General features: G+C 51.0%; 2 protein-coding genes across 2 annotated transcripts; both read right to left on the reverse strand.

Annotated features, from left to right (window-relative positions):
* Window positions 1-886: 886 nt before the first annotated feature.
* Window positions 887-28,098, reverse strand: LOC144489269 (phosphatidylinositide phosphatase SAC2-like; the record flags this gene model as incomplete). The annotated part of the gene is made up of 12 exons (XM_078207135.1): window positions 28,002-28,098; window positions 24,301-24,378; window positions 22,078-22,214; window positions 14,635-14,799; window positions 13,366-13,422; window positions 12,322-12,526; window positions 9,649-9,828; window positions 8,824-8,891; window positions 5,461-5,585; window positions 4,595-4,672; window positions 1,252-1,377; window positions 887-949 (listed from the first exon to the last, which is right to left on the reverse strand). Coding segments are annotated over exons 1-12 (1,379 nt in total), but the record flags the coding sequence as incomplete, so codon positions are not given.
* Window positions 28,099-36,591: 8,493 nt separating this feature from the next.
* On the reverse strand, window positions 36,592-46,203 carry bag4 (BCL2 associated athanogene 4; the record flags this gene model as incomplete). Its single annotated transcript, XM_078207136.1, has 3 exons — window positions 36,592-38,115; window positions 42,556-42,876; window positions 45,751-46,203. Coding segments are annotated over 3 exons (1,275 nt in total), but the record flags the coding sequence as incomplete, so codon positions are not given.
* Window positions 46,204-60,000: the final 13,797 nt, after the last annotated feature.

Consider the following 60,000-nt stretch of genomic DNA (forward strand, 5'->3'; position numbering starts at 1 on the left):
TGGCTTTTCTTGAACCTGTTATCCAGCTTGAGTTTGAGCTCACTGGCTTTCAACAACCTGTCCTGGTCCCCCCATGCCGACACTATAGTTAAGAAAGCCCCACCAACGCCTCTACTTTCTCTGAAGACTGAGGAAATTTGGCAGGTCAGCTACGACTCTCACCAACTTTTACAGATGCACCACAGAAAGCATTCTTTCTGGTTGTATCACAGCTTGGTATGGGATCCTGCTCTGCCCAAGACCGCAAGGAACTACAAAAGGTCATGAATGTAGCCCAATCCATCACGCAAACCAGCCTCCCATCCATTGACTCTGTCTACACTTCCCGCTGCCTCGGGAAAAGCAGCCGGCATAATCAAGGACCCCCACACACCCCGGACATTCTCTCTTCCACCTTCTTCCCTCAGGAAGAAGATACAAAAGTCTGAGGACTCAGGAAAAAGATACAAAAGCTTCTTCCCTGCCGCTGTTAGAATTTTGAATGGACCTACCTTGCACTAAGTTGATCTTTCTTTACACCCTAGCTGTGACTGTAACACTACATTCTGCACTCTCTCCTTTCCTTCTCCCCCATGTTCTCTATGCTTTGTCTGTATAGTACGCAAGAAACAATACATATCACTGTATCCCAATACATGTGACAATAATCACAGAATCCCTGCAGAGCAGAAAGAGGCCATTTGGCCCATTGAGTCAATCCCAACCAGGGCCTATCCCCCTATCCTCATGTATTTACCCTGCTAATTCCCCTGACACTAAGGAGCAATTTAGCATGGCCAATCCGCCTAACCCGCACATCTTTGGGCTAATAATAAATCAAATTAAATCAAATCAAATCACTGGGTTACAGGTCAAATCAGCCCATCTTGACAGAAATGACCTTTACCCTCCTCGGTTGAAAGTGACTTTGAGATCGTTACCGCGGCAACCCACAGGACCGTTGAAAGTTCTGCCACAGGCCACAGGGGAAGGCAACGTAATGTCGGACACCCCTGGGTAGAAATGGAGATCATCATCTGTGGGCACTCCATTCTCACATCCCACCCCCAACCCCTTCCCAAAATAGGACTGATAGGGTCGGGGGGGGGGGGGGGGGTGGTGAGAGGGCATGGGTCAGGGGTGAAAGGGCATAGGGAGTTAACAGGATGAGAGGGGGGAGGGAGGGGGGTGAGAGGGTGTGGGTCAGGGGTGAAAGGGCAAAGGGAGTTAACAGGGCAAGAGGTGCAGAGGATAGAGGAGGGAAGGCGCCGCTTTACTTGTCGTTCCAGAACTTTCTGGGCGATGGCAGCTTGCACGAGGTTAGTTCGATCCAGGCAGTCCATGCAGTTGACACGCGGCACCCCTTCTTGCCTACTTATCACCAGGCCCTCAGTTGACCTGTGGGAGATGTAGGAGAGAAGGGAAGGTTTATCCAGAACGGCTCAGCGACAGAGGGCACCGACAGATCGCCAGCCTCGCCAGCACGGCTCCTTCTCAGGAGGTTTGCCCCCAAGCCAGGAGTGAGGCCGAATCCATGGTCATCATATACAGTGCCCTCTACCACTGACTGCACCCACGAACAGTGTAAATACTGGGATAGACATCTGGATTGTCACGTCTGGTCAAGAGGGCAAGATAGATGGCATCATAAGCAGAGAGGGGCATAACATTGTCAAGATATGAAGACAAATAGATCAACTCATTCAGCACAGGAGGCCATTCAGCCCATCAAGCCTGCACTGACAACAACCCCACCCAGGCCCTATCCCCATAACCCCATGCATTTACCCTAGCAAGTCCCCCTGACACTAAGGGGTAATTTAGCATGGCCAACCAACCTAACCCACACATCTTTGGACACTGAGGGGCAATTTAGCATGGCCAATCCACTTAACCTGCACATCTTTGGACACCAAGGGGCAATTTAGCATGGGCAATCCACCTAACCTCCACATCTTTGTAGTGTGGGAGAAACCGGAGCACTTGGGGGAAACCCATGCAGACACGGGGAGAACGTGCAAATTCCACACAAACAGACACCCGAGGCCGGAATTGAACCCGGGTCCCTGGCGCTGTGAGGCAGCAATGCTAACACTGTGCCACCAAATGGATTGGGCCAAATGATGACAAGTGGATAGGGCCCACGTGACTTGATCCACTTTGGGTGAGAAGGGGAGAATTTGAAAATGGTGAAACAGTGGAGGTTCAGGTATGTAACTCACTCAAATGTCGTGGGCAGTGAGAGACCACAACACAAAGCGGGGAGGGGGGTAGAATCCCTTCTGTTACACAAAACGCTGGTTCGTCCACCCCAGAGTTACTGGGGGCAGTTTTGCACCCTGCACCTTTGGAAAGATGCATTGATCTTGCAATGTCAGTTGACCAGAACCATATCATAGAATCATAAAATCCCTACAGTGCAGGAGGACATTCGGTCCATCAAGTCTGCACTGACAACAATCCCACCCAGATCCTATCCCCGTAACCCCACATATTTACCCTGCTAATCGCCCTGACATTAAGAGGCAATTTATCATGGCCAATGAACCGAACCCGCACATCTTCAGACAGAATGTTATCCAGTTCCAAGGAATCTCAACGAGGAGATATGATGCAAACTAGGGTCATATATTCCAAGGAATTGATGAGGTTCAGGGATAATTTGATTGAGATTTTCAAGGGATTAGGCAGAGCGAGAGGGATTCACTGTCTTTGATTGTGGAGTCCAGCAGTAGGGACACTGACTAAACATTGGAGTCAGCACTTCCAGGAATGAAATTTGGAAATACTCCCATGCCCAAAGGGAAGTTCGCAACTTCTGGATGACCAATCGATTCATTTTAAATCTGAGATTGATGGACTTTTGTTGCACAATGGTGTTTCGGGAAAGGTTTGTCAGGTCAAGTGTGAGCTCACTGAATGTAGAACAGGCTCGAGGGGCTGAGTGGCCTCTTCTTGTTCTGATGCCCACCTTGAGCGAGGGAGATTTGCCCATCTCTTGGTAAAGAGTCAAGCAGCAACACCCTGGCCATGCTCAGGCCCCCACCCTGACCACCCGGGTTCGAACCCCACCAGGGCAGATGGTGAAAATTCTCCACACCGCTCGTCTCGAGAGGCCTTGTTCTAAAGATCCTCCCTCCCTTTGGAGTATTGGTGGAGGGATGTCCAGCTGGATTATCAGACTGTTGAACCGTGTCAAGATTAATCCTTCCCTGACCAACAAGTCCTGGTGTGGGATTTGAACCCAAACCCTCTGGCCTTGACGTAGGGATACTACCTACAGCAAGGTCTCAGCTCCAAACCACTGCTTGTCCCCATCCTCTGGCTCCGATTAGAAAATAGAAGAGTACACCACAAGAACAGGCCCTTCAACCCACCATGTTGTGCCTAACATGACGCCAAATTAACCTAATCCCTTCTGCCTGCCCTTGCTCTATATCCCTCTATCCCTCGCATATTCATGTGCTTATCTAAAAGCCCCTTAAACCCTCCCCCAGCGTATCAGCCTCCACCACCATCCCTGGCAACGCCTACCACTCTCTGTGTAAAAAAACTTGCCCCTCATATCTCCTTTGAACTTTCCCCCCCTCTCACCTTAAGTGCCCCCGAGTATTAGACATTTCAACTCTGGGAAAAAGATTGTGACGGTCAACCCTATCTATGCCGCTCATAATTTTATAGACTTCTATCAGGTCTCCCCTCAGCCTCCGCCGCCCCAGAGAAAACAACCCTAGTTTGTCCAGCCTCTTCTGATCACTCACATCCTCTAATCCAAGCAGCATCCTGGTAAACCTCTTCTGCACCCTCTCCAAAGCCTCCACATCCTTCCTGTAATGTGGCGACCAGAATTGGACGCAATACTCTTAAGAGCGGCCTAACCAAAGATTTATAAAGCTGCAACATGACATCCTGACTCTTGAACTCAATGCCCCGACCAATAAAGGCAAGCGTGCCCTACGCCTTCTTTACCACCCTATCCACTTTCAGGGAGCTATGGACTTGAACCCCAAGTCCCCTCTGTACATCAATGCTGTTCAAGGTCCTGCCATTAATTGTATACTTACCCTTAACATTTGATCTCGCAAAGTGCAGCGCCTCACACTTGGCCGGATTAAACTCCATCTACCATTTCTCCGCCCATATCTGCAACTGATCTATACCCCACTTTGACGACCTTCTACACGATCCACAACTCCACCTATCTTTGTGTTGTCTGCAAACTTACTAACCTTACTAACTTAACTAATCATAGAATCCCGAAAGTGCAGAAGGAGGCCATTTGGCCCATCGAACCTGCACTGACCAGCCAGGCCCGATCCCTGTAACCCCACACATTTACCCTGCTAATCTCTCCTGACGCTAGAGTCAATTTAGCATGGCCAATCAACCTAACCCGCACGTCTTTGGACTAAGCTTCTTGAATGGGGGTTAAGTTGACACTTTAAACCGCGGCAAAACAAAAATTGTTTGAGAAAAATGGGACACATATATCCCCCCCTCCCCCGACCCTCCCGAGGGCAGATTTCCTGCCTTTGATCGTGAGATGTGGTTTGAGGCCTTGAAGGGCTAGGCCCAAATCCAGGCCTGTCGGAGCCAGTGCAAGGCCAATGCTTACCTGAACCAATTCAGATCATTGATGATGTTACCGATTCCTTCCGTCAGGATCTCAACATTCTCAAACTTCCTGCCCTGGCTGGGAGAGAGAGGAGGGAAGAACTCGCGTTACCAGAGTCAGCCACTGGGAGGCAATGGAGGGGTAGAAATCGATTCACATCCTTCCTCAGGGGAGCAGGGACCTGGGAAACGGCATTGGAAACTCTCTCAATGCTTACTCTCTGCCATCTTTGTCAGTGCTGGCCTGAAGCACGGTCATTATTGTCAAGTGTCTGATCATTTGAAAGCCTGATCATAGAATCGTAGATCCCAACAGTGCAGAAGGAGGCCATTCGGCCCATCGAGTCTGCACTGACAACAATCCCACCCTATCCCCATAACGCCACGTTATTTACCCTGCTAGTCTCCCTGACACTAAGGGGCAATTTAGCATGGCCAATCCACCCAACCCCCACATCTTTGGAGTGTGGGAGGAAACCGGAGCATCCGGAGGAAACCCACGGGGAGAACGTGCAAACTCCGCGCAGACAGTGACCCAAGTCGGGAATCGAACCCGGGTCCCTGGCGCTGTGAGGCAGCAGCGCTAACCACTGTGTCGCCGTGCCGCCCTGTTCGTTTGAACGTACCCGGGCAAACCACGTCTTTTTCTTCTTGTTTTAAACCTCCCCAACAGAGTTCGGACATGACAAAGCCTCCCAAACCTGAGAGAGATTAATTGAGCGAGAGTCTTCACATGAACGACAGGGCAATGGGTGAGATGGGAGGGGGGAGTGCAGTGGGGCGAGGCGGGGGGGGGGGGGGGGGGTTAGTGGCGGGGGGTGGATGGGGGAAGGAACAGCCCAGTTTAGACACAGCGGGTACACTTACCATTGACGGTGGAAGTCAAACGATACGTAAATTATGCGAGGATCGTTGAGCAACTCAACCTGTTTCAGAAAGGCATCACCAATCAACTTCTCTTGGCCTGTGTGGTCCATCAGGTTGATGATAACCTGCAGTCAAGACAGAACCAATTAAAAGACCAGCCAGTTTGCAAACAGAGCCAGGGGGTCACATCCGCACTGCCCACCCCCACCCCACCCTAACGCCCCCTGCTAAAATCCCAGGGATTCAGGATCAAGCTAATTCCACTCAAACATCTTTTGGTATCTGAACTCTCATCGATATCAGACTAAAGATGCAAAGCTCCTTTTTCTGCCCTTCTCCTCAAGAGCCTGACTCTGACTCGACACCCGAGCTCTCTACACCCGAGCTCTCTACACCCGAGCTCTCTACACCCGAGCTCTCTACACCCGAGCTCTCTACACCCGAGCTCTCTACACCCGAGCTCTCTACACCCGAGCTCTCTACACCCGAGCTCTCTACACCCTAGCTATGACTGTAACACTACATTCTGCACTCTCTCCTTTCCTTCTCGATGAACGGTATGCTTTGTCTGTATAGCGCGCAATGAAGTTTGGCATGTCAGCTATACTCTCACCAACTTTTACAGATGCACCATAGAAAGCATTCTTTCTGGTTGTATCACCGCTTGGTATGGCTCCTGCTCTGCCCAAGACCGCAAGGAACTACAAAGGATAGTGAATGTAGCCCAATCCATCACGCAAACCAGCCTCCCATCCATTGACTCAGTCTACACTTCCCGCTGCCTCGGCAAAGCAGCCAGCCTAATCAAGGACCCCACGCACCCCGGACATTCTCTCTTCCACCTTCTTCCGTCGGGAAAAAGATACCAAAGTCTGAGGACACGTACCAACCGACTCAAGAACAGCTTCTTCCCTGCTGCTGTCAGACTTTTGAATGGGCCTACCTCGCATTAAGTTGATCTTTCTCTACACCCTAGCTATGACTGTAACACTACATTCTGCACCCTCTCCTTTCCTTCTCTATGAACAGTATGCTTTGTCTGTATAGCGCTCAAGAAACAATACTTTTCACTGTATGTTAATAAACGTGACAATAATAAATAAAATCTAATCATATCTGACTAGTTCTGGTCCCAAGGCAACCCAAATGAGCCCACCCATTGGTTCTTCCTGATTATGGTTTCATGGTGAGCTGTGGTGTTACTGTGCCTTTAAGAAATGTATTTTGAGCAGGTTCTCTGCAGTTATAAGCAGCTCTCTTCCCCCCCCTCCCCACCCCCCCCCCCCGCCACCCCCCCTCCCCTCCCCACCCATTGTGCTTGCTGCCAACCTGTCTGACAAGATGTCCTTTTATCGCTGCTTAAATGATTTAAATGGGGTTTAGTTTATTTTTTTAAAATCGGGGCCTAATGCACTTTCTGGGAGTTTACGACCTTTTGAATTGCTTGGTGGCAGGGGGCGAAGAAATGACTGACAGGTCAGGTGGGACAGTTTCTTTTCCCTCCCAAGAGTTCTTAGTTTCAAAGAACAAAGAACAGTACAGCACAGGAAACAGGCCCTTCGGCCCTCCAACCCTGTGCCGCTCCTTGGTCCAACTAGACCAATCGTTTGTATCCCTCCATTCCCAGGCTGCTCATGTGACTATCCAGGTAAGTCTTAAACGATGTCAGCGTGCCTGCCTCCACCACCCTACTTGGCAGCGCATTCCAGGCCCCCACCACCCTCTGTGTAAAAAACGTCCCTCTGATGTCTGAGTTATACTTCGCCCCTCTCAGCTTGAGCCCGTGACCCCTCGTGATCGTCATCTCCGACCTGGGAAAAAGCTTCCCACCGTTCACCCTATCTATACCCTTCATAATCTTGTACACCTCTATTAGATCTCCCCTCATTCTCCGTCTTTCCAGGGAGAACAACCCCAGTTTACCCAATCTCTCCTCATAGCTAAGACCCTCCATACCACGCAACATCCTGGTAAACATTCTCTGCACTCTCTCTAACGCCTCCACGTCCTTCTGGTAGTGCGGCGACCAGAACTGGACGCAGTACTCCAAATGTGGCCTAACCAGCGTTCTATACAGCTGCATCATCAGACTCCAGCTTTTATACTCTATACCCCGTCCTATAAAGGCAAGCATACCATATGCCTTCTTCACCACCTTCTCCACCTGTGTTGCCACCTTCAAGGATTTGTGGACTTGCACACCTAGGTCCCTCTGTGTTTCTATACTCCTGATGACTCTGCCATTTATTGTATAACTCCTCCCTACATTATTTCTTCCAAAATGCATCACTTCGCATTTATCCGGATTAAACTCCATCTGCCACCTCTCCGCCCAATTTTCCAGCCTATCTATATCCTGCTGTATTGCCCGACAATGCTCTTCGCTATCCGCAAGTCCAGCCATCTTCGTGTCATCCGCAAACTTGCTGATTACACCAGTTACACCTTCTTCCAAATCATTTATATATATCACAAATAGCAGAGGTCCCAGTACAGAGCCCTGCGGAACACCACTGGTCACAGACCTCCAGCCGGAAAGAGACCCTTCGACCACTACCCTCTGTCTCCTATGGCCAAGCCAGTTCTCCACCCATCTAGCCACTTCTCCTTGTATCCCATGAGCCTTAACCTTCTTAACCAGTTTTGGTTGCTGGCTAGTTAGACGTGGAAAGCTTGGTGCAGGAGTCCAAAGATGTGCAGGTAGAATGGCCATGCTAAATTGCCCCTTAGTGTCCAAAGATGTGCGGGTTAGGTGGATTGGCCATGCTAAATTGCCCCATGGTGTCCAAAGATGTGCAGGTTAGGTGGATTGGCCATGCTAAATTTCCCCTAAGTATCAAGGAGATTAGCAGGGTAATATCTGGGGTTATGGGGACAGGGCCTGGATGGGATTGTTGTCGGTGCAGGCTTGAGGGGCTGAATGGCCTTCTTCTGCAATGCAGAGATTCTATTCTATGACGCTATCTCATGACACTCTAACACAAAGGGGAGGGAGGGGGGGGGGGGGTTTCCCCAGTGTCCTGACCAATATTTATCCCTCAATCGAAATCACCAAGACAGATTGTCCAGTCAGAATCATACTGGGATCTTGCTGTGCACAAACTGTCTTCCGTGTTTGCTGCATGATGACAGTGATTGCACTGCAGAAGGACTTCATCGGTGGTAAGGCAGGTGGGGACATCTTGTGGCTGGGAGAGGTAACACATTCATGCAGTTCCCACACTGACCCCTTCCGAGTGAGCATCGATCCTCTGCTCATACCTTCTCCGGGTATATCAGCATTCAGGATGGGAACAGGAGGGAAACTCCCTGCGGAAAAGGGGGAGGACATTGGTCGGGGATGAGGGAAGGACTGACACAAACCTCTTTATTGTAGATTCGGAACTGATTCTCAAAGTGAGCCTTGAAAGCAAGCTTATTCTCTTCATCTCCTGCGGAAGCAGAAAGCAAGGTTTCCACTTAGTCCCACTCAGATTTAAAACATGATCACACCCTACTTATCATCATTATTTTTTAATTTATTAATATCACAAGTAGGCTTACATTCACACTGCGGGGGCAGCATGGTGGCACAGTGGGTTGGCACTGCTGCCTCACAGCGTCAGGGACCCGGGTTCGATTCCCGGCCTTGGGTCACTGTCTGTGCGGAGTCTGCGCGTTCTCCCCGTGTCTGCGTGGGTTTCCTCCGGGTGCTCCGGTTTCCTCCCACAGTCCAAAGACCTGCCAATTAGGAGCTTATTTCTCCCTCAGTGTAACCCGAACAGGCGCCGGAGTGTGGTGACTCGGGGATTTTCACAGTAACTTCATTGCAGCGTTAATGTAAGCCTTACTTGTGACACGAATAAATTAACAATTAAGTTACTGTGAAAATCCCCCTAGTCGCCACATCCCGGTGCCTGTTCGGGTTACACGGAGGGAGAATTTAGCACCTAACCAGCACGTCTTTCGGACTGTGGGAGGAAACCGGAGCATCCGGAGGAAACCCACGCAGACACGGGGAGAACGTGCAGACTCCACACAGACAGTGACCCGAGCCGGGAATCGAACCCGGGTCCCTGGCGCTGTGAGGCAGCAGTGCTGACCACTGTTCCACTGTGAGGAGCCAATCAGAAGTTGGAGACCCCCCCCCCCCCCCCCCCCCCCCACCTCTCCCTGAGCAGAGTCCCCTCACCCTCCCACAGGACTTACCCTTGTGCAGTTTGGGCTTGGGTTTGTATCGATAACCTTGCTGGCTCCAATACAGGGGGACGGAGCCCCGGATCTGGACAAAGCTCAGAATGTGGTCTCCACTGTATATCAGTTGCTCAGTCTCCACATAATTGGCTACATTTCCATCGCAATCGACCCCTCTCCTTTTGTACCGCATGCCTGTCGAGACACAAGGACCTGATGATTTGATTTATTATTGTCACATAGAGTCATAGAGGTTTACAGCATGGAAACAGGCCCTTCGGCCCAACTTGTCCATGCCGCCCTTTTTTTTTAAACCCCGAAGCAAGTCCCAATTGCCCGCATTTGGCCCATATCCCTCTATATCCATCTTACCCATGTAACTATCTAAATGCTTTTTAAAAGACAAAATTGTACCCACCTCTACGACTACCTCTGGCAGCTTGTTCCAGACACTCACCACCTTCTGTGTGAAACAATTGCCCCTCTGGACACTTCTGTATCTCTCCCCTCTCACCTTAAACCTATGCCCTTGATGCGCGATATAACACACGAGAGGCGTGATGTACTCGGGAAATAAAGGCTTTTATTGCCAACAATAACAGAGCTACCATATACAGTACACGATCCCAGACTAAAGGGTCACCAGGCAGAGCACTGACCTTTATACCTCTCCCAGGAGGCGGAGCCGACTGGGGTGTACCATAACAACTATATTAACAGGTAGAACAGCCCAACCCTAACCCCAACAGTAACATATATACAGACTCAGTACTGGCCAGACCATGGCTCAGCACTACCTGGTGGGAACCAACAATGGTTCACCACAGTCCTCTAGTTTTAGACTCCCCTACCTTTGGGAAAAGATATTGACTATCTAGCTGATCTATGCCCCTCATTATTTTATAGACCTCTATAAGATCACCCCTCAGCCTCCTACGCTCCAGAGAAAAAAGTCCCAGTCTATCCAGACTCTCCTTATAACTCAAACCATCAAGTCCCGGTAGGATCCTAGTAAATCTTTTCTGCACTCTTTCCAGTTTAATAATATCCTTTCTACAATAGTATATGTATTGGAGACAGTGAAATTGTTTCTTGAGCGCTATTCAGACAAAACATACCATTCATAGAGAAGGAAAGGAGAGGGTGCAGAATGTAGTGTTACAGTCATAGCTAGGGTGTAGAGAAAGATCAACTTAATATACGGTAGGTCCATTCAAAAGTCTGATGGCAGCAGGGAAGAAGCTGTTCTTGAGTCGGTTGGTACGTGATCTCAGACTTTTGTATCTTTTTCCTGATGGAAGAAGGTGGAAGAGAGAATGTCCGGGGTGTGTGGGGGTCCTTCATTATGCTGGCTGCTTTTCCCGAGGCAGCGGGAAGTGTAGACAGAGTCAATGGATGGGAGGCTGGTTTGTGTGACGGATTGGGCTACATTCACAACTCTTTGTAGTTCCTTGCGGTCTTGGTCAGAGCAGGAGCCATACCGAGCTGTGATACGTGTGATACATGATTCCATTGCAGTTTGTCTGGGGATTGAGGGCAGAGTGAGGGCATGTGTATCCGTGCCCCTTTGCTGCATATAGATCTGGGGGAAAGCATCAGGTACCTGGTCTCGATAAAACAATGGCTGGTGGTGAACTGAGCATCTTTCACAAGTGACCCAGCTATCCCCAGTCACTGTTTGAACTCTGTAAGCGGGGCACTAGCAACCACTGGGGTAGTAATGGCAGATACTGACAATAATGATAGGAAGGTCAGCTCTGGACACAGTGAGAGACAGACAGAGAGAGAGAGAGAGAGACAGACAGGGGGAGGGAGAGAGAGAGAGAGAAACAGAGAGACAGACAGGGGGAGAGAGAGAGAGAGAGACAGAGAGACAGACGGGGGAGAGAGAGAGAGAGAGAGAGACAGACAGGGGGAGAGAGAGAGAGAGAGAGACAGGGAGAGAGAGAGAGAGAGACAGACAGGGGGAGAGAGAGAAACAGACAGGGGGAGAGAGAGAGACAGACAGGGGGAGAGAGAGAGACAGACAGACAGAGAGAGACAGACAGACAGAGAGAGACAGACAGACAGAGAGAGACAGACAGACAGAGAGAGACAGACAGAGAGAGACAGACAGAGAGAGACAGACAGAGAGAGACAGACAGAGAGAGAGACAGAGAGAGACAGACAGAGAGAGACAGACAGAGAGAGACAGACAGAGAGAGACAGACAGAGAGAGAGACAGAGAGAGACAGACAGAGAGAGACAGACAGAGAGAGACAGACAGAGAGAGACAGAAGGAGAGAGACAGACAGAGAGAGAGACAGAGAGAGACAGACAGAGACAGACAGACAGACAGAGAGAGACAGACAGAGAGAGACAGACAGAGAGAGACAGACAGAGAGACAGACAGAGACAGACAGACAGTCAGAGACAGACAGAGAGAGACAGACAGAGAGACAGACAGAGAGAGACACACAGTCAGAGACAGACAGAGAGAGACAGACAGAGAGAGACAGACAGAGAGAGACAGACAGAGAGAGACAGACAGAGAGAGAGACAGAGAGAGACAGACAGAGACAGACAGACAGAGAGAGACAGACAGAGAGAGACAGACAGAGAGAGACAGACAGAGACAGACAGAGACAGACAGACAGAGACAAAGCAGCGATGTCTCTCTGCACAGCGATCATTTGGAATTCCTGTTACCTCCTCGGTATCTGCTCCTTCGGGAGATAAGGACCAGCAGGAATTTGGGTGCAGGTGATTCTGAGTACTCCTCCTCCAGGGAAAAATCGGAGAATTCGGAGAAGCTGCTCTCTTCCCCGAGGTACTTGGAGAAATGGATGTGTATCTCCTCCATCTGGACAAAGCCCTGGATGATGGGAATGACCCACTGCTCCGCCATCGCATTCTGAGAGAGAGAGAGAGGAACGGCTAAGATTCACAGCGGGAGGCAGCAGGAGAACAAACACACGGGGAAATAGGGGGAATAAAGGAGGGGAAATGCTCAAAGTTTATTCGTCACAAGTGAGGCTTACATTAACACTGCAATGAAGTTACTGTGAAATTCCCCCAGTCGCCACACTCCGGCGCCTGTTCGGGTCAATGCACCTAACCAGTCTTTCAGACTGTGGGAGGAAACCGGAGCACCCGGAGGAAACCCACGCAGACACGGGGAGAACGTGCAGACGCCACACAGACAGTGACCCAAGCCGGGAATCGAACCCGGGTCCCTGGCGCTGTGAGGCTGCAGTGCGAAACACTGTGCCGCCCTTTGGGAAATGGGAATAAAGGAGGGAAAATAGGAGGAGTGAAGGAGAGCAAATGGAGGCTGGTTCGGTGGATTGGCCAAGCTAAATTGCCCCTTATTATCAGGGGTACACCAAGAGCCAATTTAGCACGGCCAACGCAACCCAATCAGCACATCTTTCGGACTGTGGGAGGCAACCGGAGCACCCGGAGGAAACCCACGCAGACACGGGGAGAATCCGTGGTGTTACAGGTATCAGGGCTGTGGCCGGCGGAAGCTCAATGGGCCAAATGGCCTCTTTCTGCACTGTAGGGATTCGATGATCCAGGGGGGGAGTCACGACAATGAGAGTGAGTGGCCTTAAAGGGGCAGATACCGCCTCCAGCAGGCGGGCAGTCAGGAGATCACCCTGGGCATTGTAAAGGTGCTGCCAGGGGTTGGAAAGAAGTGGATTGGCAGGGTGCCAACTAGTAGGCCCAAGCCAGAAGGCCAAAGCCTACCTTCTCCTCCAACAGGTCACGAATCATATACTTGTTCCAGAAAAATCGATCATCGACCTGAATGGAAAAGACACACCGACATTTGAGACAATCGAATGAGAAAGCTCGATCCAGCGCGACGCTCCTTCGGTGTGTGGGCCTATCCCACCCTGCGGGGAGTGTGGGGAAAGCAGACATCCCCCTCGTGATGATCACATGCTCTGCTTCCCTCCTGAGCCTATGAAATGTCCGGGACTTCAAGCAGAGCAGTCAACAGGTTCAGCTGAGTTGGGAAAGTAGTTGGGGTTATGTTTATTTATCAGTGTCACAAGTAAGACTTACATTAACACTGCAATGAAGTTACTGTGAAAATCCCCTGGTCGCCACACTCCGGCGCCTGTTCGGGTTACACTGAGGGAGAATTTAGCACCTAACCCGCACGTCTTTCAGACTGTGGGAGGAAACCGGAGCACCCGGAGGAAACCCACGCAGACACGGGGAGAATGTGCAAACTCCACACAGACAGTGACCCGCACTGGGAATCGAACCCGGGTCCCCTGGCGTTGTGAGGCAGCAGTGCAAACCCGCAATGCCGCTTGCGAGGTATACCCACGCTGAATTTAAGCCTGGCGCACTGGGAAGTCGGAAGATTCGGAAAGTCCGACTTGAAGAGAGGAGAGGAACAGGGGGGGGCGGGGGCTTTTCAGGAGGCACTGGGGGTCTCAGGAGCCCATGAATGGCGTCTGGGCCAGCCATTAGTGCAGAGCTGAGTCCTGACTAACAGCAATGGGCCGTTGCCGGTCTGGCGAGGTTTACACATCAGTCTGGGCACTTGGGGAAATCTCCCCCCCCACCCCCCAAATCCTCTTCAATAAGACTAACAGAGGTGAAAAGTGCCAAGGAGGCACATCTGGCCTGAACGGTGACCCCTCCGACAGGGCAGTGCAGAGTCAGGTTGGAGCCCCGTAGTGAGGCCCGAGGCAGCGGACTCCGAAACAGAGGGTGCGACGCTCGGACACAGGATGACCGAACGAGCCTCTTCCTCGCACTGCGACTTATCCTCCCCCCCACCCCTCACTGCCCAAAAAGAAAATCAAAACCCAACCTGCGGGGAAGACTGGGCAGTGTCGGGGGAGGCTGGGGTGTGGGGTGGGGGATGGGAGTGAGGCCTTGGCCCCCCCTCCCTCCAGGTAGCTCCACGATGGATAGCTGGGTCAGCGGAGCAATCTCACGTGCCGAGGACAACGGGTAACGAGACAAGACGGTGCAGACAACAAGCTTTCCTCTGACCCTTTCCCACGGCGGCGACCTCTCTTTGCCTGGGGTCTTGACGGGCTGCCGCTGGGCGGAGGTGGTGATGTCGTAGGTCAGGCTGTAGTAGAAGGAGTCGGAGTTGGTGAACATCTTGACGAGTTCCTCCAGCAGTCGCCGCTCCAGCTTCTCTTCGCCCAGGCACTGCAAGACAGAAACAGCGGGGGAGGCGGGAGGAGGGGGGTGGGGGTGTGGTTAGCACGGCTGTGAGCTCGGGAGGCAAATCATGATGGCGGGGGGTGAGCGGGGGGGGGGGAAGGTGGTGTCTACATGATGTTATTATACCAGCAAATGAAACAATTTCAGAGCGAAAGGCAGCAACCGGTTGTTAATAGTTATTGGGATGCAGGGCGAGGTTACATTCGGTGCTATGGGCACGTACAAATGGGCGCCATTGTGACCAGTGGGCACCACCGGGGTTGGCATGCAATGGCAATTTTAATTGGATTAGCTACGCTTCCTTTCGATGTTCTGCTTTCATAGAAGCACAGAAGATCGGAGCGGGAGGAGGCCATTCGGCCCTTCGAGCCTGCTCCGCCATTCATCACCATTATGGCTGATCGTCCAACTCAATGGCCTAATCCTGCTTTCTCCCCATCAGGGGTCAGAGGTTTACAGCATGGAAACAGGCCCTTCGGCCCAACTTGTCCATGCCGCCCAGTTTTTAACCACTAAGCTAGTCCCAATTGCCCGCGTTTTGTTGCCATCAGATTATCCTGTCGATCAGTTGTTTTCTTGGTAAAGGAACGTATAAATCGGGGGACACTGGGCAGCGGTGAGAGACCGAACCAAGTCAAGAGACTCTCTCAGTCCAGAAAACCTCTTGTGTCTTGGTCTTGTCTTCACCAACCGGTTAGGATTCATGTCACCAGTGCTTGACAGTGGCCCGTGGCAACTCAGACGCCACCTCTTTTGGTCCCCTTATTTGCGGAAGGATATATTAGCTTTGGAGGGGGTACAGAGAAGGTTCACCAGGTTGATACCGGAGATGAGGGGGTTAGCTTATGAGGAGAGATTGAGTAGACTGGGTTTGTACTCGTTGGAGTTTAGAAGGCTGAGGGGAGATCTTATAGAGACATATAAGATAATGAAGGGGCTGGACAGGGTAGAGGCAGAGAGATTCTTTCCACTTAGAAAGGAAACAAGAACTAGAGGACACAGCCTCAAAATAAGGGGGAGTCAGTTTAGAACAGAGTTGAGGAGGAACTTCTTCTCTCAGAGGGTAGTGAATCTCTGGAATTCTCTGCCCATTGAAGCAGTGGAGGCTACCTCGTTAAATATGTTTAAGTCACAGATAGATAGATTTCTGATCAATAAGGGAATTAAGGGTTATGGGGAGCGGGCGGGTAAGTGGAACTAAACCACTCTCAGGTCAGCCATGATCCTATTGAATGGCGGGGCAGGCTCGAGGGGCTAGATGGTCTACTCCTGCTCCTAGTTCTTATGTTCTTATGTTCTTGCCAAGGCTGAAAGCAAATAGGATGTCAGCTCAAGGTTTTGATTTGTCCTTCCGTTGACACTCAAAAAAAATATTAAGAAACAGAACAAAGAACAGTACAACACAAGAACAGGCCCTTCAGCCCATCAAGCCTGTGCTGACACATGATGCTAAACTAAAGACCATTTGCCTCGACGTGGTCCATAATCCCTCTATTCCCGGCCCACTCGTGTATCTGTCAAGATGCCTCTTGAACTATTGTATCCGCTTCCACCACCTCCTCTGGCAACGCATTCCAGGCACTTACCACCCTCTGTGTAAAAAACTTGCCTCTCATATCTCCTTTAAACTTCCCCCTTTTGCCTTGAACCTCTGTCCCCCAGTAATTGACTCTTCCACCCTGGGAAAGACTCTGACTATCCATTCTATCCATGCATTTTGTAAACTTCTATCAGGTCGCCCCTCAGCCTCCGATGTTCAAGTGAAACCAAACCAAGTTTCTCCAACCTCTCCTCATAGCTAATAGCCTCCAAACCAGGCCAAACTTCCTGGTAAACCTTTTCTGTACCCTCTCCAAAGCCTCCACATTCTTCTGGTAGTGTGGCGACCAGAACCGTATTTAATATTCCGAATGTGGCCCAACTAAAGTTCTATACAGCTGCAATATGATTTGCCAATTTTTATACTCTGTGACCTGGCTGATGAAGGCAATGCCTTCTTGACCACCTTATCCACTTGTGTTGCCAGGAACTGTGGACCTGGACTCCCAGATCCCTCTGTACGTCAATGCTTCTAAGGATTCTCTGCCATTTACTGCATACTTTCCTCCTGCATTCGACCTTCCAAAATGCATCACCTCGCATTTGTCCAGATTAAATTCCATCTGCCATTTCTCTGCCCAAGTCTCCAGCCGATCTATATCCTGCTGTATCCTGTGGCAATCCTCCTCACTATCCGCTACTCCCCCAATCTTCGTGTCATCCGCACACTCACTCATCAGACTACCTACATTCCCCTCCAAATCATTGATGTATATTGCAAACAACAAGAGTCCCAGCACTGATCCCTGTGGAACACCATTGGTCACAGATCTCCAGTCGGGGAAACACCCTTCCACCGCTACCCTCTGTCTTCTCAGACAATCAACGGCTCACAATCCCGCAGGAAGGAGCAGAGAAATGGCACTCGAAGGGATAAAGAGGCAAGGTCAGGACTTGTATTTTCCCCCACCCCTTTCACAATCTCAATATGTCTCAGGGAGCTTGACAGCCAATGTAGAAACATGGAAGATAGCAGCAGGAGGAGGCCATTCGGCCCTTCGAGCCTGCTCCGCCATTCATCACAATCATGGCTGATCGTCCAACTCAATAGCCTCATCCTGCTTTCTCCCCATAACCTTTGAAACGATGTACCTTCTGAAGTGTGCTCACCGCTGTAATGCAGGCAACAAGACAGCCGACACTCGCACAGCAAGATCCCACACATACCAACGATCAGATGGTCCACCATGCCAATGTGAGCCAAGTTCCATTTCCCTGCGTCCCTCTGTGGGACTCTCCCAGTGCGCCACAGGGTGTGTTGGGCCTACAGGCCCAGGAGGGGGAGGGGGGTGCTTGAACCTGCCACCGTCCCGGTTTGGAGGGGAGGATGCTGGCATGAGCCGCACAGAAAACAATGCCAGTCTGCTTGTGAGGGCGGGCATGGCCGGGGTAGCAGCTTGTGAACTTATCCTGTACTCTCTGGAACTTAGAAGAACGAGGGGAGATCAAATTGAGGTTTACAAGATGATAAAAGTTGCGGATAAAGTAGACGTGGAGCGGATGCTTCCTCTTGTGGGGCATCCTAGGACGAGAGGTCATAGTCTCAGGATAAGGGGAAGCAAATTTAAAACAGAGTTGAGGAGAAACTACTTCTCCCAAAGGGTTGTGAATCTGTGGAATTCGCTCCCCCAAAGTGCGGTGGACGCTGGGACAGTGAGTAAATTTAAGGAGGAGTTAGACAGATTTTTAATCGGTAATGGGTTGAAGGGTTACGGGGAGAAGGCAGGAAAATGGGGATGAGGAGCATATCAGCCATGATCAAATGCCGGAACAGACTCGATGGGCCGAATGGCCTGATTCTGCTCTTATGAACCTCCAACTTACTGTCCGAGCCACCAACTAAGCCAGGACGCCAGCGACGGGAAGAGTGCTGGATTGGCAAAGTTAGTGACGGCAAAGTTAGTAACGCCAGCTGACTGGAGGCCCAGTGCCAAGGTTAGGATGGTCAATCATTCCTGGGAGGATGGCACTGGGAGATGGAAGGAGGGGAGAAGGAGAAAGGGAATGGAGAGGTGAACGGTATCTTACCTGACGCTTGGGAGAAGGGGTTTCGGGTGACCTTTTCGGAAAGGCGGTCTCACTGTGGCGCTGAGTGAGTCTCTGATGTATGTTACAAAACTAGAGAGAGATAAAAGGACACTGTGACACCGGTGAAGATACTGTTGGAGACTTATGTTCATTCCCCTCTCTCATCCCTAACCGGGTGAGCAGGAGATTGGAGGAATGCTTACAGCACTGAAGGAGATCCTTTGGCCCATCATATTCCTACTGGCTCTCCGCAAGACTGACTCACCTGTTATACTGTCTCCAAGATACATTGCAGGGACTCACCAAGGCTCCATAAGCAGCACCTTCTAGAATCTGACAGTGCAGAAGGAGGCCATTCGGCCCATCAAGTCTGCACCAACCACAATCCCACCCAGGCCCTATCCCCAGAACCCCATGCATTTACCATGCTAGTCCCCCTGACACTAAGGGGTAATTTAGCATGGCCAATCCACCTAACCCGCACATCTTTGGACTGTGGGAGGAAACCAGAGGAAACTCACGGGGAGAACGTGCAAACTCCACACAGACAGTAACTCGAGGCTGGAATTGAACCTGGGTCCCTGGCGCTCTGAGGCAGCAGTGCTAACCACTGTGCCACCTACACAACTGGTATCATCTAGAAGGACAAGGGCAGCAGACACATGGGGAACACCACCACCTGCAAGTTCCCCTCCGAGCCACTCACTGTCCTGACTTGGAAATATATCAGCCATTCCTTCATTGCCACTGGGTCAAAATCCTGGAACCCCCCTTCCTAACAGCACTGTGGGTGTACCTACATCACCCGGACAGCAGCGGGTTCAAGAAGGCAGCTCAAGGGGCAATTAGGAAAGGGCAATCAGTGCTGAACCAGCAACTCCCACATCCCATGGATGAATTGTTAAAATTTTCCACTCTCCCATTGATTGATGAGGGGAAGGCCGTGGATGTTGTCTACATGGACTTTAGTAAAGCATTTGACAAGGTCCCTCATGGCAGGCTGGTACAAAAGGTTAAATCACATGGGACTAAGGGTTAAAGCGAAAGTTTATTTATTAGTCACAAGTAAAACTTACATGAACACTGCAATGAAGTTACTGTGAAATTCCCCTACTTGCCACACTCTGGCACCTGTTCGGGTCAATACACCCTAACCAGCACATCTTTCAGACTGTGGGAGGAAACCGGAGCACCTGGAGGAAACCCACGCAGACACAGGGAGAATAATGTGTAAACTCCACACAGACAGTGACCCAATCCAGGAATCGAACCCGGGTCCCTGGCGCTGTGAGGCAGCAGTGCTAACCACTGTACCATTCATGAACTAGCCAGATGGATTCAGAGCTGGCTTGGCCATAGAGGACAGAGGGTAGCGGTGGAAGAGCGTTTTTCTGAATGGAGGTCTGTAACTAGTGGTGTTCCGCAGGGATCAGTGCTGGGACCTCTGCTGTTTGTAATATATATAAATGACTCGGAAGAAAACATAGCTGGTCTGATTAGCAAGTTTGCGGATGACACTAAGATTGGCGGAGTTGTGGATAGTGATGAAGATTGTCAGAGAATACAGCAGGGTATAGATAGGCTGGAAAATTGGGCGGAGAAATGGCAGATGGAATTTAATCCAGACAAATGCGAGGTGATGCATTTTGGTCGATCCAATTCCAGTGGGAGCTGTAAAATAAATGGCAGAACCATCAGGAGCGTCGACACACAGAGAGATCTGGGAGTACAGGTCCACACATCCTTAAAAGTGGCAGCACAGGTGGAAAAGGTGGTGAAGAAAGCATGTGGCATGCTCGCCTTCATCGGACAGGGCATCGAGTATAAAAGTTGGCAAATTATGTTACAGTTGTATAAAACGATGGTTAGGCCACATGTGGAATACTGTGTCCAATTCTGGTCACCACACTACCAGAAGGACGTGGAGGCTTTGGAGGGAGTACAGAAAAGGTTTACCAGGATGTTGCCTGGTATGGAGGGTATTAGCTATGAGGAGAGATTGAATAAACTGGGATTGTTCTCCCGGGAAAGACGGAGGCTGAGGGACGACCTGATAGAAGTTTATAAAATTATGAGGGGTATGGATAGGGTGAACAGTTGGAAGCTTTTTCCCAGGGCAGAAATGACAATTACAAGGGGGCACAAGTTCAGGATAAGGGGGGAAAGGTTCAGTGGAGATGTGCGGGGGAAGTTTTTTTACACAGAGGGTGGTGGGGGCCTGGAATGCACTGCCAAGTGAGGTGGTTGAGGCAGTTACGTTAGTGACATTTAAGACTTATCTGGATAGAGACATGAACAAACGGGGAATAGAGGGATACAGGGGGTTGGTCTGGATAGGACAACATGATCGGTGCAGGCTTGGTGGGCCGAAAGGCCTGTTCCTGTGCTGTACTGTTCTTTGTTCTTCACCCTATAGCCCTGGAAATGCATTCCCTTCAGGGAACAACAGATTCTGTTGTGAAAGGGAGGTTTAAACCTGCCTCCCCCACTCTCTCAGGCATTCCAGATCTTAACCACTCGCTGTGTGAAGAAGCTTTGCCTATAGTTAAGAAAGCCCCACCATCGCCTCTACTTTCTCAGAAGACTAAGGAAATTTGGCATGTCAGCTACGACTCTCACCAACTTTTACAGATGCACCATAGAAAGCATCCTTTCTGGTTGTATCACAGCTTGGTATGGCTCCTGCTCTGCCCAAGACCGCAAGGAACTACAAAACGTTGTGAATGTAGCCCAATCCATCACGCAAACCAGCCTCCCATCCATTGACTCTGTCTACACTTCCCACTGCCTCGGCAAAGCAGCCGGCATAATCAAGGACCCCACTCACTCCGGACATTCTCTCTTCCATGTCCTTCCATCGGGAAAAAGATACAAAAGTCTGAGATCACGTACCAACCGACTCAAGAACAGATTCTTCCCTGCTGCTGTCAAACCTTTGAATGAACCTACCTTATATTAAGTTGATCTCTTCATCCTCGCTGTGACTGTAACACTACATTCTGCACCCTCTCCTTCCCTGCCCCCCTCCATGCACTCTATGAACAGTATGCTTTGTCTGTAGAGCGCACAAGAAACAATATTTTTCACTGTATCCCAATGCACGTGACAATAAATCAAATATTAAGCTGATCTTTCTCTACACCCTAGCTATGAGTGTAACATTACATTCTGCACTCTCCCCTTTTCTTCCCCCTATGTACTCTATGAATGGTATGCTTTGTATAGTGCACAAGAAACAACACTTTTTTCTGTATCCCAATACATGACAATAATAAGTCAAGTCAGGTAAGGAGAGGTGGAGGTTTGGAGATGGAACTCCAGGGTTCGAGGGTCATGGTTGAGAGAGAGACCAGGAATGAAGCCAAACCCAACTTCTGAAGCCCAATTCAAGCAGCAGACAGGCCAAGGCCTAGCGGGAATGACAAAGCCTGGGTCTGGATTTGGCGAAGCTCAGCAGTAATGTTTGGAGCCCAGTGCCAGTTTCGTTTGGGCTCACACTATCATAAATACCCAGGAGTTGGAGCCTTCCCTACGAGCTGGGGGCATGGGTGCTCAGCAAGAGTTGCAAGTTCCAAAGCGCGGGCTAAACACCGAACCAGGCAATTTTGGGGCAAGAAAGGGGTTGAATCTTTTTACCTCGAGTTGCAGGTTGGAAGGTTCTGTGTCTGTCAGCGGGACAACCGCCACTTTGGTGATTTTATACATCTTGTGTTTCCCGGGCACCGTTCCAACAAGGCCCTTCTGTCGAATGAGGATCAGGAAGCATTCTAAATCTACGAGAAGAAGAAGAAACGCCTCAGTGATTCCCTCCTGGTTTTCAAACGCTGTCACATTCTCTCTCCTCCCTTCATGCTCCCCGCCCACTCCACCCTCTCCCTATGCCCCATTACCCACTGGGTTTGGGCCAATATCAACGTGGGAGACAGACAACTCTCTCTCTCTCATTCCACCTTCCCGCTTGGACCTCCCGTTCCAACATGGCCGCTGGTTCGCCCTCCCAACGCACATCTGACAGACGCGAGCCCCACTTTCCAAATGGGATGACAGAACCAAGGACGGTGAGGTGGCCATTCAGCCAGCACCGTCTGTGCTGGCTCTCTGGAGGAGGAATGCACCAAGTGTCTTGCCCCCGGCCTTCTCCTGTGTCGAAACTGAGAGGGGGAAAGTTTGAACGAGATGCAAGGGGCTAGTTTTTCCACACAGAGGGTGGTGAATGCCTGGAACCTGCTACCGGAGGAGGCGGTGGAAGCAGATTCGATAACGTTCAAGAGGCATCTGGATAGATACATGAATAGGCAGAGAATAGAGGGATGTGGACCACGTTGAGGCAGGAAAATATTATATTAGAGAGGCATCTGTGTCGGCACAGACGTGGTGGGCCAAAGGGCCTGATCCTGTGCTGCACTGTTCTTTAAGAAGTCTCACAACACCAGGTTAAATTCCAACAGGTTTATTTGGTATCATGAGCTTTCGGAGTGCTGCTCCTTCATCAGGTGAGTGACTCCATAACTCACCTGATGAAGGAGCAGCGCTCCGAAAGCTCGTGATTCCAAATAAACCTGTTGGACTCTAACCTGGTGTTGTGAGACTTCTTACTGTGCCCACCCCAGTCCAACGCTGGCATCTCCACATCCTATACTGTTCTGTGTGTTTTCCCTTTATAGATATCAATTTTGAAAGCCTCAATTGAAATCGAATCCTCTCTGCGGCATGTCGAACAATCCCAGCCATTCCAAACGGTCCATGGAACTTTCTGGTCATCCTTTTCTGGACTGGCGCCAAAGACTTTCCAGAAGTGTCTCCATGATGCACAGGCTGACTTAACCTGGTCATGTGACCGGTCAACCTCAGCCCAGACCGCGGCCTTATCATGTGACTGGTCTACCCCAGCCCAGATCATGCCCTGGTCATGTGACTGGTCTACCCCAACCCAGACCAAGGCCTGGTCATGTGACTGGTCTACCTCAGCCCAGACCGCGGCCTTATCATGTGACTGGTCTATCTCAGCTCAGACTGCAACCTGGTCATGTGACTGTTCTACCTCAGCCCAGACCATGCCCTGGTCATGTGGCTGGTCTACCCCAACCCAGACCATGGCCTGGTCATGTGACTGCTCTACCCCAGCCCTGACCACAGCCTGGTCACATGACTGGTCCACAGCTCAGACCACGGCCTGGTCACGTGACCGGTCTAGTTTGGTCCAGACCACGGCCTGGTCATGTGACTGGCCTACCTCAGCCCAGACCATGGCCTGGTCATGTGGCCATCTCCTCCGACCACCAGGTACTGCATTTATCAATGACGGGCACTGGGCCGTAACCAAGGAAGCCAATTCCATTCCCACTGCGATGGCTTGGGTGGCATTCGGCGGGCAACCTTATGCCCGTCAGATAAGGCAGACGGGCTGGCAGCAGTTGCCGTTTTTTTATCCTTTAACGGGATGTGGGCGTCACTGGGTAAGGCCAACATTTGTTACCCATCCCTATTTGCCCTCAAACTGCGTGGCTCGCTTGGCCAGAGGGAGGAGCCAACCACATTGCTGTGGCTCTGGAGTCACGGGTAAGCCAGACCGGGTAAGGACGGCAGATTTCCGTCCCTAACGGACAGCAGTGAACCAGATGGGTTTTTAATGATCATTGATGATAGATCTCATGGTGACTATTAATGAGATTTCAATTCCAGATTTTTGTTGAATTTAAATACTGCCAGCGTCCATGGTGGGATTCGAACCCGGGTCCCCCGAGCATGAACCTGGATCTCTGGATTTACTACTCCAGCGACGATACCACTACGCCACCATCGCCCCATGATTAGATTCCAGGGCACACTGGTGTGGTCAGTGCACACGCGCAGCCTTACTTGTGTGGAACTGAAATTTGCCAATGACTCCTTCAACCAGGCCGAGACAGACTGCGCTGGAGAGGTCCACATCAGAAGCTGCAAACACAGGAGGGTAAAACCGTTAGATTACGCTGCCAAATTTCCCTCCGGAGCCTGCGACCTTCAGTTAGGAAGAGCCCCCGCCACACCTCTGAAAGCCCTTTGTACATACCCCTCCCATTCATACGTTAGCGTGCTGGCCCATGCATTCATAGTCCTGGAATGTTACAGCACAGAAAGAGGCCCTTCAGCCCATTGCGTTTGTGCCGGCCATCCATTCTAACCCCATTTCCTGGCTGTTGATCCCCTTGTATACCATGATGTTTCAAGTGTTCATCTAAATTTCTATAGGATCAGGCTAATGAGTTCGATGATCAACCATGATCGTGATGGACAGCGGAGCAGACTCGAAGGGCCGAGTGGCCTCCTCCTACTCCTATCTTCTATGTTTCGATGTTTAAAAGCTTCTTCAATGTCGTGAGGGTTCCAGCCTCCACCACTCTTTCAGGCCGTGAGTTCCAGAGTCCCACTACTCTCTGGGTGAAAAGGTTTTCCTCAAATTCCCTCTAAATCTTTGCCCTCTGGTTGTTAACCTCCACTCAGAGGGAAAGTCTCTACTAAGGGGAAACGTTTATCCACCCTATCTAGGTCTGTCTGAGGAGAGACGAAGTCGGTTAGGATTGTGTTCATTGGAGTTTAGAAGAGTGAGAGGGGATCGCATGGAAACTTATAAAATTCTAACAGGGTTAGACAGGGTAGATTCAGAAAGAATGTTCCCGATGGTGGGGGGAGTCCAAAACTAGGGGGTCATAGTTTGAGGATAAGGGGTAAACCCTTTAGGACTGAGGTGAGGAGAAATTTCTTCACCCAGAGGGTGGTGAATGTGTGGAATTCACTCCCACAGAAAGTAGTTGAGGCCAAAACGTTGTGTGATTTCAAGAAGAAATTAGATTTCGCTCTTGGGGCTAAAGGGATCAAGGGATATGGGGGGGGATCAGGATATTGAATATGATGATCAGCCATGATCGTGATGAATGGCGGAACAGGCTCGAAGGGCTGAATGGCCTCCTCCTGCTTCTAGTTTCTATGTCCTTCAATCAGGTCATCTCCCTCAGCCTTCTCTGCTCCAAGGAAAACAACGCCACCCTATCCAGCTTCTCTTCATAGCTACAACACTCCATCCCAGGCAACGTCCTGGTGAATCTCCTCTGCGCCCTCTCCAATACAATCACATTCTTCCTATAGTGCGGCAGCCAGAACTGTACACCGTACTCTAGCTGTGGCCTAACCAGCATTTAACCTATCCAGCTCCATCATAACCTCCCTGCTCTTATATTCAAAGCTTCGGCTAATAAACCACTTTATCGACCTGTCCTGCTGCCTGCAGGGATCTTTGGACAGAATCCCCAAGGTCCCTCTGGTCTTCTGTACTTCCTAGCGTCCTACCATTCATTGTGTAGTCCCTTGTCTTGTCCGTCCTCCCAGAATGCATCACCTCATACTCTGAAGGAGGATTATAGTACAGAGAATGTTATCGATTCCCATTGGCCCACGAGGGAAAAACAGTTCAAGACAGTTAAATAGCAGTACCATCAACATTAATACCACTGGAGATCCATGTTCAGCCGCACTCTTGTATTGAGTATAACAGTTGGGAAGTCATGTTGCAGCTATACAAAACCTTGGTTAGGCCGCATTTGGAGTATTGCGTGCAGTTCTGGTCATCACACTTACCAGAAGAACGTGGAAGCTTTGGAGAGAGTGTAAAGAAGGTTCACCAGGATGTTGCCGGGTCTCGAGGGTGTTGGCTATGAGGAGAGGTTGAATAAATTGGGAATGTTTTCACTGGAAAGACAGAGGCTGAGGGGAGACCTGATAGAGTCTACAAAATGATGAGAGGCACTGACAGGGTGGATAGTCAGAGGCTTTTCCCCCAGGGTGGAAGTGTCAATTACAAGGGGGCACAGGTTCAAGGTGAGAGGGGGAAAGTTTAAGGGAGATGTGTGGGGGAAGTTGTTCACGCAGAGAGTGGTGGGTGCCTGGAACGCGCTGCCAGAGGAGGTGGTGGAAGCAGGAACATTGGCAACATTTAAGAGGCATCTGGATGGGTCCATGAATAGGGAGGGAATAGAGGGATACAGACCGAGTAAGGGCAGAAGTTTTTTTTAGTTTAGTTGGGGCATCATGATCGGCACAGGCTTGGAGGGCCGAAGGGCCTGTTCCTGTGCTGTACTTTTCTTTGTTCTTTGTACGAGGCCAGTTCAGCCACTCCCATTCATAGAAACTAGAAGCAGGAGGAGGCCATTCGGCCCTTCAAGCCTGCTCCACCATTCATTTTGCTCATGGCTGATCATCCAATCCAATATCCTGATCCCCCTTCCCCCATATCCCTTGATCCCTTTAGCCCCAAGAGCGATATCTAATTTCTTCTTGAAATCAGACAATGTTTTGGCCTCAACTACTTTCTGTGGGAGTGAATTCCACACATTCACCGCCCTCTGGGTGAAGAAATTTCTCCTCACCTCAGTTCTAAAAGATTTACCCCTTATCCTCAAACTATGACCCCACTCCTCGTTCTGGACTCCCTCCGCACATCTTCAAGATGAAAATACTGGTTGGCCATGGTAAAATTGCCCCTTAATGTCCCAATGTGTAGGGCAGGTAGATTAGCCATGGTAAATATGTAGGGTTATGGAGGTAGCGCGGTGGGGTGAGAGCCTGGCTAAGATACTCTTGTCAGTGAGTCGGTGCAGACGTGATGGGCCGAATGGCCTCCTTCTGCACTGGAGGGATTCTGTGATTTTGGGGGTTGTTGTGGAGTGAACACAAGAACCCAAGAACTAGGAGCAGGAGTAGGCCATCTGGCCCCTGGAGCCTGCTCCGCCATTCAATAAGATCATGGCTGATCTTTTCGTGGACTCAGCTCCACTTACCCGCCCGCTCACCATAACCCTTAATTCCTTTACTGTTCAAAAATCCATCTATCCTTGCCTTAAAAACATTCAATGAGGTAGCCTCAACTGCTTCACTGGGCAGGGAATTCCACAGATTCACAACCCTTTGTGTCAAGAAGTTCCTCTTCAACTCAGTCCTCAATCTGCTCCCCCTTATTTTGAGGCCATGCCCCCTAGTTCTAGTTTCACCCGCCAGTAGAAACAACCTCCCTGCTTCTATCTTATCTATTCCCTTCATAATCTTATATTTCTACAAGATCTCCCCTCATTCTTCTGAATTCCAATGAGTCTAGCCCCAGTCTACTCAATCTCTCCTCATAAGCTTGGAGGGACAAACCAGAGGGGGTAGTACACTGAAAGAGAATGAATGGTGGGTGGTACAACAGTGGAGTTAGAAGAATGGTGTGGGACCAAAAGAGAAAACGCTGGAAAATCTCAGCAGGTCTGGCAGCACCTGCAAGGAGAGAAAAGAGCTGATGTTTCCAGTAACAGATGACCCTGTGTCAAAGCTCTGAGATTTTCCAGCATTTTCTCTTTTGATTTCAGATTCCAGGCAATCATTTGCTTTTATAGAAAGGTCTGAGATGGTTGGAGGAGATTTCATTTGACTGTCGAGGAAATCTGTAAGGAATTGACTGGGGGAGTGCAGTGGAACTTGGGCTGAGGGTCTTGTGAGCGGGGAGGGGGAGTAAAGGGAGGGGAGGGGTGGGGGGGTCTCACACTGACCTGCCTTGATCTCCATGCTCCCACTGGAGCGACTACAGGACAGACAGCTCTCAGTCCCCCTCAGTGTGTACTCCGTCTGCGATTTAAACAACTCCATTCCTTCTCCCCTCTCAAGAAACAAGGGACTTTGTCTGTCTCTCTCCCTCCCGGGTGGGGGGGAGGTTCCCACGATCTCCTCTGACCGTTACTGCAGAGTTAGGGCGGAGTTTCTAACGAAAACACCAGCAGCTGAGCGGTTCCATTCGGCCCGTCACAGAAGGCAGATTCTAACCCAGCCAGCAAGTCAGTCAGCGCACTCTCCAGCCCAGAGGACAGGCAAAGCCTGCCAGACTATTCCAGTGGATTCCACCAGGTTGGAGCCGCCCCACTGGACAAATATTCAATGCTCTATATTTCCCAGTGATTAACCGTGGTCTTTTCCCATTTGCCTTGACTTCAGCCTGACTCACCTTGTGTGTATGTGTATAGAGAGGTGTAACACTGTCCTGATCTCTTCATTCTGAGTGAGTGGGACGTTTCTGAAGGTTATTCCTCTCGCAATGAGGGAGTAGTGACCAGCAAGTGACCCAATGCTCCAAATCTTCTGGTAGTCACTTCACCCCAACCCACCCAGCAATCTCTGCTGTTTTAACAACCAAGTGGTGCATTTATCTAGCCCCCTTCCCCTTTGATGCATCAAACAGCCAATGAGGGAGTTGTTAATGTGTGGGAAAAGAGGGCAGCCAAGTTATTTTCTTATTCATTCATGGGCATTGCTGGCTGAGCCAGCATTTATTGCCCATCCCTAGTTGTCCTTGGAGGGCAGTTGAGAGTCAACCACATTGCTGTGGCTCTGGAGTCACATGTAGGCCAGACCGGGTAAGGACGGCAGATTTCCTTCCCTAAAGGGCATTAGTGAACCAGATGGGTTTTTCCGACAATGGTTTCATGGTCATCAGTAGATTCTTAATTCTTTTTATTGAATTCAAATTCCACCATCTGCTGTGGCGGGATTCGAACCCGGGTCCCCAGAACATGAGCTGAGTTTCTGGATTAATAGTCTAGCGATAATACCACTAGGCCATCGCCTCCCCTGAAATAAAATATTGTACACAGCAAGCTCCCACAAACAGCAATGCGGTCTTGGGGGTGTTGACTGAGGGGGTGAATGTTGGCCAGGAGACTTACACCGTCACTCTTTTTCAAAGGGGGACGATTGACATCCATCCCAGACTCAGTTCCTCCAAAGGAGGGATTGTTGCTCTGCACTGGGATTGCAGTTGGCCCAAGTCTCTGTGGAGGAGAATGGGAACTACGGGATATGAGATATTACCACCAAATCCTGGCTGGTTTTATCTGGAACGAGAAGAGATCATAGAAGATCATAGAATCCTACAGTGAAGAAGGAGGCCATTTGGCCCATCGAGTCTGCACCGACCACAATCCCACCCAGTCCCTATCCCCATAACCCCATGCATTTACTCCAGCTAGTCCCCTTGACACTCAGGGGCAATTTAGCATGGCCAATCCCACTAACCTGCACATCTTTGGACACTAAGGGGTAATTTAGCATGGCCAATGCACCTAACCCGCACATCTTTGGAGTGTGGGAGAAAGCCAGAGCAGCCGAGGAAACCCACGCAGACACGGGGAGAACATGTAAACTCCACACAGACAGTGACCCAAGCTGGGAATTAAGCCGGGTCCCTGGCGCTTTGAGGCAGCAGTGCTAACCACAGTAACCACTGAGATTAAACAGGGTTAGTAGTCAGATTCCAATATTGGACCAAGAATGAGGGGATTTCTTACTATCAGCAATTTTTGAATGGATTCAGTTCCGGCCTTGGGTGACTGTGTGGAGTTGGCACATTTTCCCCCGTGTCTGTGTGGGTTTCTTCCGGGTGCTCTGGTTTCCTCCCACACTCCAAAGATCAACGGGTTAGGTAGATTGGCTATGCTAAATTGCCCCTTAGTGTCAGGGGGATTAGCAGGGTAAATACGTGGGGCTACAGGAATAGGGCCTGGGTGGGATTGTGGTTGGTGCAGACTCGATGGGCCGAATGGCCTCCCAAAAAGACGGATTTTTAAAGTAGTGTTGTTACGATTGTATCAGACCATACCTGGAGTAGTGTGTCCAGTTTTGGTCTCCTGACTTGAGGAAGGATGTGGTGGCACTCGAAGGCGGAACAGACTCGATGGGCCGAGTGGCCTAATTCTGCTCCTGAATCTTATCTTGTGGCACTGGAGGCAGTTCAGAAGAAGTTCACCAGATTGATTCGGGGGATGAAAGGGCTGTCATACGAGGAGTGCGGTTTGATAGCTTGAGCTTTTATTCACTGGAGTTCAGAAGAATGAGGGGGGAATCTGATCGAGGTATATAAAATGCTAAAAAGGGGATTGATAAAATGGATGTCGAACAGATGTTCCACCTTGTGGGCCAGTCTAGAAGAAAAGGTCATAGATATAGAGTGAAGGGAGGTAGGTTCAACACTGAGATGAGGTTCAACAGGGAGGTAGGTTCAACACTTCCCTCAGAGAGTTGTGAATCTGTGGAACTCTCTGCCCCAGAGAGCAGCAGATTCAAGAAAGAGATGGATATGTTTCTGATGGAAAGCAGGATAAAGGGCTATGGGAAGCAGGCAGGAAAGTGGAGTTGAGACCAAGCTGAGATTGGGGATGTTGGGACTGATGTATGGGGAGAGATCGACGAGGTTAGGATTGTTTTCGCCGGAGTTCAGACGAATGAGGGGGGGATCTCATAGAGACTTATAAAATTCTAAAAAGACTAACACAGGGTAGATGCAGGGAGGATGTTCCCGATGCTGGGGGAGTTCAGAACCAGGGGTCACAGTCTGAGGATTCGGGGTAGACCATTTAGGATGGAGATAAGGAGACATTTCTTCACCCAAAGAGTGGTGAGCCTGTGGAATTCATTACCACAGGAAGTAGTTGATGCCAAAACATTGAATGTATTCAAGAGGCGGCTGGATATAGCACTTGGGGTGAACGGGATCAAAGGTTATGGGGAGAAAGCAGGATTAGGCTATTGAGTTGGACGATCATCCATGATCGTGATGAATGGCGGAGCAGGTTCGAAGGGCTGAATGGCCTCCTCCTGATCCTATCGTCTATGTAAGATCAGCCATGATCATGTTAAATGGCGGAATGGGCTCGAAGGGCTGTATTGCCTAGTATTGCTTCTAATTCCTATGTTCCCATTTGCAGAGACTGAGGTGTGCAGGGTGGGAAGTTAATAAGAATGGTCAAATCACCAAGGATTGCTTTCATCCTGAGCTGAGCTGTTGGAGAAAGTGGAATGTTGGGAGTTAGGGACAGGTTTTTCCATGGTCAGAACAGGGCGAACTTCAATCAAACTTCCCACACAAACCGCACAGGTCCAACATAGAATCCCTACAGTACAGAAGGAGGCCATTCGGCACTTTAAGCCTGCACTGACAACAATCCCAAGCTATCCCCGGAACCCCACATATTTACCCTGCTGATCCCCCCCAAAACTAGGGTCAATTTAGCATGGCCAATCCACCTAACCTGCACATCTTTGGAGTGCGGGAGGAAATCAGAGTACCCGGAGAAAACCCACACAGACACGGGGAGAACCTGCAAACTCCACACAGACAGCGACCCAAGCCGGGAATTGAACCCAAGTCCCTGGCGCTGTGAGGCAGCAGTGCCAACCACTGTGCTGCCCCATCTGACACTTGTTTGGAATTCTCTGCAGTTGACGACTCCTTGCTGAGGTACAGTTGCTCACCTTACCCCTTACCTCTGTGTCAAGCTCTCTGGCAGGAAGCAAAGGTCTAATCCAAATAGTCACTTTCTCCCTCCACAGAGTTGCAATTCATCTGAAACTCTTGCTAGTCACAATCATTCCTGAACCCAAGTCCCACTCACCCACTGCCTCTCCCTTCATTAGCCCCGGCACAGAGCAGGCCCGAAGGGCTGAATGGCCCACTCCTGCTCCTATTTCTTATATTTATAGAATCATAGAATCCGTACAGTGCAAAAGGAGGCCATTCGGCCCATTGAGACCGCACTGACCAGGCCCTATTCCCGTAACCCCACATATTTACCCTGCTGATCCCCAGACACTTGGGTCAATTTAGCACGGTCAACCCCCCTAACCCACACATCTTTGGAATGTAGGAGGAAACCAGAACACCTGGAGAATTGTAGGATCCTACAGTGCAGGAGGCCATTCGGCCCATCGTGCCTGCATCGACTACAATCCTACCCAGGTCCTATTCCCATAATGCAATGCATTTACCCTAGCGAGTCCCACTGACACTAAGGAGCAATTTAGCATGGCCAATCCACCTAACCCGCCCATCTTTGGACTGTGGGAGGAAACCGGAGCACCCGGAGCAAACCTACGCAGAGGGAGAATGTGCAAACTCCGCACAGACAGTGACCCAAGCCGGGAATCGAACCCGGGTTCCTGGCGCTGTGAGGCAGCAGTTTCAACCATTGTGCCACCAATTCTTAATGATATTGTTGCTCCCTCTGTCATTGCCTTCAGCCCTACAACTATCCTAGGTTTTATTAATAGGGGCTTAGGGTACAAGAACAAGGAGGTGATGTTGAACTTGGATAGAATACTGGTTGGGCCTCAGCTGGGGCATTGTATCCAGTTCTGGGCACCAGACCTGAGGAAGGATGTGAAGGCATTAGAGGGAGTGTAGAAAAGATTCACAAGAATGGTCCCAGGGATGAGGAACGTCCGATTGGAGAAGTTGGGACTGTTCTCCTTGGAGAAGAGAAGGTTGAGAGATTGATTAGAGGCATTCAAAATCATAAGCGGTCTGGGCAGAGTAGATACTGTTCCCACTGGGACAAGATCGAGAACCAGAGGGCATCAATTTAAGGTCATGGGTCAAAGGTAATGGCGACATGAAGAGAGTCCTGGTCACACAGCGAGTGGTGAGGATGTGGAATGCGCTGCTTGAGATTGTGGAGGAGGGAGATTCAATCGAGGCATTGAAGAGGGAATTGGATTGTTATCTGAAAAGGAAGAAGATGCAGCTCTGAGGACAAGAGAGGCACTGAGCTGTGCTCATTGGAAAGTGGGGCTGAACACTCATCTATGCTCCAATAATCCCAGGAATTCTCCTGTTTCTCCCCCCTGTACTCCAGCTATCAGGATTATCCACCTTCACCTCAACATTGATACAAATGTCTTGAGCCCTCTCCTCCTGGAAAACAGGCCTCTGGACAAACCTCCAGGTTCATCTCCTTCCATCAACATCTCTCCATGTGGGAAAAGTCCCGGGATGGGGGAAGTGATCGGACAGTCCTTTTGAGAAAGAGATTCTCTGATAGGCCCGAGGGACCAAATGGCCTCCTTCTACCTTGCAAGACTCCATGGTTGTCACCTCAATATCTGGAATGAAGAATCCACTGACGATCGTGAAACCATTGTCGGAAAAAAACCCGTCTGGTCGGGGAAGGAATAAAAGCAAATTTACTGCGGATGCTGGAATCTGAAACCAAAAGAGAAAATGTTAGAAAACCTCAGCAGGTCTGGCAGCATCTGTGAAGAGAGAAAAGAGCTGGCGTTTCGAGTCCATATGATCCTTTGAGAAAGTAATGATCCCAAAGGGTCATCTGGACTCGAAACATCAGCTCTTTTCTCTTACAGATGCTGCCAGACCCACTGAAGTTTTCCAGTATTTTCTCTTTTGGTTCGGGAAGGAAATCTGCTGTTCTCACCTGGCCTGGCCTGCATGCTGTTTGTGGGAGCTTGCTATGTACAATTTTTGTATTTCAGTGTCGGCGATGGCCCAGTGGTATTATCGCGAGACTATCAATTCAGAAAACTCAGCGAACGTTCTGGGGACCCGGGTTCCAATCCCGCCACGGTAGATGGTGCCATCTGAATTCAGTCTGGAATTAAGAATCGACTGATGACCGTGAAACCATTGTCGATTGTTGGGAAAACCCATCTGGGTCACTCATGTCCTTTAGGGAAGGAAATTTGCCGTCCTTACCTGGTCTGGCCTACATGTGACTCCAGAGCCACAGCAATGTGGTTGACTCTCAACTGCCCTCGGGCAACTAGGGATGGGCAATAAATGCTGGCCCAGCCAGCGATGCCCATGTGCCATGAATGAATAATAAAAAAAACCCCTTGGGTTTCTCGTTGGTAAATAATCAGACAGGGCAGAATGGAACACAAGCAGACATTTTATTGCACAAGTCGGGAGAGGAAGACAAGCGTACTTTTCAAGACTTTTGAGTACATTACAAGGGTCGGATAATAAACAGCGGCACACAGCTAACGTACAACTCAGCCAATCTCACAAAGAAGCAGTGGCGCCTTTTTTTTTCTGATATCAAAGATATATTTCTCATCAAAAAAATTAATTTTTAAGAAACACTTTAATCGCCTCTGTCCAGGCAAGCGAGAGAGTGCCCACTCGCATTTCCTTCCCCCACCCCACCACCGCGTGACCAAGGAACTGACCGATATAATACCTGAGATCGTTACACAAGAGAATGAGGGGGGAGAGGGGGGCAAACAAAGGGGGTGAAGGGATTTTTGACCGCAGTTCTGGACCACTTCAACTCGGAATGTGAGAATTAAGGTCCGTGCCACCGCTCCAAAAGTGTGTGCCGGCGCGCGCGCGTCTCCAAGTGTGTGCCGACAGATTGAGATTGCTTCTCCCTTCCCGCAACCCCCCCCCACCACCACCCCCGCCCCCATGCTGTGTTCCAATTCAACTTTACCCTTCCAAGTGTTAACAAAATATAAAATGTTCCATCATGCATATAGAATATAGCTATTTATATATATAAAAACCGCCTGGTGTACCCAAAGGACAACAAGACATTTCACACAAGACTCCCCACCCTCCCCCAACTCATTGACAAGTCGAGGGCTCCAGCAAACTTCACATCCATTCCAGTCACCAGAAGGATGGGGGGAGGGGGGTCTTGCTCCGCAGGCTCAGACCGAGGGGCAAGGAGCAGGCTGGAGAGAATTGAAGGCGCTCCGAGAATCTGTGGCGGGGAGAGAGACATTCTCGCTCGATACTCCCGAGACGAGAGCTGTCCACAGAGCCCCTCTATTCTGGCAGTGGGCGGGTCTGTCACTGACCCAGAAACCATGCGTGCAGCAAGTGCATCCTTGTTTTAAATACTCTTCGTGGCTGGTGGAGGGGGGGGGGGGGGGGGGGGGTGGTAGAGATACACAGGGCAGGATTTGCTAGCCCCGTTTGTCCCAAAGCCGGACAATCCTGCCTCAGGTCAACACACGTTTTCATGGTCCGTGTCCCACACCCTCTCCGATTCCCGTGGGTTTGTTTTGGGGGGGGCGGGAGGGGGGGTGAGGAGGACCCACCTCTCTGAATATTTCATAGTCATCTGACGCTGTTCCACTGCTCTGGCTGTGATGTAGAGTTCAGTTTGCGTCCATTCTCCGTGTTATCATCCCCCTGCTGTCAAAGCAGTACGGTGCTCTCTCTCTCTGGCTCTCTCAGACCCTGCTGTTCTGGACCTGGTACGCAGAACCCCCCCGCCACCCCCGAGCACTGGGGGAGGTGCACACTTGGCTCTGGGTTACACATCAACTCAGCCTGGCTTCCTCCCCGCCCGGCCCCCCATTTGTTGGGGCGACGGAGGAAGCTAAATTGAAACACCAGGGGAAAGGAGTGTTCCTGACACACATCGACAAGGAGGATTTGGAATGAGAACGTTACGAGACTGATTTGTTCAGGCTGGTTCATGGTCCGCTCTGCAGCTGTGTGGGGGGTGGGGTAGACAGTGCGAGTCTCAGACCTGCAAAGGGAGAGATGCTGGGGACGGGTCTTGTTGATGGAGTGGGGGCCGGGGGGGGGGGGGGGGGGGGTCAGGCTGGTCGCTAAGAGTGGAACAAGACGGAGCAAACAGGAACTGGCGGAGTGAACGGCTCCCTCCGTTCTCCTGGCCAGGGAGCGCAGCTGAAGAACTGTCTGAACCTCAGTGTCAAGTGAAGGAGGGGCTCGCCGTGATACTCCCCGTCCCATTTACCTCAAAGTGGGAGGGCAGCTGAATTGAGCTGAAGTTCCATCGTCACTTTGTCCCTCTCCTGCCGGAGAGGGGGAGAGAAATAAAGCGGCCTCGGCTTGCGGGGGGGCTTCACATCAGTCTGCCCTCTCACACAGGCAGCACTCACCCTGTGATCTTCAACAGGGATACTGGTCAGACTGGCCGGGCCAACATTCACGGCACCTTGCTAGCTCCCTCCAGCCAGATCCACACACATCAACTTGTGTGGGGGAGGTCAGGGAAAAGGAGGAATGACAGAACCAATGCTTGTATGATGAAAAAAAATAATAATTAAATCCCTTGCCGAGTCTGACGCGCGTCCTTAGAGCAGCCTTTCGGAGTCATTGGTGAACAGAATGGACAATAACTCTGGGTGGGGGGGTGCCCAGTGGTCTGGTCGAGACCTCTGACAAGCTGGTGGTACTTGCTGTGCTCAGTGCAAGGAGGCCAGCACTGGGCATTGACCGCCTCCTGTGCAAGGGGCAGCCATCTCTGATTGATTGTACTCCCGGCTGGCACTGGTGAGCCAACGTCCTGGCGAACCCAGATCATCTGCACAGTCATTCTTACAGCTTGTTATTTATTGAATCCAACTCCAATTCAACAAAGGGGGGGGATGGGGGGGTTAGGCCGGCGTCTAACTAGAAACGCAAACTCACACCGCCGTGCGGGTTGTGGGGGAGGGGGGTGAATGGAGCACTTATGAGCCAGTCCGCACATGAAGCACTGTCGCTCCCAACCCAGTCCCGTCTCCGCAGCTGCTGGCTGCCATTCCAGCGGACGCTGCCATTCCCTGGCACCGCGGGATTCCTGACGTCACCGGACAGACGTTTCCCTGCCGGCTCAACCTTCCGAGCTTGCGTCCGGATCCGGGAGCGGGGGGGGAGGATGGGGGGGGGGGACTGGAAACGGGGGTCAGGTGCGGTCAGCTCTTGCCGGACTCTGCGGCAGGGCGCTGTTTCAGTTGTCAAAACGCGCGCGGCTTGTGTTGAGTGGCGTCAGCGCAGCTGCCCTTGTGGAACGCCGCGGAGTGGTGGTGGTGGGGGGTCTGGCCCCCACAGCGTGACAAGAAGCACAGGACAATGCCGGGGTTTGGTCGCTGTACTGGCAATGCCGGGTTTGGTCACCGTATCGTCTTTTCGAATGGGCCTCAGCGTCAGTCACCTCGGGCATTGCGTCCGCTTTCGCACAGTGAAATGTTTTGAACGACGGGATGCAACAAAAGGCTTTAAATCGGTCCGTTGCCCGCACAAAGGTGTACAAGGTTCGCCTCGGAGAGAAATTGGCCGCATCTTGTTCCAACTTGCTCACCGTCCGAGTGATGCTTCCGCCTCAATGGAGAGATTTCTGTCTGAGCGCATCGCCTTCGTTTCGCGTGTGTGTGGGTTTTGCCTCACTGGTACGAGTCCCATTTCTCCACAGTGCTGTCAGAGTCCTCCCCCTCACTCCCCGCTTGTCCTGTTCCGCTAATCCGTGTCCCCCCCCCCCCCCCCCCCCGGTGAATCTGTCAGGTTGGGCAAAGTTCCGATGCTCCACAGTGACTGGCCAGCACGGTCTCTCTGTGCGTGCGTGCGCCCGCCACCCCCTCCCGCTACTCCGCCATGCTCTCCAGTTTCTCCAGCACCCCCTGGATTTTGTGCACCGCTTCCTTACGGGCCTGCCGGACGTGTTCCTGGCCGTTGGTCTGCACCGAGTCCGCCTCCAGCAGCTGCTTGGTGAGCAGTTCCTCCAGCAGCCGGTAGGTCTTGTCCCCCCGCTTGCCGTCGAAGCGGTTCACCTCCGCCTCCAGCTGCTGCACGTGGCCCAGGACGCGCTCCACTTGGATGTGGCCGGGGTGGCCGGACGCCTCGGCCCGCTCCAGGCCGTTGTCGGCTGGCGGGGGGGCTTTCTCACGGGCGCCCTTGGCCTCCGGGCGGGTCTTGTACACCGTGGGAGGGGCGCTGTACTCCATCCTTGGTCCATGGGACGGGGCGGGCAGCGGGTCCGGAGTCTGGGCCGGGGCGTAGACGGCGGGCTGCTGGTCGCTCCCTAGGTAGCTGGCGTTGCTGAGGCGGGATCGCAGATCCTGGTGATTCAAGGGATAGGGGAGCTCCTGGAAGAGAGAGAGAGAGAGAGAACCGTTTAAACAGGGGGAATCCATTCATCGGCAACGACTGAATCAATCTAATTAATTCCATGAGTTTGGGGATGGGGACATTACGGAGAAACTGTTTGCCGTGTGCGCAACTGCTTCCAATAACAGCAAGGGGCAGGCAGTGGCCCAGTGGTACTGGCACTGGACTAGTAATCCAGAGACCCATGATAATGGTGGCACAGTGGTTGGCACTGCTGCCTCACAGCGCCAGGGACCCGGGTTTGATTCCCGGCTTGGGTGACTCTCTGTGCGGAGTCTGCACGTTCTCCCCGTGTCTGTGTGGGTTTCCTCCGGGTGCTCCAGTTTCCTCCCACAGTCCAAAGATGTGTCGGTTAAGTGCATTGGCCATGCTAAATTGCCCTTTAGTAACCAAAGATGTGCGGGTTAGGTGGATCGGCCATGCTAAATTGCCCCCGAGTGTCAGGGGGATTAACGAGGGTAAATATGAGGGATTACAGGAATAGGGCCTGGGTGGGGTTGTGGTCGATGCAGACTCGATAGGCCGAATGGTCTCCTTCTGCACTGTAGGGATTCTATGAATGTTCTGGGGACCTCGGGTTCGAATCCCGCAGATGGCGAAATTGGAATTCAATAACAATGAGGAATTAAGAATCTACTGATGACCATGAAACCATTGTGGATTGTTGGAAAAACCCATCTGGTTCACTAATGTCCCTTTAGGGAAGGAAATCTGCCGTCCTTACCCGGTCTGGCCCACATGTGACTCCAGAGCCACAGCAATGTGGCTGACTGTCAAATGTTCCTCAGGGATGGGCAACCAGCCAGCGATCAAATTAAAACAAAAGGTCCATTGTCTGTTCACATGTGGGAATGTGAAATTCATAGAATCCCTGCAGTGCAGGAGGAGGCCATTCAGCCCATCGAGTCTGCACCAACCACAATCCCACCCAGACCCTATTCTGCAGTGTGTTGTATGGGATTAGAGCAAGCTTACACATTGTCTGGGCCTGGTATCTCTGCGGAAAGTGCCCTATTCACATTTACTTGTGGGATCACACCTAAAATCTCGATTAAAAGTGGACCATAAAGTGAAGGAGTGCTTGTGCAGACGGCACTCAGACTTTTAACTTCAGGGACTGACAGTACACAGGTCAAAACCACAACATGGGAGAGGGAATTTATAACAAGGCAGGATTGGGCTAGAAAGACCAGAGGATGATTAGATGTGACCACCGGTGGAAAATACACAGAGAACTCTGATCAGGAACCTCCTCACAGCACAGTGGGTTAGCACTGCTGCCTCACAGCGCCGGGGACCCGGGTTCAATTCCCGGCCTCGGGTCACTGTCTGTGCGGAGTCTGCACGTTTTCCCCGTGTCTGCGTGGGTTTCCTCCGGGTGCTCCGGTTTCCTCCCACACTCCAAAGAGGGGTGGGTTAGGTTGATTGGCCATGCTAAATTGCCCCTCAGTGTCAGAGGGATTAGCTAGGGTAAATATGAGGGGTTACGGGAATAGGGCCTGGTTGGGATTGTGGTCGGTGGCAGGCTCGATGGGCTGAATGGCCTCCTTCTGCACTGTGGGATTGAGAGAGAATCGGAAACGAGGACGGAAAGTGGTGTAAAAGCTCGACAAACCATGCAGCTTCTGTGCAGAGAGGAAGCTAGTTAACGTTTGGGGTCGTTGACCTTTCTATCAGATGTGGGGGCAGGTTGGGGATGGAAAGGGGTGGTGTGGGAGGAAGAGATGGTGGTTTAAAAAGGAAAGACAGAGGGTCCAGAGACGTGCGGGTTAGGTTGATTGACCATGCGAGATTGACCCGAGTGTCCCGGGATGTGTAGGTTAGAGGGAGCAGTGGGATAAATGAGTGGGGTTGTGGGGACAGGGCCTGGGGTGGGAATGTTGTTGGTGCAGACTCGATGGGCCAAATGGCCTCCTTCTGCACTGTGGGGCTTCTATGAGGACAGCGTGGAAGGCAGGAGGAGGTTGCCGAGATCAGGTGAATGCTTTGCGGAACTAGCCTCTGTCCAGTTGACAATGTGACTCCGCGGATTTTGGCCGCCTTGCCCTCACACTGACCTCCCTGTCCTCAGTGTGCCCTAGTGTGCTAGTGTGGCTCAATGTGAGCTCGGGGGGGACGGGGACGGACGGACAGACAGTGAGGCACTCAGCAGCCTTATGGACCCACTTCAACAATTTGAGGCCCCAATCCCGTTTTCTTGCCTATTCTTTGCTCGGGTTTTCTCTTTGCTCGTTCCCCATCCTCCCCCTTGTTTTTTGGCTGTCGGGCATCAGTTGTTTATCGCGCTGCCACTTTGAGACACGTCATGTGCCATCTTTACTTCTCCCGTCACCACTCTTACTGGCTCTGCGCCGCCAACCCCTTTTGTCATGTGGCGCCTCCGGCCTTCCCGCTCGCTGCTGTTCTCTACCCAGTGTCCCGTCGGGAGGAAACCCCACGGGAACGCTGCTCCCAGCCTGGGGAAGTGAAGGAAGGAAACGGGAGTAGTCCCAGCTCCGAGTGGAAGGCGGATTTTCAAGGACAGAGGGCTTGAGGGTTAGTCCCGCTGAGGGCAGCCCCCTCCCCGAGAGCCAACACCTTTAGAACCCAGATGAGGAGGAATTTCTTCAGCCAGAGAGTGGTGAATCTGTGGAACTCTTTGCCGCAGAAGGCTGTGGAGGCCGGGTCATTGAGTGTCTTTGAGACAGAGATAGATAGGTTCTTGATTAATAAGGGGATCAAGGGTTACGGGGAAAAGGCAGGAGAATGGGGATGAGAATTACATCAGCTGTGATCGAATGGCAGAGCAGACTCGATGGGCCGAATGGTGGAGTACTTGGAAATGCATGGTAAAAGAGGGCTGAGGCAGCACGGCTTCGTCAAAGGGAGGTCATGTCTGACAAATCTGTTGGAGTTCTTTGAGGAGGTAACGAAGAAGCTAGATAAAGGAGAACCAGTGGATGTGATGTATTTGGATTTCCAGAAAGCCTTTGCAAGGTGTCTTACAGGAGCCTGCTTAAATAAGCTAAGAGCCAAGGGTGTTGGAGGCAAGGTACTGGCGTGGATAGAAGATTGGTTGACTGGCAGAAGGTAGAGAGTGGGGATAAGGGGGTCCTTTTCAGGATGGCAGCCGGTGACGAGTGGTGTTCCACAGGGGTCAGTGCTGGGACCACAACTTTTCACAGTATACATTAATGATCTGAAAGATGGAACTGAAGGCACTGTTGCTAAATTTGCAGATGATACAAAGATATGTAGAGGGACAGGTAGTATTGAGGAAGCAGGGGGGCTGCAGAAGGACTTGGACAGGTTGGGAGAGTGGGCAAAGAAGTGGCAGATGGAATACAATGTGGAAAAGTATGAGGTTATGCACTTTGGAAGGAGGAATGGAGGCATAGGCTATTTTCTAAATGGGAAAATGCTTAGGAAATCAGAAACACAAAGGGACTTGGGAGTCATTATTCAAGATTCTCTTAAGGTCAACGGGCAGATTCAGTCGGCAGTTAGGAAGGCAAATGCAATGTTAGCATTCATTTCTAGAGGGTTAGAATACAAGAGCAGGGATGTACTGCTGAGGCTGTGTAAGGCTCTGGTCAGATCCCATTTGGAGTATTGTGAGCAGTTTTGGGACCATATCTAAGGAAGGATGAGCTGGCCTTGGAAAGGGTCCAGAGGAAGTTCACAAGAATGATCCCTGGAATGAAGAGCTTGTCATATGAGGAACGGTTGAGGACTCTGGGTCTGTACTCGTTGGAGTTTAGAAGGATGGGGGGGGGATCTTATTGAAACTTACAGGATACTGCGAGGTCTGGATAGAGTGGACGTGGAGAGAATGTTTCCACGAGTGGGAAAAACTAGAACCAGAGGGCACAACCTCAGGCTAAAGGAACGATCCTTTAAAACAGAGATGAGGAGGAATTTCTTCAGCCAGAGAGTGGTGAATTTGTGGAACTCTTTGCCACAGAAGGCTGTGGAGGCCGGGTCATTGAGTGTCTTTAAGACAGAGATAGATAGGTTCTTGATTAATAAGGGGATCAGGGGTTATGGGGAAAAGGCAGGAGAATGGGGATGAGAAAAATATCAGCCATGATTGAATGGCGGAGCAGACTCAATGGGCCGAGTGGCCTAATTCTGCTCCTATATCTTCTGGCTTTAAAACACCACAGACATTGGTGGGATTGGTGGATCTCACCAGCAAGCTGCCTCCGTTGTAGGAAGACATTCCATGTGAGCTAGGGGAAGGGGGGGGTAATCCCACCCAGAGTCTGCCTCTCAGAAACTTCACACTTGCTGCCCTGTTTGCAAAGTTCGGAGAGGCGAATGCAGGCCGAACGTCCTCTGGCACCGCTGATGGGGATGGGACAGCTTTCCGAGGGGAGTTTGTACACAGCCCTGTGTCCGTGGTTTCCGTGGCGCCCGCACGCCCTGCATGGCCTTACCTTCTGCTCGTACATAGACGTTGATGGGCTGAGCCTCTGCCACCCCGGCGTTGGCACAACGCTGCCCCCGAACGGCGGCATGCCGTGAGGGAACTGCTCCGCTGATGACGGCAGTCCGGTGGCTCGGGCCTGGGCCCACAGGTCGTGGGACGGCGGCGGCAGGGAGGGCGCTGGTGCTGAGGGCGACCAAGGCTGAGCTTGTGGGCCGGGTGCAGGCTGGTGCTGAGAAGGGTAGATGGACTGTTGCGGTGCTGAGTCCGGGTTTCTGAAGTGGTACTGCGGGGTGGTCACAGGGTACTGGTGCTGTTGCTCGTACACCTCCTGTTCAGGGTGGAAGAAAATACAGACTGTCTCAGCGGAAGGTCAACTGGCAGCAAGACCTGAACAGCACCAGAAACCCAGCGGCTGAGGGCTTCAATCAAAGCAGCACAGGAACAGGCCCTTCGGCCCACCAAGCCTACACCGATACGTGGTTTCTATCCCTCTATTCCCTCCCTATTCATGGACCCATCCAGATGCCTCTTAAATGTTGCTAATGTGCCTGCTTCCACCACCTCCTCTGGCAGCGCGTTCCAGGCACCCACCACTCTCTGCGTGAACAACTTCCCCCACACATCTCCCTTAAACTTTCCCCCTCTCTCACCTTCAACCTGTGCCCCCTTGTAATTGATATCTCTACCCTGGGGAAAAAGCCTCTGACTATCCGCCTTGTCTATGCGCCTCATAATTTTGTAGACCAGGTCTCCCCTCAGCCTCCGTCTTTCCAGTGAAAACAATCCCAGTTTATCCAGCCTCTCCTCATAGCCGACGCCCTCGAGACCAGGCAACATCCTGGTGAACCTTCTGTGCACCCTCTCCAAAGCAACCACGTCCTTCTGCTAAGTGTGACGACCAGAACTGCACCTCGATCAAAATCACCCCGATGTGAGGGGCCAAGTCTTCAGTTACTCTGAAACTCCCTCCTCTTAAACCTTGCTGTCCTCATCGAATCCCTGCAGTGCAGGAGGCCATTCGGCCCATCGAGTCTGCACCGACCACAATCCCACCCAGGCCCTATCCCCATGCATTTACCCTAGCTAGTACCCCTGACACTAAGGGGCAATTTAGCACGGCCAATCCACCTAACCCGCACATCTTTGGAGTGTGGGAGGAAACCGGAGCACCCGGAGGAAACCCACGCAGACAGGGGGAGAACGTGCAAACTCCGCACAGACAGTGACCTGAGGCTGGAATTGAACGCAGGTCCCTGGCGCTGTGAGGTAGCTGTGCTAACCACTGTGCCACCCTAAATCCATACCCCCTGGTAACCAATCCTATTATGAGGGGAACCAGTTTCTCCCCGTCTATTCTGTGCAGCCCCATCGTGATTTTGAACATCTCTATCCAATCGCCTCTTCGCCGCTCCAAGGAGAACAGTCCCAACCTCTCCCATCTATCCTCAGAACTGAGTCCCTCATCCCTGGAACCATTAAACATAGAAAATAGGAGCAGGAGGAGGCAGTTCGGCCCTTCGAGCTAGTCCCACCATTCATTATGATCATGGCTGATCATTCAACTCAATATCCTGAACCCCTTCCCTTCCCCCCATATCCTTTGATCCCCTTCGCCTCAAGCGCAATATCCAACTGCTTCTTGAAAACACAGCGTTTTGGCCTCAACTACTTTCTGTGGGAGTGAATTCCACACTTTCACCACCCTCTGGGTGAAGAAATTTCTCCTCACCTCAGTTCTAAAAGGTTTACCCCTTATCCTCAAACTGTGACCCCGAGTTCTGGACTCCCCCCACCATCGGGAACATTCTTTCTGAATCTACCCTGCCTAACACTGTTAGAATTTTCTAAGTTTCTATGAGATCCCCTCTCACTCTTCTAAACTCCAGTGAATGTAATCCTAACCGACTCAATCTCTCCTCAGTCCCGCCATCCCTGGAATCAGTCCAGTAAACAAATTCTTATGATCCTGTGATAAAGGCAAATTAAAGTGAAGTAAAGTTTATTTATCAGTATCACAAGTAAACTTACATTAACACTGCAATGAAGTTACTGTGAAAATCCCCTCATCGCCACACTCCGGCACCTGTTCGGGTACACTGAGGGAGAATTTAGCATGGCCAATGGGTCTAACCCAGCACGTCTTTTGGACTGTGGGAGGAAACACACACAGACACGGGGAGAACGTGCAAACTCCACACAGACAGTGACCCAAGCCAGGAATCGAACCTGGGTCCCTGGTGCTGAGGCAGCAGTGCGAACCACTGTGCCACCCGTACTGCAGATGTTGGAATCTGAAACAAAAACAGAAAATGCTGGAAAATCTCAGCAGGTCTGGCAGCATCTGTGGGGAGAGAATGGAGCCAATGTTTCGAGTCTGCATGACCCTTCCTCAGGGCTCACAGCATCTGTGGAGCTCTGAGGAAGGGTCATCCAGACTTGAAATGTTGGCTCGATTTGCTCTCCACAGATGCTGTCGGACCCGCTAAGATTTTCCAGCATTTTCTGCTCTTGTCCGGAGAACCTTTTCTGCACTCCTGCCTTCGTATCCTCCCTCAAGTGTAGCACTTAGAACTGGGCACAATTCACAGTGTGGTTCATTAATTACTGCCCAAGATCGCAAGAAACTACAAAGGCTCATGAATGTAGCCCAATCCATCACGCAAACCAGCCTCCCATCCATTGACTCTGTCTACACTTCCCGCTGCCTCGGGGAAAGCAGCCAGCATAATTAAGGACCCCACGCACCCCGCACATTCTCTCTTCCACCTTCTTCCGTTGGGAAAAAGCTACAAAAGTCTGAGATCACGTACCAACCGACTCAAGAACAGCTTCTTCCCTGCTGCTGTCAGACTTTTGAATGGACCTACCTTGCATTAAGTTGATCTTTTTCTACACCCTAGCTATGACTGTAACACTACATTCTGCACCCTCTCCTTCTCTATGAATGGTATGCTTTGTCTGTATAGCGCGCAAGAAACAATACTTTTCACTGTATACCAATACATGTGACAATAATAAATCAAATCAAATTCTCCCTCAGTGTACCCGAACAGGTGCCGGAGTGTGGTGACTAGGGGATTTTCACAGTAACTTCATTGCAGTGTTAATGCAAGCCGACTTGTGACACTCATCAACAAACTTTCAGCTTTAATCTCCTTTCTCAGCCTCTCGCCACGCTGAGGTTCGGGACGCCCACACTTACCCTCTGTCCTTGAGCTGGGTACGCCGGGTGAGCTGGCGTCTGGGCCCGGGATGGCAGCCCCTGGGAGGGGGGCCCGGTCTGAGAGTGGGCCCACTGAGCCGGGGTGACGTGCCCATTGCTCGGGGGCCGGGACAGGCCGGCTTGCTGCGAGGGCTGCTGCAGGTAGGCCGGCTGGTTCTGGGAGTGCTGCTGCCTTTGGGGGTACGCCGACTGCTGCGACGGGTGGGGGTACGTTAGCTGCTGCTGCTGTGACGCCTGGGGGTAGACTGGCTGCTGCTGCTGTGACGCCTGGGGGTAGACTGGCTGCTGCTGCTGCTGCGGCGACTGGACATTCTCGCTCGCGGTGCTCTCGGGCGACAGGCTCTCACTTGCTCCCCGGGGATACCAAGTGCTCCCTGGGATTCGACCCGGCGACGAAGCTCTCGCAGAGGGGAAAACGCCGTTGACGAGACCCTGCAAACACAGTGCAGACAGATTGTCCAATTAACAGAGGAAACGTGCCATCAACCTTCATAGCATTGTGTCAACGATTTCGTCGAGGTAAAATAGGTAAGGTAGCACCCCCTCCCCCCGCCACCGGCTCCCACTTTCAGACAGATGTAGACATGAGGCTCCCTCTCTCTCCCCCACCCCCGGAGCAGCTCCTTCCCCCACTCCCCGCGCTGTGGCCTCACTGAGTTCCAGCCCAGTGACACAACAGCAACAGTCGGTCACTCAGCATTTGTGAGGTCACTGCAGCAGCTTGCCAGCGAGCTGCCTTTAAACATGTCCCCCCCCTCCCCCACCCCTGCTGCTTTCCACCCACGCACACAGGAAGAGTTCGGATCCAGTGGGAAATCGGCAGGATCAGGGAACAGGAGGGCGGGATTCGGAAAGCAGGCAGGACGGGAGGGGGGTGGGGAGAGAGAGAGAGAGAAAGGCAGGAGATTGAGATGCCCAAAGCGTCAGAGGGTCCTGGGGAAGGGGTGACTGGCTGCGAAGCTCAGAGGCGGTACAGACAGGGACACCTGGCCATGGACCTGGCTTCAGAGGCTGTCTGAGGCTTCACCCTGTTTTAGGGGGGGGGTGCCTGCCTGGCGCCAACCCATTTACCCAAGGGTGCCGGGCCAACAGAGGCGATTGGCTGAGAGAGTCAACACTTCCAGGAAAGTCAAACACAACGAGATCTCAACATCCCCACATCCCAGTGAACAAGACGAGTCACCCCAGAGTATCTTACAGAGGAGCGAGGGGATTCAAAACTGGATGGCACCATGGTATCCAAGAAGAATGTGTCAAAGTGGAGCGAAAGGAATTTTACAACATGCTGGGGGGAGGGGGGGGGAGGGGGAGCAAGAGGTGTCAGGAGCTGGAAGTACAACTGACCACACTAACAGGGAGGCAGTGAGGAGTCCAGGTGACGGCTGGAGGGTCGTAGGCACGGTTCAGAGCAGCAACAAGGGTGGTGAAGCCATGTTAACATCATAGAATCTCTATAGTGCAGAAGGAGGCCATTCATCCCATCGAGTCCGCACCAACCACAATCCCACCCAGGCCCTATCCCCATAACCCTAGCTAGTCCCCTTGACACTAAGGGGCAATTTAGCATGGCCAATCCACCTAACCCACACATCTTTGGACACGAAGGGGCAATTTAGCATGGCCAATCTTCCTAACCTGCACATCTTTGGACTGTGGGAGGAAACCGGAGCAGCCGGAGGAAACCCACACAGACACGGGGAGAACATGCAGACTCCACACAGACAGTTAACCAAGCCGGGAATTAAATCCGGGTCCCTGGCGCTGTGAGGCTGCCTTGCCAACCACTGTGCCACCTATAAAGTTAGTGAGGTGTCAGTAGGCACAGGGATTATGGCAGGGTGGGTGGATGGGCTCCAGGCAGAGGCAGGGGTTCGAGCAGAGGAGACGGAGATGCAATCAAACAGGTTCAAGGATAAAGGAAAGATGGGAAAAGGTGGCGTGTGAGATGGGAGAACGTCAGAGCTTACAGCGCTGAGATTGCAGAGTGAGCAAAAATGTAATCCCTCAGTTCGGAGTCTTGTGTTTTTTATTTGTTCATGGGATGTGGGAGTCGCTGGCTGGGCCAGCATCTATTACCCATCCCTGAGGGCATTTAAGAGTTATTCACGTTGCTGTGGCTCTGGAGTCACATGTAGGCCAGACCAGGTGAGGACGGCAGATTTCCTTCCCTAAAGGGCATTAGTGAACCAGATGGATTTTTCCGACAATCATAAGAACTAGGAGCAGGAGTCGGCCATCTGGCCCCTCGAGCCTGCTCCGCCATTCAATAAGATCATGGCTGATCTTTTCGTGGACTCAGCTCCACTTACCCGCCTGCTCACCATAACCCTTAATTCCTTTACTGTTCAAAAATTTATCTATCCTTGCCTTAAAAACATTCAATGAGGTAGCCTCAACTGCTTCACTGGGCAGGGAATTCCACAGATTCACAACCCTTTGTGTGAAGAAGTCCCTCCTCAACTCAGTCCTAAATCTGCTCCCCCTTATTTTGAGGCTATGCCCCCTAGTTCTAGTTTCACCCGCCAGTGGAAACAACTTCCCTGCTTCTACCTTATCTATTCCCTTCATAATCTTGTATGTTTCGATAAGATCTCCCTTCATTCTTCTGAATTCCAATGAGTATAGCCCCAGTCTACTCAGTCTCTCCCCATAAGCCAACCCTCTCAACTCCAGAATCAATCTAGTGAATCTCCTCTGCACCCCCTCCAGTGCCAGTATATCCTTTCTCAAGTAAGGAGACCAAAACTGTACACAGTACTCCAGGTGTGGCCTCACCAGCACCTTATACAGCTGCAACATAACCTCGCTGTTTTCAAACTCCATCCCTCCATCGACAATGGTTTCATGGTCATCAGTAGATTCTTAATTCCAGATATTTTATGTTGAATTCAAATTTCAGCATCTGCCGTGGCGGGATTCGAACCTGGGACCCCAGAATCTCTGGATTACAAGTCCACAATAGTACCATTGAGCCACCGTCTCCCCTCAATGTCCAACATTGCCAGTGGAGTGGCGGAGGGACTTCACTGGTGCATTCTGGGAGAAGTCGGACCAGCAAAATCTACCAAGAAGTGGGAAGCGGAAGATCTGGTGTCAGGACCTCTGAGGTTGTAATCTCAGGATTACTCCCTGTGCTACGTGCTAGTGAGGCGAGGAATAGGAAGATCTTGCAGCTCAACACGAGGCTAAACAGCTGGTGTCGGAGGGAGGGTTTCAGATATCTGGACTATTGGGGTCTCTTCCGGGGCAGATGGGACCTGTACAAGGACGGGTGGCATCTAAACTGGAAGGGCACAAATATTCTGGCCGGGAGGTTTGCCAGTGTCACACGGGAGGATTTAAACTAGTTTGGCAGGGGGGGTGGGAACCAAAGCAAAGGTGAATTAGCTGAGGGAGAACCGAGGGCCAGTAAGACTCAGAGAAAGAGCAGGCAGGGTGGGGTTGCTAATGAAAGAGGGTCTGGTGGAGTGAAGTGCATTTGTTTCAATGCGAGAAGTGACTGTAACAGGTAAGGAAGATGAACTTAGAGCTTGGATTAGTACTTGGAACTACGATGTAGTTGCCATTACAGAGACTTGGTTAAGGGAAGGACAGGATTGGCAGCTTAACATTCCAGGATACAAATGTTTCAGGCGGGATAGAGGGGGATGTAAAAGGCGTGGGGGGAGTTGCACTACTGGTTAAGGAGAATATCACAGCTGTACTCCGGGAGGACACCTCGGAGGGCTCATACAGCGAGGCAATATGGGTAGAGCTCAGGAATAGGAAGGGTGTAGTCACAATGTTGGGAGTTTACTCTTGGCCGCCCAACAGCCGGTGGGAGATAGAGGAACAGATATGTAGGCAAATTTTGGCAAGGTGTAAAAGTAACAGGGTTGTTGTGGTGGGAGATTTTAATTTCCCCTATATTGACTGGGACTCACTTAGTGCTAGGGGCGTGGATGGGGCAGAGTTTGTCAGGAGCATCCAGGAGGGCTTCTTGAAACAGTACGTGGATAGTCCAACTAGGGAAGGGGCCGTACTGGACCTGGTATTGGGGAATGAACCCGGCCAAGTGGTCGATGTTTCAGTGGGAAGCAGTTCGGGAACAGTGACAACAATTCAGTAAGCTTTAGGGTACTGATGGATAAAGATAAGTGTAGTCCTCAAGCGAAGGTGCTAAATTGGGGGAAGGCTAATTACAACAATATTAGGCAGGAACTGAAGAATGTAGATTGGGGGCAGATGTTTGAGGGCAAATCAACATCTGGCATGTGGGAGGCTTTCAAGTGTAAGTTGATAGGGATTCAGGACCGGCACATTCCTGTAAGGATGAAGGATAAGTATGGCAAGTTTTGGGAACCTTGGATAATGAGAGATATTGTGAGTCGAGTCAAAGAAGAAAAGGAAGCATTTCTCAAGGCTAGGAGGCTGGGAACACACGAAGCAAGTGTGGAATACAAGGGAAGTAGAAAGAAACGTAAGCAAGGAGTAAGAAGGGCTCAAAGGGATCACGAAAAAGCATTGGTCAGCAGGATTAAGGAAAATCCCAAGGCTTTTTAGACATATATAAAAAGCAAGAGGGTAGCCAGGGAGAGGATCGGCCCACTCAAGGACAAGGGAAGGAATCTATGTGTGGAGCCAGAGGAAATGGGCGAGGTATTAAATAGAACATAGAACAGTACAGCACAGAACAGGCCCTTCGGCCCACGATGTTGTGCCGAGCTTTATCTGAAACCAAGATCAAGCTATCCCACTCCCTATCATCCTGGTGTGCTCCGTGTGCCTATCCAATAACCACTTAAATGTTCCTAAAGTGTCTGACTCCACTATCACTGCAGGCAGTCCATTCCACACCCCAACCACTCTCTGCGTAAAGAACCTACCTCTGATATCCTTCCTGTATCTCCCACCACAAACCCTATAGTTATGCCCCCTTGTAATAGCTCCATCCACCCGAGGAAATAGTCTTTGAACGTTCACTCTATCTATCCCCTTCATCATTTTATAAACCTCTATTAAGTCTCCCCTCAGCCTCCTCCGCTCCAGAGAGAACAGCCCTAGCTCCCTCAACCTTTCCTCATAAGACCTACCCTCCAAACCAGGCAGCATCCTGGTAAATCTCCTCTGCACTCTTTCCAGCGCTTCCACATCCTTCTTATAGTGAGGTGACCAGAACTGCACACAATATTCCAAATGTGGTCTCACCAAGGTCCTGTACAGTTGCAGCATAACCCCACGGCTCTTAAACTCCAACCCCCTGTTAATAAAAGCTAACACACTATAGGCCTTCTTCACAGCTCTATCCACTTGAGTGGCAACCTTTAGAGATCTGTGGATATGAACCCCAAGATCTCTCTGTTCCTCCACAGTCTTCAGAACCCTACCTTTGACCCTGTAATCCACATTTAAATTAGTCCTACCAAAATGAATCACCTCACATTTATCAGGGTTAAACTCCATTTGCCATTTTTCAGCCCAGCTTTGCATCCTATCTATGTCTCTTTGCAGCCTACAACAGCCCTCCACCTCATCCACTACTCCACCAATCTTGGTGTCATCAGCAAATTTACTGATCCACCCTTCAGCCCCCTCCTCTAAGTCATTAATAAAAATCACAAAGAGCAGAGGACCAAGCACTGATCCCTGCGGCACTCCGCTAGCAACCTGCCTCCAATCCGAAATTTTCCATAGACCACCACCCTCTGTCTTCGATCAGACAGCCAGTTACCTATCCAATCGGCCAACTTTCCCTCTATCCCACACCTCCTCACTTTCATCATAAGCCGACCATGGGGGACCTTATCAAACGCCTTACTAAAATCCATATATATGACATCAACTGCCCTACCTTCATCAACACACTTAGTTACCTCCTCAAAAAATTCTATCAAATTTGTGAGGCACGACTTGCCCTTCACGAATCCATGCTGACTATCCCGGATTAATCCGCATCTTTCTAAATGGTCGTAAATCCCATCTCTAAGGACCTTTTCCATCAATTTACCAACCACCGAAGTAAGACTAACCGGTCTATAATTACCAGGGTCATTTCTATTCCCTTTCTTAAACAGAGGAACAACATTCGCCATTCTCCAGTCCTCTGGCACCATCCCCGGGGACAGTGAGGACCCAAAGATCAAAGCCAAAGGCTCTGCAATCTCATCCCTTGCCTCCCAAAGAATCCTAGGATACATCTCATCAGGCCCAGGGGACTTATCGACCTTCAGTTTATTCAAAACTGCCAGGACATCCTCCCTCCGAACATCTATTTCCTCCAGCCTATTAGCCTGTAACACCTTCTCTTCCTCAAAAACATGGCCCCTCTCCTTGGTGAACACTGAAGAAAAGTATTCATTCATCACCTCGCCTATCTCTACTGACTCCATACACAAGTTCCCACTACTGTCCTTGACCGGCCCTAACCTCACCCTGGTCATTCTTTTATTCCTCACGTAAGAGTAAAAAGCCTTGGGGTTTTCCTTGATCCGACCCGCCAAGGACTTCTCGTGTCCCCTCCTAGCTCTCCTAAGCCCCTTTTTCAGCTCATTCCTTGCTAACTTGTAACCCTCAATCGAGCCATCTGAACCTTGTTTCCTCATCCCTACATAAGCTTCCCTCTTCCTTTTCACAAGACATTCCACCTCTTTTGTGAACCATGGTTCCCTCACTCGGCCATTTCCTCCCTGCCTGACAGGGACATACCTATCAAGGACATCCAGTATTTGTTCCTTGAAAAAGTTCCACTTTTCATTAGTTCCTTTCTCTGACAGTTTCTGTTCCCAACTTATGCCCCCTAATTCTTGCCTAATCGCATCATAATTACCTCTCCCCCAATTGTAAACCTTGCCCTGCTGTACGGCCCTATCCCTCTCCATTGCAATAACAAAAGACACCGAATTGTGGTCACTATCTCCAAAGTGCTCTCCCACAACCAAATTTAACACTTGGCCCGGTTCATTTCCCAGTACCAAATCCAATGTGGCCTCACCTCTTGTCGGCCTATCCACATATTGTGTCAGGAAACCCTCCTGCACACACTGCACAAAAACTGCCCCATCCGAACTATTTGACCTACAAAGGTTCCAATCAATATTTGGAAAGTTAAAGTCCCCCATGACAACTACCCTGTGACCCCCACACATATCCATAATCTGCTTAGCAATTTCTTCCTCCACATCTCTATTACTATTTGGGGGCTTATAGTAAACTCCTAACAACGTGACCACTCCTTTCCTGTTTCTAACCTCAGCCCATATTACCTCAGTGTGCAGATCCCCCTCGAAGTGCCTTTCCGCAGCCGTTAAACTATCCTTGATTAACAATGCCACTCCTCCACCTCTTTTACCAGCTTCCCTACACTTCGTGAAACATCTATACCCCGGAACGTCCAACAACCATTCCTGTCCTTGTTCTACCCACGTCTCCGTAATGGCCACAACATCGTAGTCCCAAGTACCAATCCACGCCCCAAGTTCATCTACCTTGTTCCGGATGCTCCTTGCATTGAAGTAGACACACTTCAACCCACCTTCCTGTCTACCGGTACCCACCCTTGACCCTGATACCTTCCCCAATACCTCACCATCCTCACTGACTTCTGGACTACAACTCCTTTTCCCACTCCCCTGACAAATTAGTTTAAACCCCCCTGAAGAGCCGTAACAAATTCCCCTCCCAGGATATTGGTGCCCCTCTGGTTCAGGTGCACCCCGTCCTGTTTGTAGGTCCCACCTTCCCCAGAGTACTGAGGTACTTTGCTTCAGTATTCACCAAAGAGAAGGACTTGGTGGATGATGAGTCTGGGAATGGGTGTGTAGATAGTTTGAGTCACGTTAAGATCAAAAAGGATGTACTGGGGTTCTTGAGAAACATTAAGGTAGACAAGTCCCCAGGGCCTGATGGGATACTGAGAATACTCAGAATACTGAGAGGGGCAAGGGAGGAAATTGCTGGGACCTTGAGAGAAATCTTTGTATCCTCACTGGCTACAGGGAAGGTCCCAGAGGGCTGGAGAGTAGCCAATGTTGTTCCTTTGTTTAAGAAGGGTACTTAAACAAATAAGTACTCCAGGTAATTACAGGCCTGTGAGCCTTGCATCAGTGGTAGGGAAATTATTGGAGACGATTCTTCGAGACAGGATTTATTCCCACTTGGAAATAAGTGGATGGATTAGCGAGAGGCAACATGGTTTTCTGAATGGGAGGTCATGTCTCACTAACTTGATCAAAGTTTTCGAGGAAGTAATGAAGATGATTGATGAGGGTAGGGCAGTGGATGTTGTCTACATGGACTTCAGTAAGGCCTTTGACAAGGTCCCTCATGGCAGACTGGTGCAGAAGGTGAAGTTGCATGGGATCAGAGGTGAGCTGGCAAGGTAGATACAGACCTGGCTTGGTCAAAGAAGACAGAGGGTAGCAGTGGAAGGGTGCATTTCTGAATGGAGGGCTGTGACAAGTGGTGTTCCTCAGGGATCAGTGCTGGGACCTTTGCTGTTCGTAATATATATAAATGATTTGGAGGAAAATGTAACTGGATTGATTGGTAAGTTTGCAGACAGCACAAAGGTTGGTGGATTTGCGGTTAGCGATGAGGACCATCAGAGGATACAGCAGGATATAGATCAGTTGGGGACTTGGGCGGAGAGATGGCAGATGGAGTTTAATCCAGACAAATGTGAGGTAATGCATTTTGGAAGGTCTAATACAGATAGGAAATATACAGTAAATGGCAGAACCCTTAAGAGTATTGATTGGCAAAGGGAGCTGGGTGTACAGGTACACAGGTCACTGAAAGTGGCAATGCAGGTGGAGAAGGTAGTCAAGGCGGCATACGGCATGCTTGCCTTCATCGGCCGGGGCACTGAGTGTAAAAATTGGCAAGTCATGTTGCAGCTTTATAGAACCTTAGTTAGGCCGCACTTGGAATATAGTGTTCAATTCTGGTCGCCACACTACCAGAAGGATGTGGAGGCTTTGGAGAGGGTACAGAAAAGATTTACCAGGATATTGCCTGGTATGGAGGGCATTAGCTATGAGGAGAGATTGGAGAAACTTGGTTTGTTCTCACTGGAGCGACGGAGGTTGAGGGGCGACCTGATAGAAGTCTACAAGATTATGAGAGGCATGGACAGAGTGGAGAGTCAGAAGCTTTTTCCCAGGGTGGAAGAGTCAATTACTAGGGGGCACAGGTTTAAGGTGCGAGGGGCAAGGTTTAAAGGAGATGTATGAGGCACGTTTTTACTCAGAGGGTGGTGGGTGCCTGGAACTCGTTGCCGGGGGAGGTAGTGGAAGCGGATACGATAGTGAGCTTTCAGGGGCATCTTGACAAATACATGAATAGGATGGGAATAGAGGGATATGGTCCCTGGAAGGTTGGGGGGCCTTAGTTCAATCAGGCAGCATGGTCAGTGCAGGCTTGGAGGGCTGAAGGGCCTGTTCCAGTGCTGTAATATTTTTTATTCAGACTCAATGCAACTGAGCAAGATGATCACACTGTGTCACCGACAGTGCGAGGGGTCAGATAGCACACCGGGACAGGCTGATCACACTGTGTCACCGACAGTGCGAGGGGTCAGATAGCACACCGGGACAGACTGATCACACTGTGTCACCGACAGTGCGAGGGGTCAGATAGCACACCGGGACAGACTGATCACACTGTGTCACCTACAGTGCGAGGGGTCAGATAGCACACCGGGACAGACTGATCACACTGTGTCACCGACAGTGCGAGGGGTCAGATAGCACACTGGGACAGGGTGATCACACTGTGTCACCGACAGTGCGAGGGGTCAGATAGCACACCCGGACAGACTGATCACACTGTGTCACCTACAGTGCGAGGGGTCAGATAGCACACCCGGACAGACTGATCACACTGTGTCACCTACAGTGCGAGGAGTCAGATAGCACACCGGGACAGGGTGATCACACTGTGTTACCTACAGTGCGAGGGGTCAGATAGCACACCGGGACAGACTGATCACACTGTGTCACCTACAGTGCGAGGGGTCAGATAGCACACCGGGACAGGGTGATCACACTGTGTCACCGACAGTGCGAGGGGTCAGATAGCACACCGGGACAGACTGATCACACCGTGTCACCTACAGTGCGAGGAGTCAGATAGCACACCGGGACAGACTGATCACACTGTCACCGACAGTGCGAGGGGTCAGATAGCACACCGGGACAGACTGATCACACCGTGTCACCTACAGTGCGAGGGGTCAGATAGCACACCGGGACAGGCTGATCACACTGTGTCACCTACAGTGCGAGGGGTCAGATAGCACACCGGGACAGACTGATCACACTGTGTCACCTACAGTGCGAGGGGTCAGATAGCACACCGGGACAGACTGATCACACTGTGTCACCGACAGTGCGAGGGGTCAGATAGCACACTGGGACAGGGTGATCACACTGTGTCACCGACAGTGCGAGGGGTCAGATAGCACACCCGGACAGACTGATCACACTGTGTCACCTACAGTGCGAGGGGTCAGATAGCACACCCGGACAGACTGATCACACTGTGTCACCTACAGTGCGAGGAGTCAGATAGCACACCGGGACAGGGTGATCACACTGTGTTACCTACAGTGCGAGGGGTCAGATAGCACACCGGGACAGACTGATCACACTGTGTCACCTACAGTGCGAGGGGTCAGATAGCACACCGGGACAGACTGATCACACCGTGTCACCTACAGTGCGAGGAGTCAGATAGCACACCGGGACAGACTGATCACACTGTCACCGACAGTGCGAGGGGTCAGATAGCACACCCGGACAGACTGATCACACTGTCACCGACAGTGCGAGGGGTCAGATAGCACACCGGGACAGACTGATCACACCGTGTCACCTACAGTGCGAGGAGTCAGATAGCACACCGGGACAGACTGATCACACCGTGTCACCTACAGTGCGAGGGGTCAGATAGCACACCGGGACAGACTGATCACACCGTGTCACCTACAGTGCGAGGGGTCAGATAGCACACCGGGACAGGCTGATCACACCGTGTCACCTACAGTGCGAGGAGTCAGATAGCACACCGGGACAGGCTGATCACACCGTGTCACCTACAGTGCGAGGGGTCAGATAGCACACAAAGAACAAAGAACAGTACAGCACAGGAAACAGGCCCTTCGGCCCTCCAAGCCTGTGCCGCTCCTTGGTCCAACTAGACCAATCGTTTGTATCCCTCCATTCCCAGGCTGCTCATGTGACTATCCAGGTAAGTCTTAAACAATGTCAGCGTGCCTGCCTCCACCACCCTACTTGGCAGCGCATTCCAGGCCCCCACCACCCTCTGTGTAAAAAACGTCCCTCTGATATCTGAGTTATACTTCGCCCCTCTCACCTTGAGCCCGTGACCTCTCGTGATCGTCACCTCCGACCTGGGAAAAAGCTTCCCACTGTTCACCCTATCTATACCCTTCATAATCTTGTACACCTCTATTAGATCTCCCCTCATTCTCCGTCTTTCCAAGGAGAACAACCCCAGTCTACCCAATCTCTCCTCATAGCTAAGACCCTCCATACCAGGCAACATCCTGGTAAACCTTCTCTGCACTCTCTCTAACGCCTCCACGTCCTTCTGGTAGTGCGGCGACCAGAACTGGACGCAGTACTCCAAATGTGGCCTAACCAGCGTTCTATACAGCTGCATCATCAGACTCCAGCTTTTATACTCTATACCCCGTCCTATAAAGGCAAGCATACCATATGCCTTCTTCACCACCTTCTCCACCTGTGTTGCCACCTTCAAGGATTTGTGGACTTGCACACCTAGGTCCCTCTGTGTTTCTATACTCCTGATGACTCTGCCATTTATTGTATAACTCCTCCCTACATTATTTCTTCCAAAATGCATCACTTCGCATTTATCCGGATTAAACTCCATCTGCCAGCTCTCCGCCCAATTTTCCAGCCTATCTATATCCTGCTGTATTGCCCGACAATGCTCTTCGCTATCCGCAAGTCCAGCCATCTTCGTGTCATCCGCAAACTTGCTGATTACACCAGTTACACCTTCTTCCAAATCATTTATATATATCACAAATAGCAGAGGCCCCAGTACAGAGCCCTGCGGAACACCACTGGTCACAGACCTCCAGCCGGAAAAAGACCCTTCGACCACTATCCTCTGTCTCCTATGGCCAAGTAAGAAGTTTAACAACACCAGGTTAAAGTCCAACAGGTTTATTTGGTAGCCCTACCAAATAAACCTGTTGGACTTTAACCTGGTGTTGTTAAACTTCTTACTGTGTTTACCCCAGTCCAACGCCGGTATCTCCACATCATGACTCCTATGGCCAAGCCAGTTCTCCACCTATCTAGCCACTTCTCCTTGTATCCCATGAGCCTTAACCTTCTTAACCAACCTGCCATGTGGGACTTTGTCAAATGCCTTACTGAAATCCATATAGACCACATCCACGGCCCTTCCTTCATCAACCGTTTTTGTCACTTCCTCAAAAAACTCCACCAAATTTGTAAGGCACGACCTCCCTCTTACAAAACCATGCTGTCTGTCACTAATGAGATTGTTCCGTTCTAAATGCACATACGTCCTGTTTGTAAGAATCCTCTCCAACAACTTCCCTACCACGGATGTCAAGCTCACCGGCCTATAATTTCCTGGGTTATCCCTGCTACCCTTCTTAAACAACGGGACCACATTCGCTATCCTCCAATCCTCAGGGACCTCACCCGTGTCCAAAGAAGCGACAAAGATTTCCGTCAGAGGCCCAGCAATTTCATCTCTCGTCTCCCTGAGCAGTCGAGGATAGATGCCATCAGGCCCTGGGGCTTTGTCAGTTTTAATGTTCCCTAAAAAACCTAACACTTCCTCTCTTGTAATGGAGATTTTCTCTAACGGGTCAACACCTCCCTCCGAGACACTCGCGGTTAACACGCCTCTCTCCTTCGTGAATACCGATGCAAAGTATTCATTTAGGATCTCCCCTATTCCCTTGGGTTCTAAGCATAATTCCCCTCCTTTGTCCCTGAGAGGTCCGATTTTCTCCCTGACAACTCTTTTGTTCCTAACGTATGAATAGAATGCCTTAGGATTCTCCTTAATCCTGCCTGCCAAGAACATCTCGTGACCTCTTTTTGCCCTTCTAACTCCCCGTTTGAGTTCTTTCCTACTCTCTCTGTATTCCTCCAGAGCTCCATCTGTTTTCAGTTGCCTGGACTTATCGTACGCCTCCCTTTTCATTTCAATCAGATCCTCAATTTCCCTGGTTATCCACAGCTCTCGAATCCTACCTTTCCTATCTTTCCTTTTTACAGGCACATGCCTATCCTGCAGCCTTAACAATAGTTCCTTAAAAGACTCCCACATGCTAGACGCGGACTTACCCTCGAACATCCTCTCCCAATCAACATCCACCAATTCCTGCCTAATCCGGCTATAGTTAGCCTTCCCCCAATTTAACACTCTGCCCGTAGGACAGCACTCATCCTTGTCCATTACTATCCTAAAGTTAACAGAATTGTGATCACAGGCTGATCACACTGTGTCACCCACAGTGCGAGGGGTCAGATAGCACACCGGGACAGGCTGATCACACTGTGTCACCTACAGTGCGAGGAGTCAGATAGCACACTGGGACAGACTGATCACACTGTGTCACCTACAGTGCGAGGGGTCAGATAGCACACCGGGACAGACTGATCACACTGTGTCACCTACAGTGCGAGGGGTCAGATAGCACACCGCAACAGGCTGATCACACTGTGTCACCTACAGTGCGAGGGGTCAGATAGCACACCGCAACAGGCTGATCACACTGTGTCACCTACAGTGCGAGGAGTCAGATAGCACACCGGGACAGACTGATCACACTGTGTCACCTACAGTGCGAGGGGTCAGATAGCACACCGGGACAGGCTGATCACACTGTGTCACCTACAGTGCGAGGGGTCAGATAGCACACCGCAACAGGCTGATCACACTGTGTCACCTACAGTGCGAGGAGTCAGATAGCACACCGGGACAGACTGATCACACTGTGTCACCTACAGTGCGAGGAGTCAGATAGCACACCGGGACAGACTGATCACACTGTGTCACCTACAGTGCGAGGGGTCAGATAGCACACCGGGACAGGGTGATCACACTGTGTCACCTACAGTGCGAGGGGTCAGATAGCACACCGGGACAGGCTGATCACACCGTGTCACCTACAGTGCGAGGGGTCAGATAGCACACCGGGACAGGCTGATCACA

The sequence above is a fragment of the Mustelus asterias genome, unplaced genomic scaffold (assembly GCF_964213995.1).
Source record: "Mustelus asterias unplaced genomic scaffold, sMusAst1.hap1.1 HAP1_SCAFFOLD_2072, whole genome shotgun sequence".
Lineage (NCBI taxonomy): Eukaryota > Metazoa > Chordata > Chondrichthyes > Carcharhiniformes > Triakidae > Mustelus > Mustelus asterias.